At 41.4% G+C, this 72,089-nt stretch overlaps 1 long non-coding RNA gene across 1 annotated transcript; it reads left to right on the top strand.

The window, feature by feature from the left end:
• The first annotated feature begins 32,192 nt into the window (after positions 1–32,192).
• Positions 32,193–59,902, top strand: LOC148151988 (uncharacterized). Its single transcript, XR_015761428.1, has 3 exons — positions 32,193–33,198; positions 57,874–57,940; positions 58,573–59,902. It is a non-coding gene; the product is annotated as an uncharacterized LOC148151988 (long non-coding RNA).
• Positions 59,903–72,089: the final 12,187 nt, after the last annotated feature.

Raw genomic sequence — 72,089 nt, 5'->3', positions numbered from 1 at the left:
AGCTAGCTCGTTCTAGCTCCCAAGAGGAGAAAGAAGTAGGAGATTAAACTAGCCCACACCACTGCCCTGCATAAAGGGAAGGCTACTTGTCTGGGTTCAAGAACATAATGGAAAAAAGGTGTGGGCGGAGTGGGAAAGATGACATCTGACCTGGGAAAAAAACATTTCCGTTTAAATATTAATTGCTGGATATGTTTTAGATAGCATTTCATAACTTGTTTCCATAACTCCCTTTTCTATTTTGTGCTAATAGAAATGTAATTAGTATGGAAAAATGGACTTTTTATAATATTCAGCAATTTTCATGTTTTTGAAAACAAAAAAAGATTAATTTCATGTTGGTGCCTCCTAATTTGACCTAATTTGTTGAAGTTCTCTATTATACCTCTGGACTAAGATTTTCAAAATTGCCAACATCCCTTGCTTATGAACTCTGATCAGTTAAACTTTAAAATATTAAGCACCGCAGGTTTTTAGTTTTATGTTGTAAATAAGATATAGTGATGGAAGATTTTTTCAAAGCCACCCAAAGAACTGTAGGTCACTGTATAAATAAATAAAGTGATCTTAAAAACTTCTAATGTCAATGAAAATCTACAGAACCAGTTCTCAAAACCAGAGCTGATATAGAACAAAGAATTATGGATGCTGGGACCTGAAATAAAACCAGGAATTGCTGAAGAAACTTAGCAGGGCTCTGGCAGTGTCGGGAGAGAGAGAAAAACAGGGTTAACATTTCAACTCCAGAATTCTGAAGAAGGGTCATTGGACTCAAAACATTAAACTAGGTCTAGCATTGGTGCTGGATCCTCTACTTTTCGTCATTTATATAAATGATTTGGATGCAAGCATAAGAGGTATAGTTAGTAGGTATGTAGAGGATACCAAAATTGGAGGTGTAGTGGACAGCGGAGAAGGTTAGAGCTGAAAATGTGTTGCTGGAAAAGCGCAGCAGGTCAGGCAGCATCCAAGGAATAGGAGAATCGACGTATCGGGCATAAGCCCTTCTTCAGGACTGAAATGTACATCAAAAATCAGCAGGTAGTAGTGAGGAGTAGGACAAATATATGCAAGTGAGGAATTAATATCAAACATGAACCTACCTTCTCACTTGAGTAACTAAAGAGACGCAGTATTTGGCAAATAAGTTAGGGATAGATTATGGCTAACACATAATTTGAATTCCAATGCCAACTGGTGTAGACACCAGCTAATGCTTTGAGGTTAGCAGGTATCCCTAAATAGTTCCCAAAAACAGGTGTATTGCTGGTTGTCCACTAATGCTTCATCCTGAGGTGGTTTCTTGATAGTTTTTTTTAATCAGTTGCCATTTATTGTTTCCTTCACTGTCTGGGTTATGATGAATGTAGAGGCAAGCCGACCACAACCAGAATAGGAACCAAACCCACTGCCATTATTCTGAACTCCACACTTGGCCAACTGAGATCATCAGCCCCTCTACACGAATGGCTGAGGTGTAGAATTTGATGAAGAATGAATATAATAGTGTTGAAAGCATTGTGGACTCATTTTTGCAATTATCCTCAGTAGATTCAAAAATTGCAGATTCACAGATAGTGATCATAATATATAATAAGATAAATTGTTCAATATTAAAATGAAAATCAGAGGGAGGGTCATTCTTAACCACTTTGTGATTCCACAGTTAATAAAAAGCCCAAGGCATTGCTTGTTTTATCCACAGCAAGAATTAGTTCACAATATAATACTTAATTGAATTGAATTAATTGTCATGTGTACCGAGGCACAGTGAAAAGTTTTGTCTTGCGAGCAATACAGGCAGATCACATAGTTAAGTTGCATAGATAATAAGGCAAACAGCAGCAAAAACAAAAATACAAGTGCAGGTGAGTGTTGAGAGTTTGTGAGTACATTCAGTATTCTAACAACAATAGGGCAGAAACTGTTGTGAAACCGGCTGGTGTGTGTGTTCAGGCTTCTGTACCTTCTTGCCGATGGTAGAGATTGTAGAAAAACATTGCAAGGGTGGGATGGATCTTTGAAGTGTTGGCAGCCTTTCCTTGACAGCGGGCCTGATAGATGGATTCTATAGATAGGAGGTTGGCCGTTGTGATTGTCCGGGCTGGGTTCGCCACTCTCTGTAACTGTATCCAATCTTGAATGGTACAGTTGCCATACCGGGTAGTGATACATCCAGACAGAATGTTCTCGATGGCTCACCTATAAAAGTTGGCAAGGGTATTCGCTATCATGCCAAATTTCCTCAGCTTCCTGAGGAAGAAGAGATGTTGGGCCTTTATAACCAGTACGTCCACATGAAGAGTCCAAGAAAGCTTGTTGTGGATAAACACTCCTAGGAGTTTGACACTCTCCACTTGTTCCACCTCTGTGCTGTTAATGTGTAGGGGAGCATGAGTAACATCCTGCTAAAAGTCAATAATGAGTTCCTTGGTTTAGCCGGCATTGAGAGCTCGGTTGTTCTCAGTGCACCATTTTTCCACCTCCCATCTGTAGTCTGTTTCGTTGCCATCTGAGATTTGACCGACAATGGTGGTGTCATCAGCAAACTTGTTAATGGCATTAGTGTGATATTTGGCAACACAGTCATGGGTAATACAGTGAGTACAGTAGGGGGCTGAGTACTCACCCATGGTGGACTCCACTGTTGAGTGTTAGTGACAATGAAATATTGTCCCCAGTCTTCGGTGATTATGGCCTGTGCATCAGGAAACTGAGGATCCAGTTGCAGTGGGGCTTAGTCCAAGATCAGTCTTGAGGGATAATAGTGTTGAAGGCTGAATTGTAGTCAATGAGTAAGATTCTTACATAGCTGTTCTTGGTGTCAAGATGTTCTAGGGAAGAGTGAAGGGCAAGTGATATGGCATCTGACGTGGATCTGCTGGTCTGATAGACACAGAGTGGGTCAAGAGTAGTGCGGAGGCTGGAATTGATTAATGCCATGACCAGCCTTTCAAAGCACTTCATGACCACTGAAGTTAGGGCCACTGGGCAGTAGTCATTGAGACATGCTGCATGAGCCTTAAGGTGACACTTTCTCAGTGACATTGGGTTGCCCATCATTTCTTCATCAAGGTAAATCGAACATTTTTGTTTGCCTTCTCACAACTGTCTCATATTTTATTGGCAGAGACCAGGTACTCTTGTCAATCTAGCCGCAAATATATGAGGAGATTGAACTCATAGAATCACTGAAAGATACAGTACAGAAGAGACCCTTCAGCCCATCAAATCGACACTGACAAGAATCTACTCTAAATCTACATTGTCCCACTCTCCGGCACTTGGCCTATAGCCTTGAATGCTATGACATTTCAAGTGTTCATCGGAGTACTTTTTAAAAGATTTTGAGGTTTCTTGCTTCATACCCTACCAGGCAGTTCGTTCTAGACACTAAACATTCTCTGGGTGAGAAAGACCTTTTTTTCAAAATCCCTTCAAACCACCTGCCTTTCACCTTGGAAGTGCACCCCCTTGTGATTAACCTTTCAACTAGGGTCACCTGCTTTCTATCTGCCCTATCCATACCCCTCATAATACACCTCAATCATCTTTCTGTACTCCATAGAAAGCAAGCCAAGCTTACCTGGCAATATCCTGATGAATCTCCTCTGTTCCCCCATCCAGTGCACTCACATCCTTCCTAAAGTACGGTGATGAGAACTGCACTCTGTACTCCAGCTGTGGCCTAAACAAAGTCATGTACATCTCCAAATGCTTTTACCGTCTATATGACAACTGATAAAGAGAAATGTCTTTGTCATATGCCTTCTTGACTACCCTCCTGCCACCATCAGGGATCTCTGGACCAGCACCCCAATCTCCCTCTGTTCCTCTGAGCTTTCTCTTGTCCTACCATTCAGTGAGTACTCCCTTGTCTTGTTACTTCTTCTGAAGTGTATTATTGCATACTTGAATTCAACCTGCCACTGATCTGCCCATCTGCTCGATCCATCCATATCCTCCTGTTATCTAAGACCTTCTTCCTTATTGTCAACCACGTGGCCAATCTTTGTGTCATCTGCAAACTTATTTATTGTGCCCCACACATTTTCCTCTGTATTGTTTATATGTATAATGAACAATAAAGGACCCAACACTGATTCCTGCAGTACACTACTGGATACTGCCTTCCAATAACACAAATAGCCTTCTACCAACACTATACTCAGGCAATTTTCGATCCATCTTGACAAATTACCCTGGATCTCATGTGTTTTTACCTTTGTTTATCAATCTGCCATGTGGGACCTTTACAGAGGCTTTGCAGAAACTATTTGACTATATTAAATGCATTAACCTTATCTATGTACCTTGTGGAGAAAGTGAGGTCTGCAGATGCTGGAGATCAGAGCTGAAAATGTGTTGCTGGAAAAGCGCAGCAGGTCAGGCAGCATCCAGGGAACAGGAGAATCGACATTTCGGGCATAAGCCCGGGCTTATGCCCGAAACGTCGATTCTCCTGTTCCCTGGATGCTGCCTGACCTGCTGTGCTTTTCCAGCAACACATTTTCAGCTATGTACCTTGTCACCTCCTTGAAAAATTCACTCAGATTTGTTAGGCATGACATCTCTCTGACTGTAGCAGTTTGCATTTTAGAAATGTCATGGGATCAGAAAATGAATACTCATTCTAAAAACAGGTTGAAATGATTAAAGGACAATAGAAATAATTCCAAGTCTCGAAGAAATCATAGCAGAAATAGAGATTCCCACCTCAGTTTTTTTTTCTAACTTGGTTGGATACATGAGAAATACCAGAGAAAAGAGCATAACTAGCTTTGATCTTCAACTGTGGTGATTCATGATTCCTATTTTCATCTATGAAAGGTCTCTGTGGCTTCAGAGTGTTATATGGCAGAGTTATGAACCTATAAAATTGGAATCTGTTAGCTGAACCTGATTTGAAGGAAATCTTGGAAGATAAATTAAAGAGAACAGTTCAAGAGCATAGGTTATATTTTGAAAAGTGGATAACAATAAGATTTCATGATTTAATAGTAATTACAATAATAAAGTTGATGTATATACATCTTTCCAAAAACACTTGACGATCTCTGTCACAAACCTTTTACAACTAAAGTACAATCACCCGACAAGAAAGAAGTTGTAAATTAAATAACTGCCCTCAGCTGTTTATCGTCTAGTTAATTATCAATTGTAATTGTTCTAATTGTGGTGAAGTATTGAGACCTACAGGCAATTAGCAGCAGGGAAAATGGAATTTAATGATGAGAAAGGTGAAGATAATAGATTTTATCACTAAATGGAGCAAGTATGATTGCATTTAAAAGTGGTGAATAATACAATATCTAATCCATTTGAGCAAATGCTCATGAAGAATTGTTGTCACTGCTTGGTAGGATGATGGAAGCAGCCTCACGGTTCAATATCAAGAAAGAAAATTGAAAAGAAAATATAATCCTCGGTTAAAGCAATGAGCAGGAGAGTGGATTTGTTGAATAATTCTGCAATTCAGTAGAATGATGGTTGATCTGACATGCCTCACTTCGACTTTCCTGTATTTTCCCTATAACCGTTGATTCCCCTCCTGATCAAGAATCTATCTACCTCAGCCTTGAATATACACAAAGATTTGGTTCCCACAATTCTAAATAACGTGAAATTTTAAAGACTCACAATATTCTGAGAGAAGAAGTTGCTCCTGATTGCGATCTTTAATTGACCTTCCTTTATTCTGAGACTATTCCTCTGGTCCTCATGGACTCTTCCTCTCAGCGTTTACCCTGCCAAGCCCCTTAAGAATCCTGTATGTTTCAATGAGATCACCTCTCAATCTTCTAAATTCCAATGAACAGGGTCCTAAACTGTTTATTCTTCACTCATTAGACAATCCCTGCATACCATCCAAGAGAATCTTCTTTGAACTGCCTCGATTGAAACAATATCTTTCCTTAAATAAGGGGACTAAAAGTGTTCATAGTACTCCGATGTGGTCTCATCAGCACCTTGAACATTTGCAGTACAACTTCCCCACTCTGATAATCCAACCCCCTTGAAGTAAGACCATCATTCCATAAGCCTTCCTGATTACCTGTTGTACCTACGTGCTAGCTTTCTATGTTTTAGATTAGATTAGATTCCCTACAGTATGGAAACAGGCCCTTTGGCCCAACGAGTCCACACCGACCCTCTGAAGAGTAACCCACCCAGACACATTCCCCCACAAATGCACCTAACGCTATGGACAATTTAGCACGGCCAAATCACTTGACCTGTACATCTTTGGATTGTGTGAGGAAACCGGAGCACCCAAAGGAAACCCACACAGACACCGGGAGAATGTGTAAACTCTACACAGACAGTCGCTCGAGGTAGGGATCAAACCTGGGACCCTGGTGCTGTGAGGCAGCAGTGCTAACCACTGAGCCACCGTGCTGCCATGTTTTGTGTACAAGCTCCCTCTCCCTGCTTTCTGCAGTTTTTCTCCATTTAAATAATACTGTCCTTTTGTTTTCTCTTCCAAAATGAACAACTTCACTATTTCCCACATTATAATCCAGTTGCCAACATTTTACCCACTTACTAAGCCAATCAATATCTCTCTGTACTGTTTGTATCTCTCCCACAACCTACCTTTCCACATATTTTTGAATTGTCTGCAAATTTGGCTACATTACCTTCATTTCCTTTCTCCAAGTCATTATATTATAAACAATTGCAGTCCCAGCATTTATCTCTGTAGAACTTCAGGTTGTCAACCTGAAAAATGACCTCTAATCTCCACTCGCTGTCTCCTGCCCATGATCTGATTCTCTATCTATGCTAATATACTACCTCCAACACCATGGGCTAGCTTTCTGTGATTCATGCACAGGACCCTTAAAAATGCTCTGTGATGTAACTTTCTGCAATTTTACTCTATTTAAATAATAGTCAGCCCCTCTGCCAAAGTGCAAAACCTCACATTTAATATCCCATCTGCTAAGTTTTTTACACCTCATTTAGCCTGTTTATATCCCTCTGCAGGCTCTATGTGCCATCTTCCCCACTTGCCTTCCCATACATTTTTGTGTCATAAACAAACTTACTGACAGAACATTCACTCTTCCATCATCCAAGTCACTAATATATGTAAATATTAACATGCATAATATATATAAATAATTTTGGTCCCAGCACTTGAAAGGCAAAGTGATGATGATGATTAGATAGCTACAAGAGCTATTGAGCTTTGTGATATGGATTACTTCTCTCCTAATGTTAAATTCATTCTGGTGCTAGCTGTATGAGTTCTTCAGTATCCAGCCGTGACAATGTCATCAAGCAAGCTTTGCAATCAAGCAAACTTCAATCTTTGTCCCTCAGCCATGAGAAAGTCAGTTTTTGTATATAGCTTCCCTCCTGTGAGGGGATTTGCTTTATCACATTCTCAAGACATCCCACACCATCCAACGAACTGTAATGAATTGGGGGTGTCAAATCGAAAGTGAAAACAGGAGAGAACATGATTTTGAATGTAATTTTTTGCAGGTTGAGAGAATGACTGGCATTGGGCATGAGGTGGAATCAGTGACAAGGGACTGGAGCTTATGAATGTGGAAGACTTCCAAACTACTTGAGAAAGGGAAGCAGAAAAATGTTAGAGAGGTAGTGCTGAGTTATAAATGTAGAAGTTGACCACATCCCTACAGTTGATGCATTTAAATAAAGAGGGCAAGTTAGTAACAGCATTATAAAATCTATGGTGAATAAATATATTTCTATATAATAGTTTCATATAAGGTATATCCAAATATATGCCCATTTGTAAAATAGATTAATAGATAGATTCATATGGATTTTTTTTTTATGAATAGCTTTTAGTTCTCTTTACATGGCAAATCAGTCTTACCCGCTAAGCAAGAAATAAAGATTTGTAAGTTTTTAAAAAAGGACAAAACAAAGGGTACATGAAAGGCTTCAGTGTGTAGGTAAGGAAGGAGAAGCCAATGCTGGAGATTTGTGAGCTTCATCTGGAAGATTAGCTCTAGAAAGGGAGTCTTTACAGTGTTGGAGAATAGATATCTGACAACTTAGAAAGTCGCTATGATTTATTATGTGAAATGCCAGATGGTATGGAAATTTACAAGCAGAGATATGGTTACAATCTTTTCTGATTTGAAATGACTAACAAATTAAAACTGGATGCCTTTACAGAGAAAAAGAGATTATATCGTCTTTCATAATCTTAGGATATTCCAGACTGTAGCCAGTTAAATATTGTTCTTTTGAAATGCAATTGTGATGTGGAGAAATGAGTCAGATAATTTATATACAACAAGGTCTCACTAACAACATAAATAATCAGGTTATTTCCTTTAAGTGTTGTTACTTGATAAATAAATATTTGCTGGACACTTCCTCTCCATATGTTTGCAAAGAGTGTTGGAATCCTAAAAGTGCAGCTCAGGGGGTAGACTAGGACTTGATTTAATGTCTTATTCTAAAGGTAGCACCTTCAAGGGCACAATCAATACTCTCCATAAAAATAAAACTAATGTTTACTGAGTGTAATTCTTGATTCAAGTATGACAAAGCTAGTTCCTGTCTGAGGTTGGGGTTGATTATCATCAATGGTCCTTTAATTCATTATTGCTTTTGCCCAGCGTTGTAGAAATACAGTAAAGAAAGGGTTGCAAAATGCCTCAGTGATGTTATGTATTGAATTTAAATGTTTTTAATATCAAAGCTAAAATGGATAAACTTTAGAAAAAAACATTTTAACACTTTCATCCTTACTAATTGGCTGTGAAATTCAAATCACTGCCTTCTCTCAGCTTGCCAATAAACAAACTGTGGTTTGGAGAGTTCTCGCCATTACCAATGTTAGTTCAGTTTTGAGTGCTGATTGTTTCTTTGACGTAGTTTGTTGACACATATTAACAAGATCTGAAAAATGTGTTGCTGGAAAAGTGCAGCAGGTCAGGCATCATCCAAGGAGCAGGAGAATTCACGTTTCGGGCATAAGCCCTTCTTCAGGAATGAGGAGGGTGTGCCAAGCAGGCTAAGATAAAAGGTAGGGAGGAGGGACTTGGGGGAGGGGTGTTGGGATGCGATAGGTGGAAGGAGGTTAAGGTGAGGGTGATAGGCCGGAGAGGGAGTGGGGGCGGAGAGGTCGGGAAGAAGATTGCAGGTCAAGAAGGCGGTGCTGAGTCCGAGGGTTGGGACTGAGATAAGGTGGGGGGAGGGGAAATGAGGAAGCTAGAGAGACTTGTGGTTGGAGGGTTCCTAGGCGGAAGATGAGGCGCTCTTCCTCCAGGTGTCGTGTTGCCATGGTCTGGCAATGGAGGAAGCCAAGGACCCACATGTCCTTGGTGGAGTGGGAGGGGGAGTTAAAGTGTTCAGCCACGGGGCGGTTGGGTTGGTTGGTGCGGGTGTCCCAGAGGTGTTCTCTGAAATGTTCCGCAAGTAGGCAGCCTGTCTCCTCAATGTATAGGAGGCCACATCGGGTGCAGCGGATGCAGTAAATGATGTGTGTGGAGGTGCAGGTGAATTTGTGACAGATATGGAAGGATCCCTTGCGGCCTTGGAGGGAAGTAAGGGGGAAGGTGTGGGCGCAAGTTTTGCATTTCTTGCGGTTGCAGGGGAAGGTGCCGGGAGTGGAGGTTGGGTTGGTGGGGGGTGTGGACCTGATGAGGGAGTCGCGGAGGGAGTGGTCTTTCCGAACGCTGATAGGGGAGGGGAGGGAAATATATCCTTGGTGGTGGGGTCTGTTTGGAGGTGGCGGAAATGACGGAGGATGATACGATGTATCTGGAGGTTGGTGGGGTGGTAGGTGAGGACCAGTGGGGTTCTGTCCTGGTGGCGATTGGAGGGGCGGGCATCAGCTCAAGGGCGGAGGAGCGGGAAGTGGAGGAGATGCGGTGGAAAGCATCGTCAACCACATCTGAGGGGAAATTGTGGTCTTTGAAGAAGGAGGCCATCTGGGTTGTTCGGTATTGGAATTGGTCCTCCTGGGAGCAGATGCGGCGGAGGCAAAGGAATTGGGAAAATGGGATGGCGTTTTTACAGGGTGGAATCTAGGTAGCTGTGGGAGTTGGTCGGTTTATAGTAATTTTAACATATTCATAAGATTACAAGCATTACTTTTTTTTCGCATTACAATATATTTTTCTCATATCAATGGTATATAGGTTTTATTAGATGGTGAGAGATTTATTTTCCTAAGATCACAAAATATGGAATCTGATAATGAGATATAGTGCATACTGTGGGAGTGTCTATGGAAGATACATGGGAGGCTTGGAGGCTGTATAGATAATCTGAGGGTGCACAGGTATGCATAAGAGCATTGACGTGACTTAGGGTGGCACAAATGTTCTGAGAGAGTATGCACAAATATGGGGTAGTAGGAGGAAGCAGGAGGGTGAAGGGTGAGGGTTAAGATGCCTTTGCAAACTGTCGGGAGCTGGAATACTGTGCCTTCTCGGTGGTGTGCCTCAATCCGCTTCAGCCTGGCTTGCAAACTGCTTTGTGAATCTGATCTCAGTGTAAAAAGACAAAAATTTGTGTGAAGTCAAACTTATCAGTTGTGCAGTTCATGAGCTGCAAAACTGTAAAGGTCATCCTTTCATGACAATACTGTGCCATTTCTTTCTGCACAAAGGAGATGTTTGTTATTTATTTACCAAATTTTCTCAGTTGCCAAATGTAATTACTTTAGGAGAAGTTAACTTTGTCCAACTTATAGTGTAAATTAATTCTATTTTTATTTCATGTCTCAGTTAATGTAGCTAAGCGAAAAAAAACACATCAGTTTCATTGGAATTTCTAATAAAAGCCCATTAATATTGAAAGGTAACTTTTCTTTTTCAATTCTAGTCAAAGATATGTCTATGTGGAATCAATTGGAACATTATGGAAGGATAGATCACACTGTGCAATGAAATTACACTGAACCATGAAATAACAAGACATTGGTTCACTCCTTCAGTTCTACAATGGTAATAGCAGGCCATTAGAGAGCAGCTGGATGGAGTGAGAAGAGGGAGGAATGACAATTTCAAAATATCAGTTAAAATGATTGACTTTAAGACCATAAGATGTAGGAACAGAAGTAGGCCATTCAGCCCATTGAACCTCCTCTACCATTCAATGATATCATAACTGATCTGAAATCCTCAACTTCATTTTCCTGCATTTTCTCTTACTTGTTAAAAGTCTGTCTAGCTTAGCCTTAAATATACTTAACAACCCAATCTTGACAGCTCTCTGTGGTAAAGTTTCCCACAGATACATTACTCTCCGAGAGAAGACATTCCTCTTTAACACTGTCAAAATGGGTGACTCCTTATTCTGAGATTATGCTGTTTGCTCCTAGACTCTCCTACAAAGGACTTCAACTTCTCCTTATCTATCCTGTTAAGACTTCTAAGAATCTTCTAAGTTTCAATAAGGTTACCTCTCATTCTTATAAACTCCAATGGGTATAGGCCCAATCTACTCAATTTCTTCTCATAAGAAAATGACTCCTTTCCAAAGACAAACACTGTGCACCTTCCCTGGAATGCCTCCATTATCAGTATAAGGGATCAAACTGTTCACAGCATTCCAAGTGTGGTCTGACTGATGCACATTCCTCATGAAGGGCTTATGCCCAAAATGTCAACTCTCCTCTCGAATTCTGCTTGGCCTGCTTTACTTTTCCAGAGCCACACTTTTCAACTTGCCTATTTTTACCCTTTGAAGTAAAGGTCAATTTTACATTTGTCTTTCCTTATTAACCTTTGAACTTGGATGCTAGCTTTTTGACTCCTAAAACCCTCTCTGCTGTTGCTTTCCCTAGTCTCTCCATTTAAACAATATTCAGCTCCTTTTATATTGCTGTACCTTGTTCCGTTTATTTAGTGCAGTCAAGACTTTAAAAATTATTTTGTCACTTCAAATACTTTTGTCAGTATTTTCCACATTCTACAGTACAAGTCCTAGACAGGACTAACATTGATCTTTTTGTTCTAAACCAATAGTACCACTGGTGTTTTAACAGAACACATTTGGTAATATCACGTGCTGCACAAACAGGGATGTAGAAACTGTAGCATTTCTACTTATTTGCCTCCTGGAAGAGTTGTGTTCTTGCTTTCAACTCAGCTCAGTTTTAAGGAGTGGAAGCTTAATGTAGTGCACTCATTGGGACTAGAATTCAAGACACAGTATGGAAAAACAAAGCACCATTTATACAGCATGGGAAGAAGGTGCTGATTGGTTGAGCCAGTCAGCAAGAACAGTTACTGCTCAGACCAGGTTGGTTGACTCTAACTGGTCAGGCTATTACCATGGAGATGTAGAGAGATGTAGTCTCCAAGATCTTGTTTTTTCATGAAAATGGTACAATGCAAATTCCTTTTGCCTACACAAAAGAAGGTCCTGTGTATTTATGTATGTAGTTTATAGAACATGCAAGTACATCATACAGCAAAGTTAAAAATCACACAACACCAGGTTATAGTCCAACAGGTTTAATTGGAAGCACACTAGCTTTCGGAGCAACGCTCCTTCATCAGGTGATTGTGGAGGGCTCGATCGTAACACAGAATTTATAGCAAAAATTTGCAGTGTGATGTAACTGAAATTATATTGAAGAATTGATTGTCTGTTAAGCCTTTCATCTGTTAGAATACAGTGATAGTTTCACTTCTTTCACGTGTAAATCACAAAACCCTTTTTTTTAAAGTTGCATTCTCGGATTAGCTGTTAACAATGGTGATAGCTAGACAATATGTTGAAGGTGTTAGCCCCCGTGTTCTCTGTCTATGACCTGATGTTTAGATTGATTCCAATCTAAAAAGTGAGATTACAGAGTTTTACATAAATTCATGCAGTTTTTGAGCTCAGAGTTCTACATGAATGTATGTGGTTTTTGAGCAAAGTGCAATGTAACTCTGAAAGTACCAAAAAAACTCACCACACAAAATATAAGTGTGCATGTGGGTCTTTGTCTGTCTGTGTGTGTGTCTGTCTGGGGTGGGGGTTGTGAGTGTGAGAAAGTGTGTGTGTGTGTGTAGTGAGTGCAGAGTGTCTTAAGTCTGTGAGGGGGTGCATGTGTGGGAGTGTGTGTGTCTATAAGGGTGTATGTGGGTGTCTGTGTGCGCGTCTGTGTGTATCTGTGTCCATGTGTATGTGAGAGTGTGTGAGTGTGTGTAGTGCAATGGTGGTCACCTGTAATGTGACATGAACCCAAGGTCCCGGTTGAGGCCCTCCCTATGGGTACCGAACTTAGCTATCAGCCTCTGCTCAGCCACTTTCCTCTACTGCCTGTCCCGAAGTCCACCTTGGAGGATGGTCACCCGAAGGTCCGAGGCTGAATGTCCTGGACCACTGAAGTGTTCCCCAACTGGGAGGGAACCCTCCTGTCTGTTGATTGTTGTGCGGTGCCCATTCATCCGTTGTCGTAGCCTTTGATCGGTTTCCCCAATGTACCATGCCTCCCGGCATCCCTGCCTGCAACGTATAAGATAGACAATGTTGGCTGAGTCACATGAGTACCTGCCATGTACACGGTGGGAGGTGTTCCCATGCGTAATAGTGGTATCTATGTCCACAATCTGACACGTTTTGCAGCGTCCACCGTGTCAAGGTTGTATGGAGTTGTCCTGAGAGCCGGGCAGTTTGCTACGAACAATGATCTGTTTGAGGTTTGGCGGTTGTTTAAAGGCAAGTAGTGGACGTGTGGAGAAGGTCTTGGTGAGGTGCTCATCTTCATTGATAATGTGTTGCAGATCACGAAGAACATGGCATAATTTTTCAGCCCCTGGGAAGTACTGCACAATGAAGGATACCCTGTCAGTTGCAGCACGTGTCTGTCTCCTGAGGAGGTCATTACGGTTCCTTGCTGTGGCACGTCGGAACTGGCGGTCGATGAGTTGAACATAGTACCCCGTTCTTGTGAGGGCATCCTTGAAAACTTCCAGGTGTCCGTCAAGGACTATTTAAAATATTGTTTTTGTTATCCACCAATTGTGATATTTGCTTGATGTAAAACATATATTAATATAGAAATATATATCATTCACAAAAATCGCAAAAACTGCTACTCCTCACTATAACCAGCCAATAACATTGTATATGTAGCAATAGCTTCAGTGCCAATAGTTACATTATTTTAATGCACTATTTGTATCTAATATTCTAGAGATATAAATAAGTGATGTGGACAAGTAAACAGGGCACTCAGTAGAGTGCATACTCCACTATTCTATGTTAATTCAATGTTATTACAATTTAATGGTTTGACTTTTCTCTGTCTGGTTGATGTTGTGTAACTACAAAACTTACCATTTCTTTTTTTGTTGAGAGGTTTCCTTTCATTGTGGAGACCTCAAGCTAATTCACGTTCAACAAGCTGCTCTGAAAACTCTGATCACATTCTGACAGCTATGACAAATTCCACACAGCAGCTGAGACAATCAACAACTTTCTAAAACAATCAACAGCATTCTATAATCAAACAAAAATGTTCCACTTGGTCTATCTCTCAATGTTAAAAGATCTGTGAAAGAAAAATCAAGGGCAGCCTGTTGGCACACTGGTTAGCACTGCTGTCTCACAGCAACAGGGACCCAAGTTCAATTGCAGCCTTGGGTGCCTGTCTGTGTGAGGATTGCATATGTTCCCCATGTCTGGATTTTTGTTGGGTGCTCCAGTTTCCTCCCACAGTCCAAGGATATGCAGGTTATGTGGCTTGGCCATCTAAATTGCCTGTAATTTCCAGAGATGTGAAGACTCAGTGGATTAGTCATGTTAAATAAGGGTTAGGACTGGGTGAGATGCTCTTTGGAAGGTTGGTGCAGAGTCTGTGGGCTGAATGGCCTCTTTCTGCACTGGGATTCTATGATCTAGATGTGGATGCACATCTTTGCCAAAAACTAATCAGTTTTAAATTAGGAATATTCCCAATCTGGTTTTCAGATTTCATTGAAAATTATCATTTAGTTTTTGAGATATATTGTTTACAAGCTAACCACCAAACTAGGGTACATAGCTCCACCCACCTTCTGTGACAGATGTGATAAACATCCACCTTTTTAAAGTTTGATCTAAAGTGTTTGCTATCGGTGTTACACTGCAATCCTGTAAAATAGGAAAGTTGAATGTGCTGAAGTAATAATTGACAATTGATGTCAGAAAACCGGAAAAACAAATTGTAAGTTACAATGCAGAAAAAGGTTATTCTATCCGTCTTGTCAGCATTTGCTCAATACAGTTAGTGCCATTCTCCTTTTGCCTGTAATGCTATACATTCTTCCTTCTTAAATAATAAGGTACTTCCATTTTTAATGCTTTGAACAAACGTACGCCCCCTCTCCTACAATGTAATCCAGACCTTAATCACTTCCTATGTTAAAATGTTTTTTCCTCATCACTTTTGCTTTTTTGCCAATTAATTTTAATGCCCATGGCCCTGATCCTTTCATGAGAGGAACAGTTTATTCCTCAGCAATCTATCTAGAACTGTGGTGATTCTGAATGCCTCAATCTCACCTCTCTTCTCAGCCTTCTCTCCTGCAAAGAGAACAGTCTCAACTTCTCCAAGCTATCACCCTGACTGAAATTCCTCATCCCTGGAATCATTCTTGTGAATGTTTTATACATTTGCTTCAATGTTTTATCATTTCTTCACCCTCTCCAAAACAATAATCTCAACATGCACATGGATCTTACTGTCCCCCGGAGTGTGGAACAATTTCTTACTCTACTTATCCTCAAACAACCATCCTTTCATTTATTTTGAATCCCTATAAAGTTCAAGAACTGAGAATTGCCTTTTGATGAAGACATCATGCTAATTTCTGGAATACATAACATTCATATATAGGATTGTATTTCCATGCTCATGTCATAGTTGTACAAAAAAAATGGAATTGCTCCCCTTTTTTTTAATAAGTATTTTTATTGAAAAAATAATTTTTAAAAGATTTTCTTACAAAATTACAAAAATAATACAAACAAGAGTATTCCATTTTACAATATGATAACAGCACCAATATAAAATTAAATAAATAAATAACAAGGAAAAAAACCCAACTACTAATCTATTCGACAAACAACCAAAACATAAAATAGGATATCAAACATTACTAACAATAAACAACAAAGTTATTAAATAACTAGATACATGCTCAAAATAGATTTATGTCAATTCATAATAGAACCCGTATTTATACAGGATTCCTCCTCCCAGGGACCCCCGAACCAGCCAGAACCATTACCACAGCTAAACAAAAGCCCTGGACAATATGGCTGAAATATCTGTGTCGATGTAGTTCAGAAAGGGCTGCCATATTTTATAAAATAATTCCGTTTCTTGGTGCACCATATTCGTGAGGAAGTAAAGGGGGATATATTGCATGATTATCCTGTGCCAGTTTGGAAGTCCTGGGGGGCCTTCAGATATCCAATTCACTAAAATATTTTTCCTCGCAAAAAAGGAGAGGATAGAAAATGATTTCATCCTGTATACATCCAGGGAGGGAAAATTTGGAGAGCCCAAAAGTAGGGACATTGGATCTGATCTAATCTCCGTACCCAAAATCTCTGTCATGGCATTCGCTACTCTATCCCAATACCTACGGATCTTATGGTATGTCCATAGACAGTACGTGAGAGTGCCAACTTCTATTTTATATTTAGGACACATTGAGGATGCTCCTGCCTTGAATTTTGAGAGTCGTTCAGGTGCCATGTGAACCCTGTGAAGTATCTTTAATTGAGTAGCCTGAGTTCTGTTACAGATAGAGATCTTCCTGACATTTTCCCAGATGTTATCCCACATTTCTGAAGAGATTCCAACCTTAATTCTTGATTCCAGGTTTTATACAGTCATCCCATGTCTTTCAAGATCTTATTGTATAGTGAATGTTAATGAGTACTGACTGAGGGCGGCCCCATTGGCCATAGCACTCTCCTTTCCCTCTCAGATTTGCAAGGATTGACGATTGGTGTGGTCTTCTTTTGCATAAAGTCTCATATTTGAAAGTACCAAAAGAGGTCCCTGTTAGGCAGTCCAAACTTCTGGTGCAGCTGCTCAAAGAACATCATAACCTCCCCATCGAACAGGTCTCCAAAGCAGGAGATACCTCTGGACTTCCAAAAAGTTTTAAATGTAGCACCTGTCAACCCTGTCTGAAATCCCGGTGCTCCCACTATAGGGGTATGAAGGGAGGTTTTTTTGCAGATTACCCTCATCTTGTCGCATTGTCCTCCAGGCTTTAATTGTATTTTGTACAATAGGGTTTTTACAATAGTCCATAATAGCTCTCATCTTGTCCATAAATAAAAGATTGATGAGGGGACATTTTGCTTGGGAGGTCTCAATATCTAACCAGATTGATTGTGGGTCACAAGAGCTACATAAGGAGCTCAACTAATACCTCCTGAAATCTGGAAAGTCCAGTCTTCCCCTTGCTTGTGGGAGCTGCAGCTTTCCTAATTTGATAAGGGGCCGTCTATGACTCCAAATAGAGGAGCCAAGCCAGCCGTAAAGCTTACATAACGCCTGTCTCGGCAACATCAAGGGGAGCATTCTCATAGGGTATAGAAGGCGAGATAGGATATTCATCTTAACTAAGGCCACTCTGCCTAGCCAGGATAGTGGGAGATCTCCCCAGTGTTGAAGGTCCTGCCTTATTTTCTCTATTAAGTGTATGTAATTGGCTTTATATAGCTGACTGGAGTGATGAAAATACCTAAGTACAGAAAACCTTCCAGTGACCACCGGAAAGGAAAACAAGATCCATCCGGTAGATTGGATACACTGGCAAGGCCTCCCAACGGCATGGCCTCCGATTTCATAAAATTGATTTTGTAGCCTGAGAACATACCGAATAAATTGACCACTTGAATTAAGCAGGGCACGGATGTCAAAGGATCACTTAAGAAAAGAAGGACATCATTCGCACAGAGAGTAATTCTGTGCTTGCCCGATCCAACCCTCGGAGCCGTTATATTAGGGTCAGTTTGTGTAGCTTCCGCTAGTGGTTCAATCACTAGCATAACTAGTAATGGTGAAAGAGGACATCCCTGACGACAGCCCCTGCCAACGCTAAAGCTGTCCAAACTTAAACCATTGGTGATCACCGCTCCTTTGGGATCATTATATAATACTGAAACCCATTTAGTAAAGACCTCTCTAACACCAAATCTTTCCAACATATAAAAAAGATATGGCCATTCTACCCGATCAAATGCCTTCTCTGCATCTAGGGAGACAACTAAACCCGGTATTGTTCCCTGTTGACAGGCTTGTATCATATATAAGACCCTTCTAATGTTATTAGTTGATCTGCGACCCTTTATAAACCCCGTCTGGTCCTCTTTTATAATGAATGGTAAAACCCTCTCCAGTCTTACTACTAACATTTTTGAAAGAATATTAAAATCCACATTTATCAAGGATATGGGTCTATTTGAAGAGCAATCTTCTGGGGCCTTTCCCTTCTTAAGAATGAGAGAAATATTTGCTTCCCTCAATGAAGGCGGGAGGCAGCCCTGGCTGTGTGAGTAATTGTACATATTTATGAGTGGCCCGGCCAATTCCCCTATAAATTCTTTATAGAACTCAACCTGGAATCCGTCTCGCCCAAGTGCTTTGCCACTCTGAAGCTTCCTAACCACGTCCTGTATTTCCTGGATTGTCAAAGGGGCATTCAAGATCGACACCTGCTCTGAGGTTAGGCCCAGAAGGACCAAAAGTTTAAAGAAAGACTCCATCTTCCTAGTTCTATCCTCACAGTGCTGCGACTTATACAATTCAGAATAGAACTTTCTAAAGGCTGTATTGATCTTTTTTACAATCACAAGTCAAGGTACCAGCACTTTCTCTAATGGACGTAATGGCTTGGTGAGCCTTTTTCTTTTTGGTAAGGTATGCTAGATATTTGCCAGGCTTATCGCCATACTCAAATAATCTCTGCTTTGCGAATAATATATCCCTCTTTGCTATTTGGGTAAGTGCAGTATTCAAGCCTACCCAAAGGGCTGTGATCCTTTGTAGCTTAGTAATAGAGGGCCTATCAACATACACTGTCTCAGCTGCCTTCAAGCAAGCCTCAAGCAGGCGCTGTTGCTCTCTCTTTTGACTTTTCCAGGTCGCTGAATATGAGATGACCAAGCCTCGAACATATTCCTTTGTGGTCTCCCACATCATCGAAGGGTTACCTGAGTTAATATCCAAGAAGGTTTTGATTTCCTGCGAAAAATACTTTATAAATTTGCTATCCTTCAATAAGAAAGGATCCGTAATCCAATGTCGGGGGCCTGTCCCATCATCCCTAGTCTTAACTTGCATATATACTGCGACATGATCAGAAATAGTTATATTACCTATTTTACAAGACAGTATCGAATTCAAAAGGGTCAAGGGAGCAAAACTCATATCAATTCTGGTATGGCACTTGTGTGGGTTAGAGTAGAAAGTAAAGTTTCTACCCTCAGGGATGAAGACACCTTCATGCATCTACTAGTCCTAGCTCCTTATTCAGATCCGCCAATTGTCTAGATCTCAGAGATATACCTGTAGTGCTCCTGGGTATCCTATCCATCTCTGGGTCAATAATACAGTTAAAATCTCCCCCTATAATTGTATGGCAAACCCCGAAAGCCATTAACTTGGAGAACGCTTCCGTTACAAATTTAAAAGGATGTGCCGGGGGACAATAAAGATTCAAAGTTCCATATTCCTCTCCGTGTATTAGGGCTTTGTTCAATATATACCATCTAGACTCATCTTTCATCTGACTTAACATTTGGAAAGGAAGATTCTTCCGAATAAGAATGGCTACTCCCTATTTTTTGAGCTGAAAGATGAAAAGAACGCCTGACCAAACCCACCCTGTTGTAGTTTTGAGTGTTCCTTATCGAGTAGATGTGTCTCCTGTAAGAGAGATACATCAACCCTTTCTTTTTTAAAACTTGATAATATCTTTTTCCTTTTGATTGGTGAATGGCTCCCCTTGATATTCCAGGTGCACGACCTAAATGAATGGCTAGCCTTGATCATCCAGGCAGGCCCGAGACCCCCCCCCGGGAAGAACCCCACCCAAAAGACATTGAATAAAGACCACAGAAAATTCACAAATAAAAAAACTCTTTAAAACTTTTAAATCAGCACAATTAAGAACTTCTCCTAAATAAAAATAACGGAAAACATATTTGAAAGGAGACTTTCCCACTTGCTCCCAGGAGGCATAACTACCTATCAATAAACCCACCATAGCCTCTCCCAGCTAAGACCCTGCCTTCGGTCCAGGCATTACAAAATGGAGTGAATAAATTCAAGTCTTATAAAACAGAAGTTGAAAGTGAGTGACCCACTCCTCCCCCCACACCAACACCTGGACATGTTTAATAAAAACAATACAAAATAGAAATATATAAAACGACAATCCCAGCAAGTATTATGCAACTAAATAAGAAGAGGAAAAAAGAAAACCCTGCTCTAGAAAAACCTCCCCCACAAACCAAATAAGCTGCATGAGCTATAAAAAAAGAGACCAAAGAAAGAGTAAAGAACAAGCCCACTACCTCCAGGGAAAGATGAGTAAAAGAAAGATGGAGAAAAAAAGAAGGGTAAACAAAGCGGGGGGGGGGGGGGGGGGGGGGGGGCAAAATAAAGTCGTTATCCATACAATTCAAGTCCCGCAGTCTATTTGAAAGAGTCCAAGAATTTCTTTAGATTAGACTAGATTAGATTACTTACAGTGTGGAAACAGGCCCTTTGGCCCAACAAGTCCACACTGACCCGCCGAAGCGCAACCCACCCAGACCCATTCCCCTACATTTACCCCTTCACCTAACACTACGGGCAATTTAGCATGGCCAATTCACCTAACCTGCACATTTTTTGGACTGTGGGAGGAAACCGGAGCACCCGGAGGAAACCTACGCAGACACGGGGAGAATGTGCAAACTCCACACAATCAGTCGCCTGAGGCGGGAATTGAACCTGGGTCTCTGGCACTGTGAAGCAGCAATGCTAACCACTGTGCCACCGTGCGGCCCAAACCAACAACCACTGTCCATGATAAAAAGGTGGACAAATTAAGACAATTTTGCAAATTTACATGACATAGCATACCTAAAATAGCATTATCTTGGAGCCCTTGTACATTATGGCCTGGGGATCCTTCCCCAGACTCCGGAGGCCCTCTAGAAACAGTTGTTTTTCTTTATAAGATTGAAGTCGGACTAGAATCGGGCGGGGGCGCTGGTCCGACCCGGGCCTTTCTCCAGTGATCCGGAGTTATATACAGATCCTTCGTGGTTCAAGCGCAGCGTTGCCGGATATTATGGATTTAGATTTCTTACAGTGTGGAAACAGACCCTTCGGCCCAACAAGTCCACACCAACCCTCCGAAGAGCAACCCACCCATACCCATTCCCCTACAATTAACCCTGCACCTAAAACTACGGGAAATTTAGCATGGCCAATTCACCTAACCTACACATTTTTGGACTGTGGGAGGAAACTGGAGCACCCGGAGGAAACCCGCACAGCCACAGGGAGAATGTGCAAACTCCACACAGACTGAGGCGGGAATTGAATTCGGGTCTCTGGCGCTGTGAGGTAGCAGTGCTAACCACTGTGCCGCCCATATTGGAGTATTGAATATTTAGGTCTCTCAGATGCTTCTTCGCCTCATCGAATGCCCTCCCCTTGTGGACCACGACTGGAGAGAAGTCCTGAAATAGCATTATCTTGGAGCCCTTGTACATCATGGTCTGGGGATCCTTGTCAGACTCTGGAGGCCTCTAGGAACATTTTGTTTTTTTTATAACATTGAAGTCGGACTAGAACCGGGTGGGGACGCCGGTCCGACCTGGTCCTTCGCATAGCAACCCGGTGGGCCCACTCCACCCACACCCAGCCCAGCTCCGACTCCAACTTCAATAATTGTGGGAGCCATCACTCCAAGAAATCCACAAGCTGGCCTTCCTCTTCCTGTTCTGGAAGGCCCAGCAACCGAATATTTTTCTGCATGATTGAAATTGACTCCCAACTGGACCGTGTCGATGTTCTCCTGGAATTTGATGATCTCGGAGATCAGGCTCACCTCCACAGGTAAGTCCCCCGGGGTGGCCGCGGGCGTCCCTTCTGCTGCAGGAGGGGGTGGGCGAGGGGTTCCTGCCTGTTACGAACTCGGGAATTTTTGCCCTTAGTCATTTTTAAAAAAGCATCAAACTGTTAAAGTTTGATGTGAAAAGACTAAATATGCTGGGCAAAAGCTATCCTGAATAATTTAAAAGGTGAGATGAAGGTGGGCGCCCCACTTTGCCCGAGTCTTAGGCAGAGCACCATAGACTCAGACCTACTGGGTCGCCGCCATCTTGAATCTCCTGGAATCGCTTCCTCTTAATGTATGCAATGTTGTTCTCAACTGGTGCTCTGAAGGCAGCATGTCTGCAGTTTGCAACCCCTTGCACTCTCGGGAAGCCTGCCACCCTGATGAAAATCAAAGCCACCTTACTGAGTTTCTCAATTTGTGTGAACAATGCATCTGTCCCATGTTTTGTGTCAATGTCCAAGTCAGAGATAGCAGGTAAAACATCTGCACTAATTTGAAATTACTGTACACATCCACAAACAGACTTTCTCAAGAAGTTCCAATCTTTTATAAAAGTAACAGAGTGCACCTTTAGGTTTTTTGGAGTCGTCTATGCCATCTTTCCTCAGATAGCGAGAGGATAGGAGTTCAGTTCGACAGTATTTGCCTTCTGGCTAATTCCTTACTCTCTTTAGTCTCCTCTGATATTCCTATCTTGCCTTGATCAAGCAATCTTCCTTATCATTTCAAGGGATACACAGATCATACATAATGCCAATGATTCAATCTCCCCAGGGGAATACCTTTCAAATCTATGCTTGCTACTATTGATTTTATTCTCAGAGAGGCATCAGTCAGCTTATCCAGACTTCAGTATATTGCCTTTTTAAAGACATTTTTAACTGTTTACAAATGTATCTGTGCTGCTTTAACGGTTAAATGTTGTCTAGGGTCGTGGGTAACAGTAATATAGCGGTGATTGGGTAAAAAACCCAGCATATTCTCCTCTCTGACTTGGATAATGGCATTTTATCCCTTTCTCTGCCATAACACGGACCTTCATTTTTACAGTTTCTGTTGATATTTTACATAAACCAATGTATGAAAGGAAAACTTATTTGAAGTGCCCTATGATGGATCACTGATGGCAGTTTATTTATATTACACGTCAAGGAAGCAAGAGTATAAAGCAAGTACAATGTCAAATGTGCCTTCTATAATGTCCAGAAGCAGAAGATTGCCTTTAAGTGCTGAAAAAGAAACAAAAAAAGCTTCTGTTTTCCCATGGTTTGGACTAATTTGCAGATGGCGCTCCTTACCGAAAGCTGACACAGCTGTTGTCCGTGAGACTAAAATTTCAAATTGTTCGGACCTGTGCCTAAATGTTAACACACAAACAGCAATACCACTGCTTCTGATTCCATGGTAATAGCTGCCTGTTTTTCTGTTGCTTTTGGTTTTAAACTAGGGATATCTTTTGAAGTTTTCTGTAAGAACACAGAGCTTTTCAATGGCTCATTAGACCAACCTACTGTGTGCAAGCTACTGAAACATCAAAGTCTAACTTTTGGAATCAATTATACTGTGGTCTAACTAATTGATAAAAGGAGTGAATAGTCATTACATTTAATATCATGCCCAACTTTGTGATAGGATTTTTCAACATCCCAGTAAATTCCTGCTAGTTTGCCACACATGTATGCCAATAAGGCTACAGTGCAATAGGGCTACAGTGCAATAGGGCTACAGTGGCAATAAGGCTACAGTGGCAATAAGGCTACAGTGCAATAGGGCTACAGTGCAATAGGGCTACAATGGCAATAAGGCTACAGTGCAATAGGGCTACAGTGGCAATAAGGCTACAGTGGCAATAAGGCTACAGTGCAATAGGGCTACAGTGCGGTAAGGCTACAGTGCAAGAGGGGTACAGTGCAATAGGGCTACAATGGCAATAAGGCTACAGTGCAATAGGGTTACAGTGCAAGAAGGTTACAGTGGCAATAAGGCTACAGTGCAATAGGGCTACAGTGGCAATAAGGCTACAGTGCAATAGGGCTACAGTGCAATAAGGCTACAGTGACAATAAGGCTACAGTGCAACAGGGCTACAGTGGCAATAAGGCTACAGTGCAATAGGCTACAGTGCAATAGGTCTACAGTGGCAATAAGGCTACAGTGCAATAGGGCTACAGTGGCAATAAGGCTGCAGTGGCAATAAGGCTACAGTGCAATAGGGCTACAGAGCAATAAGGCTACAGTGGCAATAAGGCTACAGTGCAACAGGGCTACAGTGGCAATAAGGCTGCAGTGGCAATAAGGCTACAGTGCAATAAGGCTACAGTGGCAATAAGGTTGCAGTGGCAATAAGGCTACAGTGCAATAGGGCTACAGTGGCAATAAGGCTGCAGTGGCAATAAGGCTACAGTGCAATAAGGCTACAGTGCAAGAGGCTACAGTGGCAATAAGGCTACAGTGCAGTAAGGCTACAGTGCAATAGGGCTACAGTGCAATAGGGCTACAGTGCAATAGGGCTAAGGTGGCAATAAAGCTACAGTACAGTAGGGCTATAGTGCAATAGGGCTATAGTGCAATAAGGCTACAGTGCAATAGAGCTACAGTGCAAGAGGGCTACAGTGGCAATAAGGCTACGGTGCAATAGGGCTACAGTGCAATAGGGCTGCAGTGCGGTAAGGCTACAGTGCAAGAGGGCTACAGTGGCAATAGGGCTACAGTGCAATAGGACTACAGTGGCAATAAGGCTACAGTGGCAATAAGGCTACAGTGGCAATAGGGCTACAGTGCAAGAGGGTTACAGTGGCAATAAGGCTACAGTGCAATAGGACTACAGTGGCAATAAGGCTACAGTGCAATAGGACAACAGTGGCAATAAGGCTACAGTGCAATAGGACTACAGTGGCAATAAGGCTACAGTGCAATAGGCCTACAGTACAATAGGGCTACAGTGCAATAAGGCTACAGTGCAATAAGGCTACAGTGGAAATAAAGCTCCGGTGCAATAGGGCTACAGTACAATAAGGCTATAGTACAATAAAGCTACAGTGGCAATAAGGCTACAGTGCAATAGGCCTACAGTGCAATAGGGCTACAGTACAATAGGGCTACAGTGCAATAGGCCTACAGTGCAAGAGGGCTACAGTGCAATAATGGCTACAGTGCAATAAGGCTACAGTGCAATAGGGCTACAACGACAATATTGCATTGTGGGGAAATGAGGAAATCCACATTGATCCACTGTGGTTGCAGGAATCCAAGGCAGAATATGAGGCGATCTGTTGCACCCGATGTGGTCTCCTCTACATCGGGGAGACAGGACGCCTACTTGCGGATCGTTTCAGAGAACATCTCTGGGACACCCGCACCTACTAACCCCACTGCCCCGTGGCTGAACACTTCAACACCTCCTCCCACTCTGTCAAGGACATACAGATCCTGGGCCTTCTCCACCGCCAAAGCCTTACCACCTGATGCCTGGTGGAAGAACACCTCATATTCCGCCTTGGGACCCTGCAACCCACACGAGATCAACGTGGATTTCACCAATTTCCTCATTTCCCCTCTCTCCACATTATCCCAGTCCCAAGCCTCCAACTCGCACTGCCCTCCTGACTTGTCCATCACCTTTCCCATCTATCCGCTCTACCCTCCTCTCCGACCGATTACCTTCTCCCTCACCTTCACCTACCTATCACTTTCTCCGCTACCTTCCCCCCAACCCCATCTCTCTCCCATTTATCTCTCAGCTCCATGGCCCACAAGCCTCAATCCTAATGAAGGGCTTGTGCCCGAAACGTCGATTCTCCTGCTCCTCGGATGCTGCCTGACCTACTTTGCTTTTCTTAACTCTGGTCTCCAGCATCTGCAGTCCTCACTTTCTCCCATTTTCAAAGTTAAAAATCACACAACACCAGGTTATAGTCCTGGTGTTGTGTGATTTTTAGCTTTGTACACCCCAGTCCAACACCAGTATCTCCAAATCATCCCATTTTCAATGTTAAGAACAACAACAATTAGACAGCAAGTTTAATGTAATAAGACATTTCAAGGTATGTTAAAGGAATTTACTAAGGTACAAATTGATTGTGAGAGAAAGAAAAAGATATAATGTCGTGTAGGCAATGTTCTGCTGAAGAGTCTTAAAAGAGAAGTACAGGGCTGGGATGGAATTCCAGCAATCATGTTTTTTGCTGCTGAAAACACTGGCCAGCGAGAGTGGAACAAAAGAAGTATGAAAGTACTCTTCACATTATGCTTTCAAATTGTTCCTAGCAATGACTATTATTATGATTATTATTAATAATAATAATAAAGTCATGTACCAAACAGATGGCATTCCCTTAAGTAAATAATATAAACCATTCCCATAACCTATAGGCTGAACCTGTTACATAAACTTTGTGAAGATGCAGCATTCTGAAGTTTTACAGAGCTTAAAGATTGCACATATGTGGCCCTCCTTGCCTTTACACAAAACACAAATGAGCTGCAAACGATTGTACCTTATGAATGTTTAATTTGTTTGCAACCATCAGCAGTTGATAATGAAAATTAATTCTCATAGTTTGATCTCTTTAATCACTGCCATTGACTGCACACAAAGATAGTTACAGCAGAGGTAGAGGTTGCATGACTATGGCAAGCCAGCCATTACACTAATTCACCAAACATCCTCCTTTTCATGACAAAGTACTAAGATAAAAGTGCATTCATTATCATTTCCAGTTTGCAGAACTGCAGAATTTGAAGTTGGCTGAAATCAGAATGGTAATTGACAGTGACAAGATAATCTGTTCATGCAACTAAGAAGAGGTCTACTCCAAGCTTCATCCATGGTCTGTCTAGGATGCCATGTGTAATAATTGACTCTTTAGCTTGCTTCACTTGTGTGTTCGTCACTTCATCAGCTCAAATTCCTTAATTTCATTACTTGCATTTGGTCAGAATAGCACTTCCCTTCCATAGATTCGATTGAATTCCTTGATGGCTTGCATAGATGTGCTTCAGCATATCATTTCTTCTTGGGGATTCTATTTTGTTTACGCAAGATGCCACCTTGAATTGCCTACTCCTGCTTGTAGATCTTAAGTTCTTAATTCCCCTCATCACAAACCCTGCATGGCCTTTGAGCTGCCTATTCACTCATTCAGGGCACCTCACTGCCTTTCTCCCTGACTGCACTAGCAACAATAGCTGTGCCACCCACTTTCATCTTACTCACTCCCTCAGATCTGCAAAATCTAGGTTAACATTGGTGCAGTACTGAAGGAATACTGTTTTTTAGATGAGACCAGGATCCCTTGTGCGAGTTTCTATGGATGCAGCAATGTCTTGTTGTTCTTTCCAACATTTATCTCTCAAACAATATTGTTAAAATTAACTAGATTTACCCTACATGTAGGTTTTGGGATCTTGCTGTGAATAGAGATTAGCTTGCTTAATTTGCACACAAAACACTAATTATGAAATTTGGAACATCCCGAAACTGCAAATATGTAAGTGCAAATTCTTTCTTTCTTACATAATGAATTATTTCCATATTATCTCCCTCACATAACAGTCAGAGGAATGAGCAAATAGATTATCATTAAGGGAGCAGCATTCAATACATATATTTAAGGGGAGTAGAGAACCTAGAATTGGCCATTCCATCCCTCTGATCTGTACCACCATTCAATTACATCATGGCTTGTATGTGGCTTAACTTAGTCTAAAACTCTTGCTGAACAGAAATCCATCAATATCAGTTCCGAAGTTTGCAATGAACAGAGCTTCCAACTTCTTTGGAGAGAGTTCCAGATTTACATTTCATAGCTAACTGCATAATGGTAAAGGAAGAGAAGGATATGTTGATGAGATGATAACGTAGGGTGATAAGACGTTTGTATTGAGCATTAATACTGGCAAACTGAGTTGACTGGCCTATTCCTGTAGTGTTAATCTACAAAGGAGGTAAGGGTTGTAGGGGACAAGTGGAGTTGAGCCCACTATCAGATCAGCTATGATCTGAATAGATAAGCAGCTCAAGGGGCTGAATGGCATTCTCCTGCTCCTATTTCTTGTGTTCTTTTCCTACGTAACAGCAACAAACAAACCCAACACAAGCAGTCAACCAGCTAGCAAACCTGACTGGATCCAAAACATGTGAATGCATAAAATGTCAGCAATGTGTCATGATATTCAACATTCTAACATCTTGTGCACATTACGGGAAAAAAAGTAGGTGTTGTGTATTATAGTGGGATTGTTTTTACTACACTTAGTTGTAAAATAAATTGCAAGCAAATTCCACTTATTCATAACTGTTGATTCACTTCTGTTAATTGCACAGATACATTTGTGTTGTTGCCTGGTGGTGTTCACTTAAAACTCACCTCATGTCACATTGCCTGAAGTGAGATTCCTGCAGTATTTTTCAACCTGTTTTTTGCTGACTCTGTACTAACGGAACTGTCAATATATCCCAATAGTTGGCGTACCAATGAGTTATAATAAAATTTGATGACATCTGTTGGTTTATATGAATTTGTCTATGTATCCAAAGTCACATATATTCCCATTTTTAATGCACAATAAATAGATTCCATATTTTTGTGCTTCCGATTTATAAATAATTTACCTTTCAATTTAAAGCTAAGATAGATTCTTAATCAGGAGAGGAATCAGGGGTTATGGAGAAAGAACAGGAAAATTGTTATGAGGAGTTTTGGTCAGCCATGATTCTATTGAATGGTGGAGCAGGCTTGAGGGGCTGAAAAGCCAACTCCTGTTCCTATTTCTTATATGGCACTGGATCACAGCAAACAAATCATTTGGGGTCAGAGGGAAAGTCTTACCCTCATCAAAGTTATACCAGGCACGCAGAAAGATAATTTTGATTATGAAAGATCAAGAATTCAGCTCTTTAAAAATGGCTGCAGGAATTCCTCAGGGACATACTCTCAACGCAAACATTTTCAGCAATTCCATAAATGATTTTCCTCCTGTTATGAAACCAGGAGGAGGATAATTTGCTACTGATTTCATAATAGTCAGGTTCACTCACAAACCTTCTACTTACGAAGCAACCAGTCAAGTTTGCAGCAGGGTTTCGGCAATACAAAAGGTTTGGGCCGACAAAATAAAAATCAGGTAATTACATTTTCAGAGAAGAGACAGCCCACTCATCTCCTTTTGATCTTCAATGGCAATAGCATTGAGGGATATAGGAAAAAGGAGGGAAGGTGGAGTTGAAAATTAGCAGAGCAGCCTGATAATCTGATTGAATGGCGGGACAGGCTCGAACAGTTGAATGGTTGACTTCTGCTCTGGTGTGTGTTATGGTCTTATTTTTTCACTGTCCACCAACATCTTGGGAATCACCATGAATCATCCTTTAACTTAACTAGTGATATAGTAAGCTGGGGCTTATAAGAACTGTGCAGAGTTTAAGAACTTTGCAAAGGACAATACTCCTTTTGACACTTCACAGCCACTCCACCATCTATTGAGCGGATTCTGAGGAACACTCACCATTTACCTGAATAGCTGTTACCATGAGACCACCCAAACAAGTCAACCCCACCTGATTTGCTTGGTCAGCACCCTCTCAGTGACTGGGAGAAAGTGAGGACTGCAGATACTGGAGAGTCAGAGTCAAAAGGTGTGGTCCTGGGAAAGCCCAGCGGGTCAGGCAGTATCCGAGGAGCAGGAGAATCGACATTTGGGGAATCAGCCCTTCATCAGGAATGTGTATGGGGGGGAGGGGGGGCTGAGAGATAAATAGAAGGGTCGGGGCGGGGGGGGGGAGGAGCTTCCCACCCTATCTGCTGCACCCTCACCTCTGAACTATCACCATCAACCCCCACCTGCATCTACCTATTACCTTCCCAGCTACCTTCTCCTATCCCCACCCTCCTATTTATCTCTCAGCCCGCCCCCCTCCAACATTCCTGATGAAGGGCTAATGCCCGAAACGCCAATTATGCTGCTCCCTGGAAGCTGCCAGACCTGCATTGCTTTTCCAGCTCCACACTTTTCGACCCTCGACATGATGAGCCTGAGAGTTTATTTGTGGGTCCTGCATTAATGTGCTTCCGTATAGAATGATGATCCAGAGGTAGGATACATTCACCACGCTTACTTGACAGGACCTCTGAGCTCCATACACCTCTCTGCAGGGGTAAGTGCAGCGATAACCTGCGTATCCCATCACTTCCAACTTATCCACAACACCGTGACTTGAATGAATCTCTCAACTTTGTTACTTGAATAAAATCCTAAATGTCTAAGGCAGTTATGAGGACACCATCCGCACAGGGACTGCGGTGATTCAAGGAGAAAGATGTGATGATCTTCTTAGGGTAGATGGGGATAGAGATAAAAGCTGCTTTACCAGCATTGATCTCATTCTGTGAATAGATTACAGGACACCGCAGATCTAGTCTGAAAATAGCATGTTACCCAATGGCAACTTCTGTAATTACTATCAGACTGTTAAAAAAGAGATTCTTATTGTGCTGTCGTCTATTTCATAAAACTATTTTTTAAAAAAATATCAGTTTTTTAATAGTATTAAGACAAATATACGGTAGACACGTCTAATAATGTAAATACAATTAGTTTTTTTCTCCAAAAAATTTGATTTACAAAATGTTGGTTTAAAAAACCCTTAATGCCCTCATAATTTATCCACGTTGAAACGAGAGCCAAAAACTTGCTTGAACACGATGGCGCAGGTTCAAGGCAAGACCAGTGCAGATTTTTGTTTTGTAGAGCTGAGATTGTACGTGCACAGCAGCCTATGCAGGGCGCAGACAGGAAAGTATTCAGGAAGGAAGGGTTGCACCGATGTCTCGTTGTGAAGACAGATTCTGATAACACGATATAGTACACGGAGGAAATTGGAGCAATGTTGGTTCAAAGCAATTGCCTCAGAAATTGTGCTGCACAGCCAGCTTCGAATGCTTATTAACGGGTTCCATTTCTGAAGAGAAAATATAATCTAACAAGCCCTACATTACAGTGAATCACGGCAGTTCAAACAAGGAGATGCTGCTGCATCTGAACGTTCCCATTTCCAGGCGACAGCATTTTCTTACACATCGTATTTGTTTCTCCCTCATTATAAAGCAGATGAGAACCAATTCGACGCGAACTGCTTTGCTTAGTGTCATGATTTCCTTTTCTCAGTTTCATGTTATCTATTAACATTTTAGATGCGAAGAGTATCTTAAACAAAAGCGGCTTCCACATATTGGACTGAGGAATTAATTAAATGTGGTTACAGGTTCAAGGGTTTCTGCATGTTTCCATACCTGTTTAAGGTATACCCTACTTCCTTAGAAAAAAATAAACGACTCGGTGATAAAATCACTGATGTGGAACATAGCCTACATGAGCAAAACTTGGCTCTCGGTCTTAGCTTACTGAAAAGATTTTTTTAAAAAAATCTATGTAAGCGAGTTCGGAATTGCGATTGTTAAATAAATGCGAGTGAATTCATGTGGCATCGGTGTTACAAACCGATGTGTAGTAGCTGAGTCAGACAATGATTCTGACCCAAACAGAATGGCGATCAAACTGCGCGACAAGTTCCAATCTGTGCCTGTGCCAAAAAAAAAGAGATTTCAGTCGGTCACCATTCCCTTTTCAAACGTGTTTTACCTCATATATAAGACAATGGCTTATCTTCTTTGGATTCGTAAAACAAACTGGAGAAAAATGTAATTACATTGTTCTCTGCAGATGAGTGTAAAGTGTTTTTTTTGCGTGCCAGCCCGGTTCTGGAAATTATTAACCGCGGGAGGGGAGATTGAGAAAGACACAATGCTAGTGACTTGGCACAGTCTCCCCGCCTCTATTCGCCCAAAGCATCAACTTTGGTGCAAATGAGAACCGTGATCGGACACGAATCAACCAGCCTCCACCCCCTTCCCGTTGCCACCTCCCTCCCCCTTCTTTAACCCCAGAAAAAAACTTTAAAGCAAAGACGTGGAGGAGACCGCCTCCTGAGCCAGGATCAGGAGATGATTGGTGCTGGAGTTGCTGATTAACAGGGGAGTGTAGGCTGCAGCGTGTGGCTGCGCCAAGTGTCAATCAAGGCGCCCGGGCAACATTGTCGCCGCTGGAGAGAGCTGGCGCTGTTGCATTTTTCTGTCGGTGCATATCTGCCCGTGCTTTACTTTTTTTTCCTCTCTCTTTCTGCCTCGTACTCCCCACCCCCCTCTCTGTAAACTACACACACGTCGCCCCTGTCAGAGTGCTGTGTCTGCTTAGGACGCAGCAGATGTTCCTGGCTGCATTTTTGTCTCTCTCTCTTTGATTATTTGCCTGAGGCTCTGGGGACTTGCGCGCAAACCTGGAGGCGATGTGCCGCTGATCCCGTCTGCGTCGTTCACAGAGACAGACAGACAGACAGAGAGAGAGAGGGAGAGAAATTCATTTCGGATGGATTTGGGTGCGGCAATCTTACTGTAAGAAAGGAACCAGAGTGGGGAGAGTTATTTAAAAAAAAGATAAAGCAGCAGGGGGGAAGGAAGAGTCACATCAGCTCCTTCCTGAAGGTGAAACTGGGCGATAGGAGACTTTAATTTTCTCTGTCTTCCTCGTTGCCGTTTTTGTTTTAATGAGACTTATCGAGTCTTGGGAAATGCCGTGGATTGCCCGCCGTTTCCTGCTTTGAAAGGACTTGGTAGTGTTTTTTCACTACCTTTCCCCCCCCCCCTTCCCCATTGTCGTCTCTTACTCCATTTTATATTATTTTATTTCGCGTGCGAACCTTTAAATTCAGCGAAGGATCTGAAAGTTACTTCCGAGACGACAAACAGCGAGGGACTTGTTTGCGTTATTGGAGGGGAGGGGGGAGAAAAAGGGGGAAAAAAAACTTGAAAAACTTCGCCGCACAAAAGATTTAATTGGTGTAACTACCATCGACAGGGGCTTGTGCTGAGAACTCGCGAGTTTTCATTTAATTTTGTTTTAATATTTACCCCCCCCAATTAAAAAAAGACACATTGTTTGGACCTGCCTCTGCATTAAATTTACCCCCCCCCCCAAAAAAAAACGCGGAGCTCCCCTGAATCGAACCTTTGTGGATTGTTTTGAAGTTTAAATCGGAAGCCGATGAAGAAGCGGGCCGTCTGGATCAGTGGCGAGTGAAGGTAAAATGGCTTGTGTTTGGAGTTTGTTTTCGGCTTGGTTTCTGCTCGCCTTCGAGAGAAGGCCTAGACACACTTTCCTAACCAACACCCCCCCCCCCCCCAAAAAAAAACCTCCCAGTGCTGTGCCAACTTCGTGAACGACACATCCAAACCCGGTTTTCTTTCTTTAAAATCCAAAACATAGGAATCTAATCGACAGATAAGTATTGTTTATTCTGGAGAGAAGAGAAGGAAGTTTTGCATTCGAGGTGTTTAAACCTTGACCGGTTGAGGCTGTTCAAGGTCTGAGCGTTATCAGACAGAGATCCCTTTGTTTAACTTCAGGGCTTGAACCGAAGCAGCTTATTGCATCAACACTGGTACGTTCACAGTAACGGTGTTAAAAGATAAACGTTGTCTTTACTTGATCGGATAATTGGTTTAATATTAGAAAGAGGCACCTGGCACATCTTCCGGATGACAGGAAGCAAATGTTAACCCGTATGCTACCCCTCCCTGTCTGATGAAACCTTGACCTCGTTTTCTAATTCCTGCTGCCGGTCCCCCCAAAAAAATCGACTGTTGAAAAATTTCGGAGTCTGTCTTTGTCTCAACAAAGAGATATTTATCTTTTTATGCGAGGGCTGATCTCACATCTATCCAAGTGGTTTGCGATCAAAATTCAGTCACCATCTAGTTTTGTGTGAACAGAAGAGTGTAAGTATGTTTGGCTTTGAGTTGCAGTTCCTTCGTGTTTAACTGAATCTTGGTGCTCTGTGGTTTGTAACTCACTGAAGTGTGAAGCTGTCATCAAAACTTTCACAACAATAATTTTGCTTCTTATGCGCAGTTCCCAGAAATGTACTTTGGACAAGTGGTCCAATACAGCCGATGACATGTACATAAACAGATTGCCTAATTTATCTTAAGGCACATCTATATAGATAATGGAGTGGATGTCGCAGTGTTGTTTTGTGATGGTGATGTGTTATACAGTACATGGATTCTTGAGATGCTGTGGCCATGTGAACCTTTACCTGCATAGAGTCATAGAGATGTACAGCACAGAAACAGACCCTTCGATCCAACATGTCCATGCCTGCCAGCTGTCCAAACCTAATCTAGTCCCATTTGCCAGCACTTGGCCCATATCCCCCCAAATCCTTCCTATTCACATACCCATCCTGATGCCTTTAAATGCTGTAATTGTACCAGCCTCCACCATTTCCTCTGGTAGCTCATTCCATACAAGTACCACCCTCTGTATGAGAAAGTTGCCCCTTAGGTCTCTTTTATATCTTTCCCCTCTCACCCTAAACCTATGCCCTCTAGTTCTGGACTCCCTGACCCCATGGAAAAGACTCTGCCTATTTACCCTATCCATGCCCTCAATTTTGTAAACCTCTATAAGGTCACCCCTCAGCCTCCAACGCTCCAGGAAAACAGCCCAGCCTGTTCAGCGTCTCCCTATAGCTCAAATCCTCCAACCCTGGCAACATCCTTGTAAATCTTTTCTGAACCCTTTCAAGTTTTACAACATCCTTTCTGATAGGAAGGAGACCAGAATTGCACGCAATATTCCAACAGTGGCCTAACCAATGTCCTGTACAGCCGAAACATGACCTCCCAACTCCTGTATTCAATACTCTGACCAATAAAGGAAAGCATACCAAATGTTGCCTTCACTATCCTATCTATCACTTTCAAGGAGCTATGAACCTGCAACACTCCCTAGGACCTTACCATTAAGTGTATCAGTCCTGCTAAGATTTGCTTTCCCAAAATGCAGTACCTCACGTTTATTTAAATTAAACTCCATCAGCCACTTCTCAGCTCATTGGCCCATCTGATCAGGATCCTTTTGTAATCTGAGATAACTGCCTTCGTTGTCCACTACACTTCCAATTTTGGTGTCATCTGCAAACTTACTAACTATACCTCTTATGCTCACATCCAAATCGTTTATATAAATGATGAAAAGTAGAGGACCCAGCACCGATCCTTGTGGCAAACCACTAGTCACAGGCCTCCAGTCTGAAAAACAACCCTCCGCCACCACCCTCTGTCTTCTACTTTGAACCAGTTCTGTATCCAAATGGCTAGTTCTCCCTGTATTCCATGAGACCTAACCAGTCTCCCATGATGTTATGATCTGGATCACTGGTTATTGATGGTGGAGGCTCCAGTGTTCTGTCTGTCATGTGGCTGACCGGAAATGTCTCCCACCATTGCTATCTGTCATTGGCATGTTTTTGAAGGATTTTCAGGTTGTTATTCGATATTCCACTTGGGGAAACCTGTAGTCTTCTGGATTTAATATCAAATTCAACAAGTTTAGGGCTTGAGCACCTTTTTTCCATGCTTCTGATCTCCACTGCCCACCCCCACCCCCATCTACCAAGCCTTGTCATAACATGAGATGGAAATGTGTTGCTGGAAAAGCGCAGCAGGTCAGGCTGCCTGACCTGCTGCGCTTTTCCAGCAACACATTTCCATCTCTGATCTCGAGCATCTGCGGACCTCACTTTCTCCTTGTCATAACATGGGCTACCACCACACAAGATCCATTGCCAGTTACTAATTGTCCCCATTAGCAGCTGTTCATTCTCCTGGGCTGGGATTTATCCTCTCCTTTGTCCAAATGTTTTTCTTTTGTCTTTGGGCTCTATCTCCACTTGTCGTTTATTTTCCCTCATCCCCTCCCTAACTTTTTTTTTAAAACAAAAATCCTTTTCCTAGTTGCCATGAGCCCTTAAGGAAGGGTCATTGGAACCTGAAACATTAACTCTGATTTCTCTGCACAAATGCTGCCATACCTGATGAGGTTTTCCAGCAATTTCTGTTTTTGTTTAATATTCAGTCTGTTTGGCCGCATTACAAATGCACATTTCTTGACCATCGAGTCTTGGGATGGGATTTGAATCTGGAGCTTTTGGCTTAGACACAGGAACACAAACCACCCTGCCACAAAAAACCTGGCAGTGTCTTTTTTTTTATTTGATCAAAGGATGTGGGAATTGCTTGCTGTGCCTGAATAGCAATTACAGTAGGTGTGGAATCGCATCTAAGCCAGACCAAGTAAGGACAGAGAATTTCTTTCCTTGAACAACATGAATGAACTAGTTGGGTTTTTATGACATTGACAATCGTAACCTGGTTTTTGTTAAGCCAGCTTTTCATCCAGAACTTTTTAAAGCTGAAATCGAATTTCACCATATGCTATGTGGAATTTGACCCCATGTCACTAGAACATTGACCTGAGGTTTTGAGTTGCTACTCCAGTGACATAACCGCTACCTCACCATCTCCAAAATAAAAAAATGAGGGTGTCAGCTATTCAGTAATATTTCTACAGTACTCAGTCATTGTAGATCCAGTGTAAACTGGGATGCACTTGTTCATTGCAAAAAGGTGTGAATTAAGCCTGTCTCTGTAGTTTGGTATATGTATGTTTGAGAAAAAGAGTGCTGGTCTATGTAAAGAAAAGTAAGACAGGGAGAGTAATTAGATAGCTTTTCCAATTAGTGGCAGACCAAATGGCCTTTGGAATGCTGTAGGATTCCTTAATTTTGTAGTGCTGTACGTTGTGTATGAGATTTGGAATATCCAAAACAACAGGTTATCTGGTCAACTGAGAGTTATTCAAGAGGCCTTCCAGAAGGCAGACATATCTGATAAGGAAGGTTTATAGTTTGGAATGAATGACTGCTGCTGTGAAGTGTTGACTAGATATATAACAGTCTTACACCCGGGTGTGAAGCCTGCAGTGATTGAGTTATGGTAACACAGTCAGTTACTGCCCAAGTTATGTACCGTCAACTTATCACATTGTGTATAGAGGGATGGAATTATCCATACTAGCTGTTGTCTGCCTAGATTAGATTTATTTAATATTGTCACTTGTACCTAGGTGCAGTGAAAACTCGATAATGTCACCACATTCTGGTGCCATCTTGGATTACAGAATACATTACTGAATAAATTGTACAAATACTGAATAAATTAATATTGAGTTGATATTACTAAAACTGGAACAGCTTCAAAAGTTCATGTTTCTCTCTCTACAGCCTTCATCCTCTCTGCTCCTCCAGTTGTTGCCATCTGACATGGTCCCCAGGGTCCTGGCAATGTGCTCCTTTACTGCCATCGCCAGTGTCAATGCATCTGCGTCTGCCACCTCCAAGCTGGACGTGGTCACGTTCCATGGGTCCCACTTAATTTGAGGTCTTGTCAGTTTTCTTCAAGTTATCATCTCTGGGGTGAGCATAACTAGGAATTCTTCAGTGTCAGCCCGGCCCAATGTTAAATTTTTGTCAACAGGAGATTGGAACAAGGTCAGAATTTTATAGTAGACAGAATAATTTGGAACTTGGGTAAAGTAAGTTAATAATTCTGGAATGGTAGACGTAACACTGAATCCACAATGCTTTCCATTTGATATCCCAATAAACATCCTCATAAACCCTACGGCTTTCTATACGTATGTCAGGAGTAAAAGAATGACTAGAGTAAGATTAGGGCTAATCAAAGGTTGTAGTGGGAATTTGTGTGTGGAGTCAGAGGAGATCAGGAAAACGCTAAATGAATATTTTTTGTCAGTAATCACACTGGAAAAAGATAATGTTGTTGAGAAGAATACTGAGATACAGGCTACTAGACTAGACTGGATTGAGGTTCACAAGGAGGAGGTGTTAGCAATTCTGGAAAGTGTAAAAATAGGTAAGTCCTCTGGCCGGATGGGATTCATCGTAGGATTCTCTGGGAAGCCAAAGATAAGATTCTTGAGCCTTTGGCTTTGATCTTTATGTTGTCATTATCTACAGGAATAGTGCCAGAAGATTGGAGGAGAACAAATGTTGTTCCCTTGTTCAAGAAGGGGAGTAGAGACAACCCTGGTAATAGACCGGTCAGCCTTCCTTTGGTTATGGGTGAAGTGTTGGAAAAGGTTATAAGAAATAGGATTTATAATTACTTAGAAAGGAATAAGTTGGTTAGGGGTAGTCAACACGGTTTTATGAAGGGTAGGTTGTGCCTCATGAACGTTATTGAGTTCTTTTGAGAAGGTGACCAAACGGGTGGATGAAGGTAAAGCGGTTCATATGGTGTATATGGATTTCAGTAAGGCATTTGATAAGGTTTCCTTTACACAAAATACAGAGGCATGGGATGTGAGTGATTTAGTGGTTTGGATCTGAAATTGGCTAGCTGAAAGAAGTCAGAGGGTGATGATTAATGGGAAACGTTCACCCTGGAATTCAATTACAAGTGGGGTACCGCAAGGATCTGGTTAGTGGCCACTGCTGTACAGTCATTTTTATAAACAACTTGAATGAGGGCTCAGAAGGATGGGTTAATAAATGTGGGTGACACTAAGGTCGATGGACATGTGGATAGTGCAGAAGGATATTGTAGGTTACAGAGGGACATAGATAAGCTGCAGATGTGGGCTGAGAGGTGGCAAATTGAGTTCAATGGGGCAAAGTGTGAGATGATTCACTTTGGAAGGAGCAACAGAAATAAAAAGTACTGGGCTAATGGTAAGATTCTTGGCAGAGTAGATGAGCAGAGAGATCTGTGTCCATATATATAGATCCCTGAAGATTGCCACCCAGGTTGATAGGGTTGTTAAGAAGACATACGCTATGTTGACTTTTAGTAGAGGGATTGAGTTTTGGACCTGCAAGGTCATGTTGAAGCTGTACAAATGCTGGTGCGGCCGCACTTGGTGTATTGTGTACAGTTCTGGTCACCCATTATAGGAAATATTATGCGGTAGCTTTGGAGAGGGTTCAGAAGAGATTTATCAGGATGTTGCCTGGTATGGTGGGAAGGTCTTATGAGAAAAGGCTGAGGGATTTGATGTTTTTTTCGTTGGAGAGAAGAAGGTCGAGCGGTGACTTAATTGAGACATAAAATAATCAGAGGGTTAGATAGGGTGGACAGTGAGAGCCTTTTTCCTCGGATGGTGATGGCTTGCACAAGGGGGTATAGCTTTAAATTGAGGGGTGATAGATATAGGGCAGGTGTTGGAGTTAGTTTTTTACTGAGTTGTAGGGGTGTGGAACGCACTGCCTGCAACAGCAACAGTAGTTGCTCACCAAGTTTAAGGATATTTAATTGGTCATTGGATCGATATATGGATGAAAATGGAATAGTGTAGGTTAGATTGGCTTCACGGGTTGGTGCAGCATCGAGGACCGAAGGGCCTGTTCTGCGCTGTAATGTTCTATGTTTGAAATGGTGTAATCCTGGTCGAATATGATCATCTATTGGGTAATGTGTTCTATTCTTGGTTTAGAGGGTATTAGGTCAAAGCCTACTATAGTAAGTTACTGAGTTGATCAAATCTGGTAATTTGTGAAGCAACAACAGAGAAATACAAATAAAAATTAATTTAGTTGTTAAAAATCTATTTCTGCCACACGTGACCTCAGGGAGAAACCTGTTCTCCCTGTTCCTCATTAATGACCTCAACCATTAGGGAAATTGAATGTGCGCCGTTGGTGCATCACAATCCAGTGTCCAACCACCTGACTTGTCTTTGCAGTTGCCAACTGTGGTGAAGTTCTCTAGAGTTTGGTGAGTGTATCCACATGCTTGTACACAAGCAGTGACACCTGCTGATGTGAGAAAAATCATTTCTGTGCTGGAGGTAATTCCTTTTTAAGATTAGTGTTTGACGATGTAGCTGGTGAAAATTGGAAGAAGTATTACATGCATTGGCTTTGTAGGAGTGCTTGGTATTGAAGCCAGTTGCTAAATGTGATAAAAGATTTACAACACTTTTGATGCATTTTTAAAGTAACATATTGTGTTTAAGGGCTGAAAGATTTCTCCACTCTGCAGTAGTTGTGCGTTGGTTAACAGCTTGTCCAGTTATGACATTATTTTGGTTTAGTGTATCTAAATGTGGATGCTGTTGAGGGGAATGCAGGTTCCCTCTAAATATTGCAAATGCTGCTGGTGTTAAGGAATGGAAAAAGCACAGTTGTTGTTAAGACTAACAATAACTGAAGCCCTGTGTTTCAGAGCTTGTAATGCAGTTCAAGTACAGCAGCAACACTGACATCTACCCAGCGAAATGGAAAATTGCCCAGGTATGTTCTATCTGCAAAAAAACCAGGCAATAGGCGATCATTCCCAACCAGGAAAACCAAAAAAGGGCAAATTTAATCCAATAATTTCTACCTCATCAATTTACTTTATCAGTAAAATCATGGAATGGGTTGTTCGCAGTAATCTGTTTGCTTATCTTTGGTTTGGGTTCCATGTCCCATGATAGTATTGGTCGGAACATTGCATCAGGGAGCCCAAATAGAATTGAAGTCATAGTTATCACAGAGTTAGTTGTGGCTTTGGGAGGCCATTCATCGCAGTACCAGAACATTACAGAAGTTCTAAGGGGCAGTGTCCTCGCTCTGACTCTTCAACTGCTAATTCATGAACTTCTCTACATCATACGGTCAGAGGTGAGCATATACGCATGCAGAGAAGTTCAGTTTCTTTGTGACTTCTCGGTTACTGAAGCAGGTCAATGTAAGATGCACTGAGACCTGGATAGTATTTGGTCTGATAGGTAGCAAGTAACACTGTGGGGCGACATAGTGGCTTAGTGGTTAGCACTGCTGCCTCACAGCACCAGGGACCTTGGGTTTGATTCCATCCTCGGGTGACGGTCTGTGTGGAGTTTGCATGTTCTCCTCATGTCTGCGTGGGTTTCCTCCCACGATCCAAAGATGTGCAGGTCAGGTGAATTGGCCATGCTAAATTGCCCACAAGGATGTGTAGGTTAGGTGCATTAGTCAGGGCTAAATATAGGATAATAGCTTAAGGGGATGGGTCTGGGTGGGTTACTCTTCGGAGAGTTGGTGTGGATTTGTTGGGCCGAAGGGCCTGTTTCCAAACTGTAGGGATTTTAAACACTGCTCAAGTGCCAGGCAGTTAGTATTTAGAACAAGAGAGTGTCATTTCATTTCCTCTTGACATTCAATGGCAATGCTATCATTGTACTCACCACTTTCAACTCCCTGGAAGAAGCAGAACAGAATCTTGGAGTTCAACATAAGTGATTTAACTTTTGGCTCATGAAAGCCTTTTCAGCATTAACTGGACACCAGTCCAGGAGTATGCTGGAATAGTCCCTACTTGCCAGGAAGAGTGCAGCTCCAAACACAAGAAATTTGATACCGAGACAAAGCAGCCTGCTTGATCAGCACCATGTGAAGTACATCATTGCAAACATTTTAAGTCAAATGGTTGGCAGAAAATGAACTGATTTGTCCCATCGTCGAAACGTATTATCTTCATCCAACCCCCAGAGTCGCTGGACTCAAAACATTAATGCCGTTTTCTCTTCACAAATGTTGCTTGGCCTGCTGACTTTCTCCAGCAATTTCTGCTGTTATTTGTCTCCGATCTCCAGCATCTGTAGTTCCTTGTTTTAACTTGCCTTGGGTATTGGTCAAATAGCTAAATCTTAGGTTTTCTACCCAATCTATTGAATAAAACATATTTTGAGTGAAAATGCAATTAAGATAAGGAGAAGGTTAAAGTTTTCTTGGATATGCCGAACTTAATACTCTAAAATCATATAAAAGGAAATATCCTAAAGATTACCATGTGGCTGTTTAATTCCATTTTTTTTCCTAAGTGTGGTCATCTGTCAACAGTCTCCCTTCCTTTTCCCTATCAGATTTGATGTGTAGCTGTTTAAAATCAGTTTTCAAATCCAAAACAGTGCTTAATTCATTGTCCCTGTATGAAAATTAGTCACTTCAAAACCCGAACATCAGTATAGCCAGCCAGCATACCAACTGCTGGTTGCAAAGGGATCTTAGGTGCTCAGGATATTAAGCAAGTCAGGGATTTTTCATGAAGAAGTATGAAGCCTGAAGTACTGTAATGAGTTTCAACAAGGTTTTTTTTTACTTTAAAATCATTAAGTTGAAGAGGAAGAGATGATCTGGAGCTAGGTTAAGATGCACTTTAGTGACTGTCTAGTGACTTTGGATTTTGAACTGAATAGCTTAACCAGATTTGCAATTATTGTTAAACTTGAGTAGTATTCAGTTGTGTGAGGATCTGCAAATTTGATTGTCATGTAAAATTCAAAATTACATTTTTAGTGTGGATAAATGTACGATGAAAGCATTCAAACGATGGTGGATATACATTTGCTGCAAGATAGGGAAAAGTGTTCAAAAAGACAGGAGTAATACACTCGGGATTTTATATGTCAAATCATTCAAGAGTAGCAAGTATTGAACTGACTGGAACAAAATTACTTTTACATTTAAATTTAAAGGGTAGTTTGGGGAAACAGTAATTCTTTGGGGATCTTTTGAGTGGATAAGACGCCAGGGAAGCAATGAAATACTAGGTGCAATCGAATGGAGAAGCACCAGCTTTTCAGTTTTGAAAGAGATGGTGAGATTTGACCAAATAAGACCATAAGATATAGGAGCAGAATTGAGCATATCAGCCCATCGAGTCCGCTCTGCCATTCGATCATGGCTGATATGTTTTTCACCCCCATTCTTCTCCTTCTCTGCAGAACCTTTGATCCCCTTACTCATCAAGGGCTTATCTACCTCTGTCAGTCAATGATTTGGACCCCACCACCGAGAACATCTTCCCCTCCCCACCCCTCCCTGCCTTCTGCGAGGACTGTTCCCTTCGACTGACCTCTGTCTGTGCTATTCTCCCCACCAACCCCCCTGAATCCCCAGGTACCTTCCCCTGCAACGGAAAAGATGCAAAATCTGCAGATAGACCACATCCTTCACCTCTATGCAGGGCCCCAGAAAGTCCTTCCACGCAATACAGAGGTTCACCTGCCTCTCTTCAACCTTGGTTTACTGCATCAGGGAGACCAAATGTAAACTTAGGGAACAGTTCACTGAGCATCTCAGCAAGGGCTGTCCAGACCTCCCAGTCACTGCCATTTTAATTCCCTTTCACACTCCCTTTCTGCCATGACCATCCTTGGCCTCCTCCATTTCCACAATGAACCAAACCACACATTGGAAGAACAACACCTCATCTTCCCCCTGGGCAGCTTACAGCCCTGAGGACTCAACATTGACTTCTCCAATTTCAAATAACCTCCCTTCCCATCCCCGACATCCTTCCCAGCCACTCTCCCTCCCTTCCACTCCTCCCTGCCACCAACTGGATTCATTCCTCCCATTGACCAACCAGGTCGTACCCTCTGCCTGTCTTCACCTGCACCCGCCACCCCCTTTTTCAGCAGCTCCCCCCACACCCACCACCAGTCCTGAAGAAGGATTACACCTGAAACGTGACTTCTCCACCTGATGCTTTTGGCTTGCTGTGTTCTTCCAGCCTCCTGTCTGTCTACTCCACAGCCTTCTCAGGCAATGAGTTCCACAGATTCACCACCCTGTGGTTGACAAAATTCCTCCTCATTTCAGTTCTAAAGGTTTATTTTTTCACTCTTAGGCTGTGCCCTTGGGTCGTAGTGTTTCCTATTAGTGAGAACGTCTTCTCTATGTCCACTGTATCCAGGCCTCTCGTTATTCTGTAAGTTTCAATGAGATCACCTCTCATCCTTCTAAATTCCAAGTACATACCCACTGTCCTCAAACTCTCCTCATGTGAGAAGCTCTTCATACTTATAGATCATTCTTGTAAACCTCCTCTGGACCCCCCTTCAAGGCCAGCACATCCTCCCTTAGATTTGGGGCATGAAACTGCTCATAGTATTCCAAATGTGGTCTGACCAGAGTTTTATACAGTTTCGGAAGTATACTTCTGCTCTTGTATTCTAGCCCCCTCAAAATGAATGCCAACATTGTATTTGCCTTCCTAATTGCCAACCGAACTTGCATGTTAACCTTAAGAGAATTCTGAACTCAGACTCCCACATCTTTGTGCTTTTTATTTCTGAAGCCTTTTCCTATTTAGAAAATAGTCTGTGCCTCTATATTTCCTAACAAAGTGCATAACCTTACACATTTCCACATTGTATTCCATCTGTCACTTCTTTGTCCACTCTCCTAGCCCGTCCAAGTCCTCTGCAGCCTTGCTTCTTCCTCAACGCTACCAGCCCCTCCACCTTTGTGATATTGGCAAACCAAGGATTAATCCCTTCAATTCCTTCGTCCAGATTGTTAATGTATAACTAGCACAGTTGTGGTCCCAACATTGACCCAGCAAAACTTTAAAACACTGGCTGCAATCCTGAAAAAGACCCCATTATCTACACTCTCTACCTTCTGCCAGTCAGCCAATCCTCTATCCATACCAGTATATTGCCTCTAAAACCATGGGCTCTTGTCTTATTTTGCATCCTCCTTTGTGGCACCATGTCAGAGACCTTCTGGAAATCCAAATAGATCATATCCACTGGTTCTCCTTTGTCTAAGTTGCTTATTACCTCCTCAAAAGATTCTGACAGACTTGTCAGGCATGACCTCCCTTTGACAAAGCCCCATTGACTCAGCCCTGTAATCTCATTTTAATAGTGGACTTTAAATTCTTGCCAACGACAGAGGTCAGGATAACTTTCCTATCTTCTGCCTCGCTCCTTTCTTTAAACAGAGAAACGGTATTTTTCAATTTTTTTTCAACCTACTGAAATCTTCCTTTTAATACAATTTCCGCAAGTTCAGCATCAAAGAAAACTTTTGGGTCATTATGAATGTTCTAGCCTTTTTGAAGGAAATATGTGATCTTTTACCTTATATACACAAGATGCCTTTGATTTTATGCTTTATTGGATGATATGGGCATTTTGAAACAGATCATTGAGTTGGAAATGCAGTAAATAACAATTTTAAATTGCACCTATCATGATCTCCAAATGTCTGAAATTATTTATTGTCAAAGTGTGGTGCTGGAAAAGCACAGCAGGTCAAGCAGCATCCAAAGAGCAGGAGAGTCGATGTTTCGGGCATAAGCCCTTCATCAGGAAATCCTGGATTCCTGATGATGGGCTTCTGCCCGAAATGTTGATTCTCCTGCTCCCCGGATGCTGCCTGACCAGCTGTGCTTCTCCAGCACCACATTTTTCAACTCTGATCTCCAGCAGATGCAGTCCTCACTTTCTCCTGAAATTATTTTATTGCCAGTGAAGTACTTCAGAAGTGTAGCCTTGTAGTAATGTACTGAATGGGCCGTTTTCAGTATCTGACTTTGCTTTGTGTATTGGTACATACATTTCCAGTTTCATATATTCATTATTCATATAATGAGGGTGCCCAGCAGCTGAAGAGAAATGTCATGAGAAATTCACTAGGATTAGCACATTATGTCTTGATGTAACCCAATCAGACATTACTTCTGTAATTCTCTTGATCTTACACTTCACCTTGTGAATATTATATTGTGCCTTCCAGCTCTCAACCTTGATGGTTTAACCCAGAGCAAAGATCCTCTGAATTTGATTGATGCAGTTACACTTCATCAACTCTGGTGACAGTTGGACTGTTAGTTCTGTTCCTTTTCCCAGCACCTCCCTGTTTTTTTTTTTGGTCATGAAAATCCAAGCTGCTTTGTCTGTTTTCTGACTTATCTCTCAGTATTTCAGACATGTCATTGCTTAGGTTTAATTTGAAGAGATTCTCAGTTTGGTTTTTAATCCAAGATGGAGGACAGGAAAAAATTCTGGCTATAAGAGCTGCTCCTTTTTTTTTTGAGGTATTTTAGGTGTTGGAGGTGATTTCCTCAAATTCAAGGACCAGCAATTAGTGTTGTCAATGCTGTTGCATTGTTTTGGAACTTTGGAAAAAGTCAAAACAACAGTTTAAAAGGGAGAAGAGCAGACAAAGGAAGCACAGGGTGAGGACAGTGCAGGGGAGAGAGAGAAAACCTGTACAGTTACCGCCTTTGCTGTTTGAATTCGTGTATAGCTGGACATCGGAGTGCATCTGGGAAAATTAACAAACCGTGAGTATCACAACTAACCTTGGAGGAACTGTTGGGCGAAGTTCACAGCACAGAATCGGATAAGTTAATCGTTGTTTTAAGTCTGTCCAAGAGAAAGGCTGTATTAGTGAGTACAGTGGGTTCTTTTTTGATATGTTTTTGGAGATAAGTCTTTTGATTAAAGTTAAAATATAAGTCTTAGCTTTTAATTTAATCTGGGGCAGTGTTTGTAGAGGAATAAGACAGTGTTATTTTCTGGGTCTGTAGATTGTGAAGGAGCAAAAATGGCCGCCTTGTCAGATGTGGGAGTTTAAAGAGAGTTTAAGGGTTACTGCAGATTATACCTGCCATAAATGCTGTTGGATGCGAATCTTATCAGATCGAGTGGATCAGCTGGAGAGACAGATAGAAGCGATGAGGAATTTGCAACAGTATGTGATGGATGGCAGTTATAGGAAGGGGGGAAAGTCTCCAATACAGTCACATAGATGGGTTAACTCCAGGAAGGGTGAGAGAGGTTGGCACCTAGTGCAGGAGTCTTTTGTGGATATGCAGCATCCAGGGAACAGGAGATTCGACGTTTCGGGCACAGGCCCTTCCTCAGGAACCCCCAACGACATTCCTGAGGAAGGGCCTGTGCCCGAAACGTCGAATCTCCTGTTCCCTGGATGCTGCCTGACCTGCTGTGCTGTTCCAGCAATAAAGTTTCAACTTTGATCTCCAGCATCTGCAGACCTCACTTTCTCCTCTTTTGTGGATATACCCATTTCAAACAGGTATGCTGTTTTGAAAAATGGAGGGGGTGATGGATTCTCAGGAGAACGTAGCACAAACAGCCAAGTGTCTGGTACTGGGACTGGCTCTCGTGCAACGATGGGTATGTCGGCTTCCAAGAGATCAATTGTGTTAGGGGATTCTGTAGTCTGAAGTTCAGACAGATGTTTCTGTGGCCAGCAGAGAAAAAGCAGAATGGTGTGTTGTTTCCCTGGTGCCAGGATCAAGGATGTCTCCGGGTGCAGAATGTTCTCACGGGGGAGAGGGGCCAGCAGGAGGTCATTGTCCACATTGGAACCAACGACATTGGAAGGGAAAATAAGACTCTGAAGGGAGATTACAGAGAGTTAGGTAGAAATTTAACAAGGAGGTCCTTGAGGGTAGTAATATCTGGATTACTCCCAGTGCTACGAGCTAGTGAGGGCAGGAATAGGAGGATAGAGCAGATGAATGCATGGCTCAGGAGCTGATGTAAGGGAGAAGGATTCACATTTTTGGATCATTGGAATCTCTTTTGGGGTAGAAGTGACCTATACAAGAAGGATGGATTGCACCTAAATTGGAAGGGACTAATATACTGGCAGGGAGATTTGCTAGAACTGCTTGGGAGGATTTAAACATAAGGTGGGGAGTGGGACCAAGGGAGATAGTGAGGAAAGAGATCGATCTGAGACTGGTACAGCTGAGAACAGAAGTGAGTCAAACAGTCAGGGCAGGCAGGGACAAGGTAGGACTAATAAATTAAACTGCATTTATTTCAATGCAAGGGCCCTAACAGGGAAGGCAGATGAACTTAGGGCATGGTTAGGAACATGGAACTGGGATATCATAGCAATTATGGAAACATGGCTCAGGGATGGGCAGGACTGGCAGCTGATACAAATGCTACAGGAAGGATAGAAAGGGAGGCAAGAGAGGAGGGGGAGTGGAATTTTTGATAAGGGATAGCATTACAGCTGTGCTGAGGGAGGATATTCCTGGAAATACATCCAGGGAAGTTATTTGGTGGAACTGAGAAATCAGAAAGGGATGATCACCTTATTGGGATTATATTATAGACCCCCGAATAGTCAGAGGGAAATTGAGAAACAAACTTGTAAGGAGATCTCAGCTATCTGTAAGAATAATAGGGTAGTTATGGTAGGGGATTTTAACTTTCCAAACATCGACTGGGACTGCCATAGTGTTAAAGGTTTAAATGTAGAGGAATTTCTTGTGTGTACAAGACAATTTTCTGATTCAGTATGTGGATGTACCTACTAGAGAATATGCAAAACTTGACCTACTCTTGGGAAATAAGGCAGGGCAGGTGACTGAGGTGTCAGTGGGGGAGCACTTTGGGGCCAGCGACCATAATTCTATTCATTTTAAAATTGTGATGGAATAGGATAGACCAGATCTAAAAGTTGAAGTTCTAAATTGGAGAAAGGCTACTGTGACCGTAATTCACTTGTCTTGGCTATAAAGTCTTGCTGAGATTTGAGCAATTCACTTTGGACAGGTGCTTAAATCTCTTTACTTCATTTGGTGTGTGCCATCACATTTTGCATAACTAGAAAATTTCTTGTCTGTGTTTGACATGGCACCAATTTTCTTTTGAATCCTTATTTAAGAAAAGAGGGGGAAAGATATCATACATTGTTTCTGTATGTTCAATGATGACTTGAAGGTTTTGGCTGACACTTATTTTTATGGATGAAATTTTGATTGGCTTTTACTGTTCACTTATCAAAATATAAGTGGTTTGTTTTGGTGCGAGTATTGTATCCTGTTTCAGAAATCCTCTGTCTGAACCAAGGAAAATGTAGGAAGACCTCTGGGCTAAGACATGTAGGTTAGAAATTGTGATTGATTTTTAGACTTTGTCCAAGTGATTGCATTGTTGTTCTTTACTGTGAGCCTTGGCTTACAAGCTCAGTTTTGCACTGAAAAAGTTGGATAATGGTGCCATGACTTAATGAAGAAATGTTTGATATGCCTGTATGTGAGCTTGTTTCCAGTTGACTATTGCAAGACTCTGACACCAACCAAACATGTGTTCAAGTCATCATCTTTTCCTTCTGCACTCCTCATATTCAAATGGTCCTGAATTTGTTATTGGTTTAGTCGTTGCCCTCTACAGATTGAAGTGAAACAAGAAATGATTACTGTATTTGGTTGAAATTTCATTTTACTCGCAAGTATTGATGAGTATTTTCTTTCCATTCAATTTAGGTTGCTACCTGTGTTCAAAAAGACCTGTGGTTGAAACTTTATTGCTGGAACAGCACAGCAGGTCAGGCAGCATCCAGGGAACAGGAGATTCGACGTTTCGGGCACAGGCCCTTCTTCAGGAATGGGCCTGAAGAAGGGCCTGTGCCCGAAACGTCGAATCTCCTGTTCCCTGGATGCTGCCTGACCTGCTGTGCTGTTCCAGCAATAAAGTTTCAACTTTGATCTCCAGCATCTGCAGACCTCACTTTCTCCTCAAAAAGACCTGTTACTAATAGTTCAGATTTCACTACTGATAAATATTGAATCGCATGGAACATTGTTTGTGTGAACTTGATAGTGAAGAAATTCATCCATCTACTGGTTTTGAGAGCATTTTTCTGAAATTTAGTGTGTATTGTCCAAATGACAAACATGCTTTCCCACTTTTTGCTGAGCTGGTAACAAGATATTGCAAAAGCATTGAATTCCTAATGCATCATAATTGCGACCCAACTGCTGTAGTAGGAGTGCTTTGAGTTCTCAAACATTGTATTGTTGCATACCATAGATTCCTTGGGGCCAGGTTCCCCTTCAAGTCACGCACCATCCTGACTTGGAACTATGTTGTTGTTCTGACATCACGGCTCGGTTGAAATCCTGGAAATCTACCTAAAAGCTTTGTTAACCGAATGGACTGCAGTGGTTCAAGAAGGAGCTCATTGCCCTCTTGAGGGAGATTAGAGATGGGAACCTTGTGAATGAATCGAAGTAAGATTTTTAGTCTGATCCCAGTACTTTTCACACACTTCAAATCTGAGGAAATCTTTGTGTTCTAATTTAGATTGTATCCATCACTGAAGTAACAATTTTAGGAATGTCTCTGTAAAAGCGTTACAATGTATGAAATTTCACAATTGTACAAGAACAAATAAGATCGAGTTACTGGTCCTTTGGGAGTTGAGATATCATATCTGTCATTGATGTTTGGGGATGTAAGGTGGGGTATGGGCATGTCTGTCACCTGAATCACAGTTTGCCGCAGGTTTTATTGCTTTAATCAATGCAAGCTTTGAAAACTTAAACATTGATTTATCAGTTTTGACTATAGAATGGAATATTGTCAAAAAGCTGTAGTGTCAGTTTCAGTGAATATGGTTTAATATATAGCTATAATTGATGGCATAACAGAAAATTACAAACCAATGTAAAATTTCTTAGATACAAGTTGAATTAATTTCCATAAAATTGAGAAATAGAAATAGCCCATCCATTGTGGCCTGCCTTTCCATGAGATCATGGCGGTTCTGAGAATCCTCATTCTTTACTTTCCTGGCTTTTCCCCTTAACCCGTGAGTGCCTTACTAATTAAAAATCTACCTTAGTATGCCAATAAATCTTTCTTTGGGTAAGGGGGTCCAAAACTGTTTACAGTATTCCAGCTGTGGTCTTAACACACGCGTTATATAGTTTTAGCAAGTCGTCTTTACTTTTATACTCCACTCCCTTTTAGTAAAAGGTCAGGCAGCGTCCGAGGAGCAGGAGAATTGACGTTTCAGGCATAAGCCCTGCATCAGGATGAAGGGCTTATGCCTGAAACGTCGATCCTCCTACTCCTTGGATGCTGCCTGACCTGCTGTGCTTTTCCTGCACCACACTTTTCGACTGATCTCCAGCATTTGCAGTGCTCACTTTCTGCTTTGAAAGAAAAGGCAACTTGCATAACAGCCACCAGCAGCACTTGCACACTTTTCTAATTTAAAGTGTGCTGGTGGCAAATTCTTTGGTTAAAGAGTACAAAATGTAAAAAATGTGTTCGGTTGCAGCCTTTGTGATTTATGCTATCTCAGCTGCTGTAGGTGGTATAACGATGCTGGTGGTTTTAGACAATAGTCTGGTGGAAAGTAGCATGACTAACTATGTATCAGTGTTAGCTAACACTGCAGAATTCTCTTACTTTGGTTTTGAGAAATGGAAACCATATGAAAAAAAAATCCACAAAGCTATTTAAGTCGTCTTGCATCTTTTAATGGTACTGATTTTCTTTGAGGGAAGAGGAATGTCTGGAGGCATACCGGAAATCCTGAGCACTTTTAATGGGACACATGCTACATAATCTGTCGTTACTTTGTCAAAGAGACATTTTGAAAAGGCAGCTTGTTGGGCACTTAGATTTTTCTGAGCCAGCTGCTGTGAGATTGGGTTTCCAGTTTCAGTTTAGCATGGTGTTGGCTTTTTGGAAAATAAAAAGCTCATTACAAGTATAGAATGAGCTGTGATCTGAAACACTATAGTGGTCTGATAGTTTTGGGCAGGTCTAATCTAGGCTGAAGATTGAATGCTCAGGGAGAGTTAGTATTATTGAACTTATCATCCTTGCGATGAGTTTTTAAATTCAGTCTTTTTTGCTATTCTTGGGTAATAGCAAAAGATCCCATTCCACTCCTTCAAGCTGAACAGGGAGTTCTCTCGTGTCCTGGCTAATGTTTATTTTTGAACATGCAAAAATTATTTGGTCATTGATTCATCTTTTGTTTATGTTTGAATATTTGACAGCCATCACTCATTAACTAGTGTAAAGGTGGGACATTGGAAGGTGTGAAAACTACTGTAATGTACAGTGGTGAGGGGAAGGAGAGAAATGGTGCTTCATTTTGAAACTGAATACCACTTGTTTGAGCATCTCAACAATTTACTCTATTTCACTTCCTCTTACATGTTTATATCCTACTGTCATTTTCATCTTGAATATTTTCTTTCTCAACAAAATTATCCATGTTGCTAGCTTTTGAGTTACTTTGTACTCCATATTTGTGAAATTATTGAAATTATCCATTGAGATCCATTGTTCAAAAGTTAACCTTAACATGGCAACTCACGATAATAGTTCAAATATTGTACGGTAAACTGACATGAAGGGTGGCTTTTCAAGAGTTCAGAATATTGACTTGATCACTGTGCGTGTTAGAATTATAACATGATTACAGTTACAGAATGGGAGCTTTTCAGACTGAGTACTGTCAGAGAAAGTGAGGACCGCAGATACTGTAGACTCAGAGTTGAAAAACGTGATGCTAAAAAAGCATAGCAGGTCAGGCAGCATCTGAGGAGCAGGGGAATCGACATTTTGAGCATAAGCCCTTCATCAGGCTTGAGTACTGTACTCCAGTTCGATTTCTGCAGGACAAAATGAGAGTCCCACTCTTTTCCCTTTGGTGTTTGTTTTTAATCATCAGGTGCTTATCCAATTTCCATTTGAAGGCCACAATTGAATCTGCCTCACCATACTTTCAGGCAATGTATTCTATATCCTAACCACACTTTGCATTCAGAGATAAAAGCAATTCCTTTTGTTGTTGGAGGGGATTCTAAGAGAGAGGATTTATACGCATTTGGAGAGGCAAGGACTGTTTAGGGATAGTCAACATAGCTTTGTGCATGGGAAATCATGTCTCAAACTTGATTGAATGTTTTTTTTTGAAGACATTAACCAAAAAGGTTGATGAAAGTAGAGCAGTAGACATTGTCTACATGGACTTTACAAAAGCCTTTGACAAGGTTCCACAAGGTAGACTGATTATTAAAGTTAGATCACATAAGATTTGGGAAGAGCTTGTCAAGTGGGTACAAAATTAGCTTAAAGGTAGGAGACAGAGGGTGGTGGGGGAGGCTTGTTTTTTGGACTGGAGGCCTGTGACCAGCAGTGTTCATAGGGATTAGTGCTGGGTCCACTGTTGTTTTCCATTTACATATTAACCAGTTAGATGAGAATTTAGGAGGCATGGTTAGTAAGTTTGCAGATGACACCAAAAATGATGGTGTAGTCGACAGTGAAGAAGGTTATCTAAGATTACAAAGAGATCTTGATCAATTGGGCCAATGAATTGCGGAATGTGGGATGGAGTTTATTTTGAATAAATGCGAGATGTTGCACTTTGGTAAATGAACAATGGCAGGACCTAAACAGTTACTGGTAGGGCCCTGGGTAGTGTTGTCAAAAGTACATATTTATTTGAAAGTTGCATCAAAGGTAGATAGGGTGGTTAATAAAGCGTTTAGCATGCTTGCCTTCTTTGGTCAGATCATTGAGTATAGGAGTTGGGATATCTTGTTGAGGTTGTACAGGATGTTGGTGAGGCTACTGTTCGAGTACTGTGTACAATTCTCATTGCCCAACTAAAGGAAGAATATTATTAAATTAGAGAGGATCCCGAAGATTTACAGGGATGTTATTGAAACTGGAGGGTTTGAGTTATAAGGAGAGGCTAGTAAAGCTGGGACTTTCTTCATGAGAGCTTAGGAGGTTGAGAGGTGACCTTTTTAAGAGATTTATAAAATCGTGAGGGTCACTGATAAGGTGAATAGTAAACATCTTTTCCCTCGGGTGGGGGAGTTCAAAACTGGGGATGTATTTTTAAGGTGAGGAGAAAACTTTAAAAGAGACTCCAGGGGCAGCTTTTTCACACACACACACTGGTTTGCATGTGGTATAAACTGACAGAGGAAGTGATAGATGCAGGTACACTTGAAACATTTAAGAGACATTTTGACAGCTAGAAGAATAGAAACAGAGGGATATGAGCCAAATGCAGGCATGGACAGGTTGTACTGTGCTGTATAGCTCTTATGCTGTTGGTTCCCGTATTAAACATCCTGTGTTGTCAACCCCTCTGCCAGTAGGGAGAGTTTAGTTCACCGAGATAAAAACAATGACTGCAGATGCTGGAAACCAGATTCTGGATTAGTGGTGCTGGAAGAGCACAGCAGTTCAGGAAGTATCCAAGGAGCTTCGAAATCGAAATCAGGAATAAAATGATGAAGGGCTTTTGCCCAAAACGTCGATTTCGAAGCTCCTTGGATGCTGCCTGAACTGCTGTGCTCTTCCAGCACCACTAATCCAGAGTTTAGTTCAAGCTGTATCCAGGCTCATTATGACTTTGACAGAGGAATCCATTGTCCTTGCAGCTTACTTCCCTCAAAGGAGAACAAACTATCTTCTCCAACCCATCTTCTCCATCCTTTCACACAACTCAAGTTCCTAATTGCTGCAATAATTAGCTTCTGGTCCATTTTACAATGCGTTGCTCAGAATAAAAACCATATTCCAGCTGAGGCCAAACCTGTTGTTTATAAAGGTTCATCAGAACTGGTTTCTTTTTGTGTGCTGTGGTTGTTTATAAAACCCTGGAGTCCTACATCGGATACTAACTGCTTTTTGAAAAGTGTCCTTCCACTCAACAATTTATGCACATGACCCCCAACCCTCTGGGTTCCTGCATCTCTTTGGGATTGTTTGCTTTACCTTGCCAATTCTCAGTCGTCGTCTTTTGTGTTGCTACATCTTAATCCTTATGACCCTACTGTTATTTTCAATTCTTCCCAACAGCGCAAACAAAGTGCTGTGCAGTATAAATGGTTCAGTGAAGCAGGCATGTTTGGCTTCCCACCTGTGTTTCAGGAATCCCTCCTGCGCCATCTCTGCAGCCATGCCTTCGTCTGTTACATCCTTCTGTTTCATCCTGCAAAACCATGCCTGCCAGACACATCTGGAGTTTAATACATTTTCAGCCCTAGTCATTAATTTTATTCCAAGCTTATTAAAATGTGCTTGTTGGGTCTTCTCTTTTATTGCTGATAGTCATAGACATGTACAGCATGGAAACAGACTCCTTGGTCCAACACGTCCATGCCGACCAGATATCCCAACCCAATCTAGTCCCACCTGCCAGCAGCCGGCCCACTTCCCTCCAAACCCTTCCTATTCATATACCCATCCAAATGCCTCTTAAATGTTGCAATTGTACCAGCCTCCACTACTTCCTCTGGCAGCTCATTCCATACATGCACCACCCACTGTGTGAAAAGGTTGCCCCTTAGGTCTCTTTTATATCTTTCCCCTCTCACCCTAACCTATGTCCTCTAGTTCTGGACTCCCCGACACCAGGGAAAAGACTGTCTATTTACCCTATCCATGCCCCTCATAATTTTGCAAACCTCTATAAGGTCACCCCTCAGCCTCCGATGCTCCAGGGAAAACAGCCCCAGCCTGTTCAGCCTCTTCCGAAAGCTCAAATCCTCCAACCCTGGCAACATCCTTGTAAATCCTTTTTGAACCCTTTCAAGTTTCACAACATCTTTCCGATAGGAAGGAGACCAGAATTGCACGCAATATTCCAACAGTGGCCTAACCAATGTCCTGTACAGCTGCAACATTACTTCCAACTCCTGTACTCAATACTCTGTGCAATAAACAAAAGCATATCAAACGCCTTCTTCACTAAGCTATCTACCTGTGACTCCACTTTCAAGGAGCTATGAACCTGCACTCCAAGGTCTCTTTGTTCAGCAACAGTCCCTAGGACCTTACCATTAAGTGTATAAATCCTGCTAAGATTTGCTTTCCCAAAATGCAGCACCTCGCATTTATCGGAATTAAACTCCATCTGCCACTTCTCAGCCCATTGGCCCATCTGATCAAGATCATGTTGTAATCTGAGGTAATCCTCTTCGCTGTCCACTACACCTCCCAATTTTGGTGTCATCTGCAAACTTACTAACTATACCTCTTATGCTCACATCCAAATCATTTATGTAAATGTCAAAAAGTAGAGGGCCCAGCACCGATCCTTGTGGCACTGTCCTGGTCACAGGCCTCCAGTCTGATGTTGTATTTACTATTATTATAATTGCCTGCTACCTTTTGGTCTTGCTTCCTTCGTATGGCTGCTTCCACATATAGCCGAGACATGCAAAATGAGGTGGACTTTGCTCATGTGGTGAATTTAAGAAGAACTATTATTGTCACTGCTGTTTATGACTGAAAACCCATTGGAAAACACAATGAACTTTCCTGCACGATCTGCTTGGTCCTCCTTGACTGCCTCTGGAAAACCTCCAAATACTGACATCTGTTTCTGTGTTGCTTTTTCAAATAAATTAATGCATCATCCTGATTGAGTATTGAGTTTGCATTGACCCCGAGGGGCTCTTTGTTTGAAATTGTATAAATTCATTGTTGCTTTTATTGGCTTCACAAAATCGTATACACACAAAGAGTCCCTTACTGATCAAGGTAAGTGGAATGTCCTGATGAGTGCAATTTGTATTTTAAGTGAACAGAAAAAGCAGGTCAGGTGGAAATTTGGAGTTGATGTGAATTGAGTGGTATGGTTAATTGTGTGCCTTATGGTTCAGTTCTAGGGCACCCAGTATTCTCCATGCCTGTGAATGATTTTTAAATAGATCTAGAGGTAGGAACATGAAATTTGAAATTTGCAGTTGCTAAATAAATACATGTGAGCGTTCATGCAAAGTGTGCATGTGTAAACAGGTCATAGAATCATAGAGATGTACAGCATGGAAACAGACCCTTCAGTCCAACCTGTTCATGCCGACCCGATATCCCTACCAAAACTAGTCCCACCTGCCAGCACCTGACCCATATCCCTCCAAACCCTTCCTATTCATATACCCATCCAAATGCCTCTTAAATGTTGCAATTGTTACCAGCCTCCACCACTTCCTCTGGCAGCTCATTCCATGCACGTACCACCCTCTGCGTGAAAACGTTGCCCCTTACGTCTCTTTTATATATTTCCCATCTCACCCTAAACCGATGCCCTCTAGTTCTGGACTCCTCGACCCCAGGGAAAAGACTTTGCCTGTTTACCCTACCCATGCCCCTCATAATTTTGCAAACCTCTATAAGGTCATCCCTCAGCTTCCAACGTTCCAGGGAAAACAGCCCCAGCCTGTTTAGCCTCTCCCTATAGCTCAAATCCTCCAACCCTGGCAAAATCCTTGTAAATCTTTTCTGAACCCTTTCAAGTTTCACAACATCTTTCCGATAGGAAGGAGACCAGAATTGCACGCAATATTCCAACAGTGTCCTGTACAGCCGTAACATGACCTCCCAACTCCTGTACTCAATACTCTGCCCAATAAAGGAAAGCATACCAAACGCCACCTTCACTATCCTATCTACCTATGACTCCACTTTCAAAGAGCTATGAACCTGCACTCCAAGGTCTCTTTGTTGAGCAACACTCCCTAGGACCTTACCATTAAGTGAGTAAGTCCTGCTAAGATTTGCTTTCCCAAAATGCAGCACCTTGCATTTATCTGAATTAAACTCCATCTGCCACTTCTCAGCCCATTGGCCCATCTGGTCCAGATCATGTTGTAATCTGAGGTAATCCTCTTCGCTATCCACCACACCTCCAATTTTGGTGTCATCTGCAAACTTACTAACTGTGTACCTCTTATGCTCGCATCCAAATCATTTATGTAAATGACAAGAAGTAGAGGACCCAGCACCAATCCTTGTGGCAGTCCTCCAGTATGAAAAACAACCCTCCACCACCCCCCTCTGTCTTCTACCTTTGAGCCAGTTCTGTAATTTGGAATCTGGCATTGAGCATTGATGTTTAGATTGGAAATCGGGCTGAAAGGGTTTGGGACAGGGTGGTAACAGAGAACTCTGTTTATGTGCAGTGTAAACACTGATGTGTATGCTTGTGACTGTTTTCCTTTGTAACCTCTGTGCATTTCTAATGTCACTGAGTTGAATTTATGAGGGTGTTTGCAAGTACTGGAGACAGAAAGAAACTATGATTTCATCAGTCTGATGTGCATTTGCCAGCTGTGAAAGAACATTGTAGTAACATTGTGTAAGAGAGACCTAACTAAACTTTTAATTGTAACATGTAAGCAATCAATTCAATTTTAGAGTTCTGTGGATTTGGGCGGTTTAGTAAGATAATAAATGATTGTTGCAATAGGTCACTTTATTTATTTGTGGGAAGTTATTTGTTGAACTGCTTTGTTATTTCTTTCACTATTAAGGATTATGATAATCTGTATTGGGAAGGAGCGTTTACCTGTGTCAAGACATGGAATAGTTTATTTTAAGGTAACATTGAGCCTAAATTTTTTTTGAGTATTTGATTGACACTTGCAGATGCTTGATGCAAGAATAAATGCATATCTTGATCCATATAGTCATGTGTACATCGTGTTTTCCTTTTTGTGAACTGATCCTCCATTTAAAACCAAAATTTGGCTGTTTCACTCTGCCAAATTAATGTGTGATTGAGTACTTTCATGTCAAGAAGCTTAATTTTGTTTTTTTTTGGGGTGGTGGTATGGATGAAGATTTGAGCTCACAGGAAAGAGGGTAATGCAGAATGTAATTAATGTTTTTTTTCCCCTTGTGAAAGAGGCCGCAGCTCACTTGAATTGTGCATATAGGCAGTTTACTGTTTCTCCTTTTCAGTTGTATTTTCTGTACTGAGGAGGTTAAATCAGATTAACTTGGGTACAACTCCTCTTTCCTTCTCCCACATCCTGCTAATTCCGAACAAGAGTCAGGGAAATGATTCTTCATCTTTTCCCTGCCTGACTGTAGCAATTTATGATTATTATTAATCTATTATCAGTAAATGACATGAAACTGAGCATCCAATGCTGTTTTATCCCTCCACGTTTAAAGAATGAAATACAATCTTTTGCATTATATCTGACCGATTTTCATTTATTTTACAGAATTCTGACTGCTAAGCAATGTCATAAATTATTCCAGATTGCTACTTTTTGGACTGAATACTGCAGTGTGTTTATGGAGCTTTGCTAAAGGATGTCAACACAATGTTGTTAGACTGTGGAGCTTAGATGCTTATTAACTTGTTCACTATTGGTGTTATATTGAATAGACAATTAAATCCTTTGTGGTCCTACTGATTTTGTCAAATTGCTCTGTCTGTGCTTTAATTCCCACACTGACATCATGATAAAGATGGCAAGCAAACCAGCTGTTTTGGAATGCAGTTATATGGTCATTTTCCTTATTTCTATGCTGTGGAGTGATCCCTACTTAATAGTAGTATATAAGTGAATTGCTGACCTTGATTTGGACACTAATCTGGAAATGATAAGTCGGCTTGTCTCAGTACTTGAATTTGACACTTTATGAAGTATAATTGGTGCTCATTTTATTACACTATCATTGAGTATAACAATTTCTAGCAGGCCTATTGGATACGCTACTATGTTCTATCAACTAAAGCAAAGTTTTTTTTTCTGTTCTCCCAAACATTGCATCAAATTATTCAAATTATGCATGGCTTATTTTTATTGGTCAAAATCATTACCGATTATGAATTAATGCTCCCATCTCTTCAAACTGTTCATGGCATCATTGTTACTGGTTGAAGCTAGCAATATTCTTTTCATGCTAAAATTGCTCAGCTCCCACATCTTTGCACCAGCTGTGATTCCACATTCAGGTGACCCCTTGGCTCAGTGGTCCATCAAGAATGTGCTTGCCTCTGAAAGTACCTCATTTCTAGCCTTTCCTCACTCATTATAGCAGAAACCATCATCCATGTCTCTCTATCGAGCATGATTTGACTTTGATAAAGGTGTATTGGGGTTTATATCACCGAATTCTACCTTGTTTAAATCCTAATTTTGTTACTTATCCAACTTAAGGAGTCATTAGCTGTCACTTGCCAATTTCTGTTGGTTTTCCAGTTCTCAGCATTTCAAGTTCAATTTTTTTGCTGTCATTTACACTATTTTCCTCATGATTTTGCCCATTTCTACCCTTGCTGCCACTGGGGCGGTTGACAGACTAGCTTTTGAGAAGTTGATTTCCCTTGGCTGAGGATTGTAGAACAAAGGACTGAGATAAAGAGCAATTTCTTTATTTAGAGGATTGTGAATCTTTGGAGTTCTTTGCCCAGAGGGTTGTAGCTGCACATTGTGTATGTTTAAGTGTTGATAGATATTTTCATCTTTCATGGAAAAAAGGAAAATAGGGAGCAGGTGGGAAAATGAAGTTGAACAGAAGAGGGGTGGCACAGTGGTTAGCACTGCTGCCTCACAGCGCCAGAGACCCAGGTTCAATTCCCGACTCAGGCGACTGACTGACTCTGTGGAGTTTGCACATTGTCTGCGTGGGTTTCCTTCGGGTGCTCCGGTTTCTTCCCACAGTCCAAAGATGTGCAGGTCAGGTGAATTGGCCATGCTAAATTGCCCGTAGTGTTAGGTAAAGGGGTAAATGTAGGGGAATGGGTGGGTTGCGCTTCGGCGGGTCGGTGTGGACTTGTTGGGCCAAAGGGCCTGTTTCCACACTGCAAGTAATCTAATCTAATCTAATCTAATAGCCCTGATTATTGAATAATGATCCAGGTATAAGGAGCTGGAAGGCCTACTTGTTATGATCTCACCTTCAGGTTCCTCACATTTCTTCCCCAAACCTTGCTAGTATATATACCCCAGAACGAGCCATAGTATTTGATGCCCATTGACCCACTATAGATCATATGGAAGCAATGTAAGAAAAAGCTTTAAAAATGTCATGAATTACTTTCCATTTTCTTAACCGAGACCATTGATCCATGCAATTGTCAATCATCCACAGCATTTAAAGTCGCAATAGCAGAAACCGTCATTGAAATCTGCTATCCTTGTGTAAATAAACACTGAAATTGACAGAAGTGTTCAGGGAGCCAGAGCTGTCCAGGAACAGTGTTTTCCTTGGTGCTCGGGTGTTTCAGAAGAAAAATAGATGTCTAGCTCTCAGCCGGGTTAGCGTAAAAGACTTGGCTGACAGCCCAGCTATCCATTAGTTTGTTAAAACACTTGAGATTCATAAAACCTGGCAATTGTTTGGGGACTCTCAGAAAGGGAACCACCCGATGATTTTGAAGGGGGTCCTGAAATATTCTGCCTGAGCAGAACATTCTGGGCCGGACAGTGTCTGCAGTCAGGGAAGTTGCTTTGGATGTTGTTTACAGGTGTGAGTATTCCTCACTGATCTAATAAAACAAACTGGACTCCCCTTTACACTTTAAGGACAAGGCCACCCATGTTTGTTTTTAGCAGAGTTCAGAGCAAATCATAGGATTTCTTGCCTCCTCATCAAATCTAGATCCTGAATTTACAATCCCAAAAGCAAAACAGTTGTATTTCTAATATTTTGGTCCTATTTCTTGCATTCCTTAGCTGTGTGTTAATGTGCTTCAGTTTTTCAGTTCGGAGTTCCTCTATGTTCTGTTCTGCTGAGTCAGGAAATTGGGAGTTCAAATCCTACTCTGGGACTTAACCACAAAAGTTAGTGTCAACATCCCATTGCAATACAGAGTTGCTACAGATGCTAAATTTTGAATGATGTTAAATAGAGCCCTGTCTGCTCCCTTGTATGGAAGTAAAATTCCCACACAAGGGAATAACTCACTCCAGTATTTGCACTGTCAAACCTCTTTAGAGTTTCTTCTGTTTCAATAAGATCACTTTTTTATTCCTCTAAATTCTAGTGGATATGGTCCCACCCTGCTCAAACTTTCCTTATTACAATCCCTTTAAACCAGAGATCAATGCGGTGAATCTTATATGAATTACTTCCAGTGCATGTGTACCGCACCTCAAGTAAGTCAACCAAAACAATAATAATGTTCTTGGTGCAGTCTCACCAATTACTTGTACAGTTGGAGAAAGCCTTCCCTAGTTTCACACTCCACCCCTCGTACAACAAAGGCCAGTATTGTGTTTGCCTTCATAATTGGTGGTTGTATCTGCTTATTAAGTACGTGTGGTTCACGTACAAGGGCATCCAACATCCCCCTCTTTTGTAGCATTATGCCGCTTCTCTCCAGTTAACTACTTGCTTTTCTATTCTTCCTGCCATCGTGGGCAACCTCACGTTTTCTCCAATTAACTTTGTATATCAGCTAAAGGTTTTGCCAACCTGCTTATTTATCTCTGTTCAAATGATCGTTTATTAGTATAAAACTTGAGAAATGCTGGGAAAGACTATATTTTATCAGTGTTTTGACTTGCACTCATCAGGATCATTGTAAGAATACCAAATTAAGGGTAAAACCAACATTCTTCCACTGGATAAGAGGAGAGCTCTGATTGGTTGGCAAGTGGCCTTTTTAATTTCATCTTTGGAGTGTCGTTGGCTGTGTCAGGATTTATTGCCCTTGAGAAGGTGATGGTGAGTTGCTCTCCTGATCTACAGTCTGTTTGATTGTAGGTCATCCCACAGTGTTAGGGAGGATGTTCCAGGATTTTGAGTGAGCGACACTGAAAGAATGGCAATATATTTCCAAGCCTAGATGGTGACAGGCTTGGAGAGGACTTTGCAGGTGGTGGTGAGTTTGGATGGAGCTGTGTGAGGAGTGTTGGTGAATTTCTGCATTGAATCTTGCATGTGGTATGTACTGCTGCTACTGAGCATCGTTGATGGAGGGAGTGGATGTTGTGTCACTGAGATGGGCTGCTTTGACATGTATGATGATAGATTTCTTGAATTTTATTGAAGCTGAAATAATCCAGGCAAGTGGGACATATTTGTCACAGTCCTTACTTCATCCTTGACAATGGTGGACATGCTTTGGTGAATTACCCACTGTAGGATTACCAGCTTCTGGCCTGCTGTTGTAGCCACAATATGTATATGAACTGGTCCAGTTCAGTTTTGGGTGGAAACCTTGCCATAGATAATGCCCCAGTTAATGGTGGCTGACCATTAACTGCCACATTTTTAAATTTTAAGCCAGGTATGTTGGCTCTGATTAGTCAAGTTATTGCTCTGAGAAATGAACCAGTGAGTGGCTGTCGCATGTTTTGAATTGAAACAGGTGCAGTGGGTGTCGATGTTGTTTCTGTTTGCAGAGAACTGCCTTATGTTTTAATATATCTAGCCTACAGTGTACATAAGTGTGCCATGCTGTGAGCCCAAGTGACAGTCCTAAATTAGCTGTCAGCGTAATTTTTTGCATACTTAGGATTATCTAACAAATGCCATCCAATTGCAAAATTACATTTCGGGTTAATCATTGAGAGTTTCAGAAGGGTAAGCCAGTGGGGTGCAGCCTGTGCATTGCTTGTTCCATTGTTTGTGTGATAGACAGGTGACATTTTGACTTGACGGCAGCATCCTTTTAGTGACAAACACCACGTGTGTTGCTACTGCACAGTAACAACGTGAGAGAGCCAGCAACAGCTCTTGCAGGGTGATCTGAGGTGAACTGGGAACTTTTCAGGATAAATGTGATGGCCTTAGGCTCGTTCATGAGTTTGTACAATATTGCAGTCAGAAATGATCTGATCAGGTTAGCTGTTATCCAGCAGGTTGGCTTTAATGCACCTTATTTCACAGCACTGATGGTTCTGGCACTTCACTATTTATGGTTTGTTAACTTGAAAATTGCCTATTTATCCTGAATTTCTATTTCCTTTACATTAGTCATCCTTTATTCATGCTAACATTAGTCCCACCAGTATGAGCTGTTCTCTTTTGTGTTAACCTTTTTATGTGGCATCTTTTCAAGTATTTTTTGGAAATCGGATTATACTTATTCCCTTTATCCATCCCGCCAGATGCTATGCATTTTCTCAATAACACCCCTTAGGCTAAGTGGTCAATCGTTTCTTGCTTGCAGTCTCTGTACTTTTTTGAATAGAAATGTTGAGCTTGCAATTTTCTGATCAGCTGGGAATTTTGAAAAATTTCAGTCAAATGAAATGATTGGGTGCAGGGAGTGGTTGCATTAAGTCTTCAGTGTGTAGACTATTTGGTCCGAGTGGCTTGTCAACTTTTAGTCCCATTAACTTTTCCTTGTATTTTTACTGAATGGGTAATGATGGTTTTAAGCTCTTTCCTTCCTTTGCCCCTTGATTTTTCTATTATTTTTGCAATGCATTTTATTTCTGACACTAACAAGTAGAAATACGTGCTTTTTAATTGAAAATACAATCATTTTTCAAAGATGCCACAGTGATTTTGGATTTTAAATGGTTAGAAGACTAGATCCTTGTAGGACCAAGTGATGGATTAGTGAACTAAACATTACTTCAGTCAACTGAGTACCATTTGAAAATGGATCGGGTTTCGAATGGTAATGTGTGCAAAGCTGGGTGGATTGTATTTGGGTGCTACTGCTTGCCAAATTTTTTAAAAAAATATTGGATGTGTGTGTTTTCCCCCACCTTTTATGTACTTTTTTTGGTCCTGTTTTATGACCGTTTCACAATTGTATTAAGGGATTCCACAAACTTTTAGTTAGCACAAGTCTTTATGCATACCAGTCTACTATTGCCATGATAGATTTCAAGACATGACTATTCTAAATACTTGTTATTGTATAAAAACACAGCTTAAAAACAAAACAGCTTGATAACTTGATATTTAGTTGGTGATTCATCCTTTTATTTACTTTTGGGAATAATATTCATTGATAGCCCTTTGCTGCTCACAGCAGGAATAATTTAGTAACTGATGAACTTTATTTAGCTAACACTTAAGAAAATTATGTAACTTCATACTGGGTTGTTTTAACACTTCCAAGTACCCTTTCCTTTAATCAGTGGTGTTTTATATCTAATGCAATTTGAATTAAGTGATTAAAACATTGTTTTGTGATACTCTTCATCAGAGTCATCTAGACTTAAAACATTTAGCTTGCTCTCTCTCCATGGATGCCGCCGTGATGTCCAGCATTTTGTTTTTAGTTCACTTCGACATTTTTCCTTGAATTAATTTTTGCTGCAATTTGTCAATTTTGAGAAAGGTTCAAAGTGTGTGAGAAATTAATATTTATTTAGATTTAAGAAAATTGGTGTCAGTTAACCTTTATCAGGCCTTTTGCCTGGTCAGTTTAGTTCTTTTAGAAGCAATGAGGTTGTGATTCTGAAAGCAGAGCAGAGGATGATGGCAAGCCTCTTTGACCATCTCATTCTCAAAGGTAATGTGCCAACTGACTACCATGGCTCAAGGGGCAGGTTGTTCAAAATTGAAATGTAGAACATGGACAAACACATTACCACAAAAAGAAACAAGGCGCACGAAGAAAGGCATATTAAACCAAAACCAAAAATAAAATTATGAATGGAATGACTTTTCTTGATTCTTTGAAAATGTGAGTGCCACCATCAACGCCAAAATTTATTGCCCATTCCTAACTGCCCTTCTCAAAATGGGGAGCCATCGTCTTGAATATAACTAAATGGCTTGCAAAGCCATGTCCGAGATCAGTTAAAAGTCAGTCAGTTGATGAGAGCTTGGAATCATGTACAGACTGGTCTGGGTAAGGATGACTGATTACCTTCCTCGAGCACATTAGTGAACCAGGTTAGGTTTTCTTTGTAAAGGAATGATCCAGTATTTTTGTGGTCAGTATTATGATTACATGAGGTTTTTATTCCAGGTTTATTTAGTTTACTGAACTTAAATTTCCTCTGAAAGGTTTTGAACTTTGGGCACTACGCGACCATTCCTCAACAGGTTCCATCTGCTGAGTGATATGACAAAAAGCATAGATGAAAATGGCATTGAAATAGTAAAGAATGTTGAGACCTTGGGAACTGCAAGGGAATGATATTTGGAAAGTTAGAACATAGGATGTGGAATGAGAAGAATAATGAAAATCAGATTATAACAAGTATAATGTGACTTTTCATACTCGCGTTGTGAGGTGCCGAGGGAAAAGGTGAGAAAGATCTTGATCTTGGATTATCCTATATTGTAATGATGTTTGAGATCAATGATGTGGACACTGGAGATCCTTTAATTCATCTGTGTGGGTATGGGTGTTACTGGCAAGGCTTATCCCTAACTACCTTTAGAGAAAGTGATGTTGAGTCATTGGCTTGAGCCACTGCAGCCCCCAAGATATAGATGCTCCCATAACTGCTGCTAAAGTAGAGAGTTTCAGGATTTTTAGTCAGTGTGATATATTCCAGGACAGGATGGTTTGTGGCATGGAAGACAGCTTCCAGATTAATAGCATTCCCATGTGCCCGCTGTCCTTGTACCTCTCGGTGGATGTCATTGGCAACTGCAGTATTTCCTGCTGACACCTTATTGATCCTAAACAAAAGGACAAATGGATATGGTGCACTTGGAACTGTCACTCCACATTAATGTTATGGCAGCTTTTGGTCTTACTATCAATTTGCTACTTTTGGCAACACAGAAACTGTTGCTTCTGTGTACAGGTGATTCTGCTATAATGCAATAGTTCTGTCCTTGTGCATCCCGTGTTATAAGAAAATCACTTAATAGCAGCACCATTTAAACTAATGGGGCTGGAATCATGTAAAAACCAGCTCACACTATAAGAGACAGTTCATTAGTCAGGTTATAGCAAATTTGCATTAACGAAACGTGTTATTGAAGTGCCTTCTATCGATGGAAGCGCTTTTGTAGCACCACTTTTGAAAGTGCATAAACTTTTTTAAGGTTTCTTGGAGATTCGTCACAGGGGAGATAAATAAAGGCGTAAATAAGGATGATCCTGAAATTAAAGGCAGAACTGTGGTGTGTGTTTGTGTGTGTGTGTGAGAGGAAAAAGCATCAATATTTTGGGTTGGTTCCTTTTGTCAAAAATGACTTCTCTCTTCATAGTTTCTGCTTAACCTGCTAAGTTTTGCAGCATTTTTAGTCCAGATTTCCAGTATCCACAGTATTTGGCTTTTGTATGAGTTCTGAAATAAACTATTTAAATGATTAAGAGTGGAACTCACGCCATTCATTCTGTCAGAATGCTGAAATCAAGTGTTCATCATAAATCCAGTGTTTTTGTCAGAAAAATTATTTTTCTTATACAAGTATGAGATGGTAGATCATGCCAATTCTCCATTGGATATGCTGCTTGTTCAGCTTTTTAACTTGTCTTTGGAGCTCGACACCTCCTCCCCCAGTATCTCTTATGCTAACTAATTCCATACTTTGCTTGTGTAAGAATATGCCATCAGATAACTGCCACAGATGTAATGCCTTTAATAAGGTATACTGTATAGAACTTCAGAAACACAAACTGTCATGTCATGTTCTTGGAAATTTTTAAATTTTTTTTCCCTTTTGCATATTCCATTAGAGTTTTATTATTCACTGTCCCAGTTGATTCTCTAGTGACACCATCTTTGAAAGACCTAGAAAAATGTCATTCTCTTATAAGAGCTAAATAGGGCATTTAAAAAGGTGAATAAACTGTTATACTGTTGGCATGAACTACTTTCAATCAGTTTGAGTGCTGTAGTACTTTATTCATGGACCAATACAGAAGCAGCAAGTTCAAAGTTATAAATGTTTGACTTTTGTTTTAAAAACAATTGATTTAATTGCTGTAGGAGTAAAAGCCATGCACTTAGATATTTAAGGTGACTGTTTGAAACTATTATCTTTCCTTTGAACTATCTTTTAAACCTAAGGGTACAGTTAGGTTTGGTGAAGAAAGTTGGTGAAGAAAATAAGTGCCACAACTTTAATTGCACTCAAGTACTGTAGTGTGGCACAAGTTCTACCCTTGACCATTTACAGAATTTATTTCAGAACTCATACAAAGGCCAAATACTGTGGATACTGGAAATCTGCACTAAAAATACTGCAAAACGTATCAGGTCAAGCAGCAACTATGAAGAGAAAAAAGTCATTTTTGACAAAGTCTTGGCAGTTACTTTGGACGAATATGCCTAGTTTTAAGTTTTTTTTTTAAAAATATTATCAATCTTACCATGTGGTGGCACAATTCTGTGTCCACACCACCGCTTTATTCCACGGCTGCCTATTGATCGGTTTGCAGCATGCTATAGCCTTTACCTGTCCACTTGACCATCGTATCTAGATTCTTTCTTTTTTTAAAGAATCGTTTTCATCCATTCACCCAACCTTTCCATTTTGTTCGACGTTTCAGCTAACCCATAGCTTACTCAATGTGTCTCAGATATCGTGGTCTTTTGTGATAGAGAAAACTTGCACTCCACTTTTGATGGAGTTTAACACATTTCGTAACAAAAAAGGATGTTGTGAAATTGAAAGGGTTCAGAAAAGATTTACAAGGATGTAGCCAGGGTTGGAGGGTTTGGACTCTGAGCTATAGGGAGAGGCTGAAAACACTGGGGCTATTTTTCCTGGAACATTGGAGGCTGAGGGATGACCATATAGAGGTTTATAAAATCATGAGGGGTGTGGATAGGGTAAATAGACAAGGTCTTTTCCCTGGGATGGGGTAGTCCAGAACTAGAGGGCATAGGTTTAAGATGACACAGGCAAGATTTTAAAAAGGACCGAAGGAGCATCTTTTTCACGCAGCGGGTGGTGCGTGTATGGAATGAGCTGCCACAGGAAGTGGTGGAGGCTGGTACAATTAGAACATTTAAAAGGCATCTGGATGGAACAGGAATAGGAAGGGTTCAGAAGGATATTGGCCAAATGCTGGCAAACGGGACTAGATTTATTTAGGATATGTGGTTGGTTTTGACAAGTTGGACCAAAAGGTTTTGTTTCTGTGCTGTATATCTCTGACTCTATTTATTATAGCTTAATGCTGTCATATGTTTGAATTGAGGATGCAGGAGTTGTGCTGACTTAAATATCAAGACATTGGATGGATAAAGGATTTCTTGGAGACTCAGTTGGAGTTACCTTGCAGTAACTAAGATGTAACTTCAGTATTGCTTGAAAATCTGAACAAGCTGAAAACATGTTGATATATGTACGCTGATTCCATTGCGACAAAGCTAGTATTTTATGGATGAATAGCTTACAGATATATTTCATTTTATTGCAGTATAGTCAATGATTGTATGCCCCAGATTTTGGTTAATCTGTAAATTCATATGACTGAAAATCCTTATTTTGTAGGTAATTTCAATGCAGAAGTAATTGCTTCATCATAGAGTAGGTTGTGGAGTTTAATAGCTGAAAAGTTTTTACAACCTGAACTTCATGGTACAAACCTTGAGTCTAAAGGTCCAGCTGTAGAAGTTAGGCATGTAATGTTAAGTGCAGCTGCATTGTTGGTGTGTTGACTAACTACTCTTTGAAGTGGACATGCAGATATTCATGGCACTATTTGAAGATTGTGGCCGTTTTCTCTACATTTATTCTTTAAGGAACACTATTTTTAAAAAAATATATTCATCTCATTGGTATCTCTGGGACATTGTGTAATGCAGGTTGAATTAGTGCAGATACATTTCATTCTTTTTGCTTTTGGAAGAGTTGCTTCATTTTTGGCAATTGTAATCATGAGTTGACAAGAGTGACAAACCACTGCTGTTTTGAAATTCATTAAATGAGGTCATTCCTGATAAAGAGCTTTTGCCCAAAATGTCAATTTTCCTGCTCAGATGCTGCCTGACCTGCTGAGCTTTTCCAGCACCACTCTAATCTTGACCACACAGATTTAAGGTGTCTGGTAGAAATATTAGAGGAGATATGAGGAAAAATGCTTTCAACCAGAATATGCTAAGTGTCTGGAATTTGCTGACCTGTTTGATGTTGAGGTTGAGGACCCTCAACTCATTTTAAAACAAACCTGGATCTATACTTGAAATATATTCTAAGACAATGGACCAGGATATTTTTTATTCATTTGTGGGATTTTGATTTTGCCGGTTGGGGTCAGCATTTACTGCCCATCCCTGACTAGTGTTAAAAAGGCATTGATGAGCTGCCTCCTGACCTGCTTCAGTTGGTTTATTGTAGGTGGACCCACAATGCCATTACGGAGGGAGTTCCAGGACTTTTGCCCAGCAAAAGACAACGAAAGGCGAGTTGATTCTAAGTAAGGATGGTTGGGTGACTGGGAGAACTTGCTGGTTCCCATGCATCAGCTGCTCTTGCCCTTCTAGGTGGAAGTGGTCATGGTTTTGAAAGGTGTTACCTGAGGAGTCTTGCTGAATTTCTGCAGTGCATCTTGTAGATGCTACACATTGCTGTTGCTATACATTGGGGATGGAGAATGTGAATGGCACATCCACATATAACCAAGCTGGCTGGCTTTTCTTCCATGGTGCCAAGCTTCTTGAGTGTTAGAACATAGAACATAGAAGAATACAGCGCAGTACAGGCCCTTTGGCCCTCGATGTTGCGCCGATCCAAGCCCACCTAACCTATACTAACCCACTATCCTCCATATACCTATCCAATGCCCGCTTAAATGCCCATAAAGAGGGAGAGTCCACCACTGCTGCTGGCAGGGCATTCCATGAACTTACGACTCGCTGAGTGAAGAACCTACCCCTAACTTCAGTCCTATATCTACCCCCCCTTAATTTAAAGCTATGCCCCCTTGTAATACCCGACTCCGTACGCGGGAAAAGGTTCACACTGTCAACCCTATCTAACCCCCTAATCATCTTGTACACCTCAATCAAGTCACCCCTAAACCTTCTTTTCTCTAATGAAAACAGCCCCAAGTGTCTCAGTCTATCCTCATACGATCTTCCTTCCATACCAGGCAACATCCTGGTAAACCTCCTCTGCACCCGTTCCAGTGCCTCCACATCCTTCCTATAGTATGGCGACCAAAACTGCACACAATATTCCAGATGCGGCCGCACCAGAGTTTTATACAACTGCATCATGACCTCAGGACTCCGGAACTCAATTCCTCTACCAATAAAAGCCAGTACGCCATATGCCTTCCTCACCGCACTATTTACCTGGGTGGCAACTTTCAGAGATCTGTGTACATGGACACCAAGATCCCTCTGCTCATCCACACTACCAAGTATCCGACCATTAGCCCAGTACCCCATCTTTTTGTTATTCTTCCCAAAGTGAATCACCTCACATTTAGCTACATTGAATTCCATTTGCCACCTTTCTGCCCAGTTCTGCAGCTTCTCTATATCCTGCTGTAACCTGCTACATCCTTCCTCACTGTCAACAACTCCTCCGACTTTCGTAAATCCGCAAACTTGCTCACCCAACCTTCTAACCCCTCTTCCAGGTCATTTATAAAAATGGCAAACAGCAATGGTCCCAAAACAGATCCTTGCGGAACACCGCTAGTGACGGCACTCCATGAAGAAACTTTGCCATCAACTACTACCCTCTGTCTTCTTCCATCCAGCCAATTCCTAATCCAAACCTCCAACTCACCCTCAATGCCATATCTCCGTATTTTCTGCAGTAGTCTACCATGGGGAACCTTATCAAACGCCTTACTAAAATCCATATATACCACATCTACCGCTTTCCCCTCATCAACCTCCTTCGTCACCTTTTCAAAGAATTCAATAAGGTTTGTGAGGCACGACCTGCCCTTCACAAAACCATGCTGACTATCCTTGATCACATTATTCCTATCCAGATGTGCATAAATCCTATCCCTTACAATTCTCTCTAAGACTTTGCCCACAACAGAAGTGAGACTCACCGGCCTATAGTTACTAGGGTTATCCCTACTCCCCTTTTTGAACAAGGGAGCTGTTGTTAAGAGCTGCATTTCCAAGCAAGTGAGGGGTGTTCCAGCATTCTGACTTTTACTTTGTAGAGCATGGACTAGCTTTTGGGAGTCAGAAGGCAACTTACTTTCTGCTGGATTCCTAACCTTCTGTCCTGTTCTTGTAGCCATTGTATTTATTTGGCCAGTCCAGTTCAGTTTCTGGTCAATGGTAAGCCCCACAATGCTGATAGTGGGGGGAATTCTGCGATAATAACACCATTGAATACTATGGAGTGGTTAGATTCTTTTTTTATTGGAGATAGACGTTACCTGACACTTGTGTAGCCTTAAAAATTAAGCCTGTTCATAGTTTTATGTTGGATAGCTAGTTCAGAGCACTATTCATTTTAATTATCTTAAAAGGGAATCCGTTTCAACTGCACTTAATAATCGACAATCCCCAAAATCTACAATACTGTCATAAGTCTGGATAAATCATGTACTCATAGATGCATTCAAAATATACACATTCTCAAATGAACAGTTTATCTATGAACAGTCCCTGGTCAAAATTTAATGCATTTCAAAACAGCAGTGGTTGTTTCCAGATGAAGGGGTTTTGTCCGAAATGTTTATTTTCCCCGCTCCCCGGATGTTTCCAGCACCACTCTTATCTCCAGCATCTGCAGTATTCTGTCCACCTTAAATGTGTGTCCTTTGATAATTGACCTCTCAGCTATGAGAAACATTTTCTCTGACTATACTGTGCAAGCTGTTCAATACCTTATACACCTCAGTTAAGTCACCCTCCGCTTTCTCTGTTCTAAGGAAAACAATCTAGCCAATCAGTCTTTCCCTCTTTTTTTGTCACTGTTT

Source organism: Chiloscyllium plagiosum, unplaced genomic scaffold (genome assembly GCF_037043375.1).
Source record: "Chiloscyllium plagiosum isolate Xiang-an unplaced genomic scaffold, Cpla_swu_hap1 HiC_scaffold_2, whole genome shotgun sequence".
NCBI classification, from domain to species: Eukaryota; Metazoa; Chordata; class Chondrichthyes; order Orectolobiformes; family Hemiscylliidae; genus Chiloscyllium; species Chiloscyllium plagiosum.
The sequence above is the reverse complement of the archived record's forward strand: the minus strand, read 5'-3'. Positions and strand labels throughout refer to the sequence as shown.